Source organism: Girardinichthys multiradiatus, chromosome 15 (genome assembly GCF_021462225.1).
Source record: "Girardinichthys multiradiatus isolate DD_20200921_A chromosome 15, DD_fGirMul_XY1, whole genome shotgun sequence".
Classification (NCBI taxonomy): Eukaryota; Metazoa; Chordata; class Actinopteri; order Cyprinodontiformes; family Goodeidae; genus Girardinichthys; species Girardinichthys multiradiatus.
In genome coordinates this window covers 34,381,795-34,432,637 of record NC_061808.1, presented here as the reverse complement: position 1 = coordinate 34,432,637, position 50,843 = coordinate 34,381,795, and the positions used below count along the sequence as shown (strand labels likewise).

At 41.2% G+C, this 50,843-nt stretch overlaps 1 pseudogene; it reads right to left on the bottom strand.

Annotated features, from left to right (window-relative positions):
* Nucleotides 1–5,004: 5,004 nt before the first annotated feature.
* LOC124881852 lies at nt 5,005–45,330 on the bottom strand (annotated as a pseudogene).
* Between the last annotated feature and the right edge of the window lie 5,513 nt (nt 45,331–50,843).

Sequence of the window (50,843 nt, the reverse complement as noted above, 5' to 3'; positions counted from 1 at the left end):
AAAATGTGCAATTTGAGTTAACTTGGAAAGAGAAGCCCTCCTGGTGTGCTGATGTCTCGATTTTCGGCGATCAGCTGGTAAAACGGTGGGCTGCGCCCTTAGCCACTAGCAGCTGATTGCCCCAAATCTTGAACAAAAGGGTCATAAAACTCTGAGGCGGGAACTCAGTGGAAAAACTCCAGCATAAAACTGGGACAAAGGAATGGTCAGGCCAGGAGGCCCAGACTGCAGTTGCTTTGCATGGAAAAACTTTAAAAGTCCAACTTCTAACTCCTGGCTGATTTGGGATCAGCCGGACAAAAACATGAACACACACCTTGCTGATCGCATCCGCGCTGCGTGATTCAGCACACTTGCACTGCAAATCAAAACAGCTCAGCTTCTTATTTTTCACATCCATAGTCTATTCCATTTAGTAAACTCACAAGATTTGTGATTTGTGACTAGAGCCCACTGGTGGCCATTGTTATACTAAGAACCACAAGGATTGGGGGTACTTCTCTCTGCCAGACTGATTATAACCATTGGAAAAGAGAACGGGTCGCACAGGTAGCAGAAATGGAGGGTGTGTTTGCACCTCAACCATAACTGCGCCGGTTTAGGCTAAACCTGACTCTCCCTCACTCCATCCAACATGGAGGGAGGAAGGCAGAGGTAAAAAAACTGGGGAGTGTTGTTTCTTGTTGTATTGTGTGAAAGGTGGGTAACTTTAAAATGGGCTAAGTCAATTCAATCGAGTCATACAGATTTCAAGTCAGGTACATGCTTTCCAATTAATCCTAACCATCAAACCTTGGCTATTTTTTAGACTTCTAAGAAATAATGGGACCAGTCTCAGACTAAAACAGTAACCAATTACATTTGTCTGTCATTCTGGGCACGTATTTATCAAACTTCCGAAAGTGAAAGTTTTGTTTTAAGTTTTGAGAATTTCAGTATTTCAGTGGCTTTTAAGATATTAAAAGCTATTGGATTTTAAGGTGTTTGGAAGGGTTACCTTTCAGCTTAGAGGGGCATTATTATTGTGTGACTTTTAGCAACTAATTCACCTATTGCACATAACTTTAACATAGTCAGAGATAAATAGCTTATTTATTTATATTTGCTGACTAGGTGACATTGAGTAAAATCAAAAGGTTCAAGTGAGCGCAAATAGCCCAATGTGAAGGCCCATCAGCTTCATCGCCGGTTATTTCCAGCCATTGGAAGGCTTCTTTCCATGCTGGATGGATGCCAGACCTCCGATTCTTCTGCTTGTTAAGCCCTCCAACAGCAGAAATGACATCCTTATCTTGGACTGACACAGTGCTAGTACTGGCTGCAGGTCGGTCATTTTGCTCCTCGCCATTAGTGGAATGAAAGTCACCTGATTTGTGCTTAGCAGCTACCGTGGAGAACGCCTTGATATGATGCCGTTTATACCCACCCTTTGAAGCTGACATGATTTTAGACCGTTAGCGGTCACACAGGGTCATATGGTGAAAGGAAGCAGGAACAGGCTCAGCGCATGCGCAATAGCCGACATAAAAAACACACGAAGGGATCCCAGATGTCAGTCAAAGGGCCGATATGCTCATAAAACATTTGCGCATTTTTTCAGTTTAATGGTGACAACTTTTGCTGGTGAGAACCCTGATGCAGTACAAAAGAAATAAGGGTAAAATGAGTATGAATACCAGTGCCCGTAATGTTAAACTTAAAGGCAATATTTCTGTGCGGTTTTTGGAGAGAATATTATATTTTTCTCAGAGTCAGATGGTGAGCGAATGCAGGCTACATGAGATGCTTGTGACGCCCTCCCATACTTTTTACTTCTCCGCACTAGTTAAGGTGGGACTGAACTTTCCTTTTATAATAGGTTTTCTTTGTTCTACTTAAGTCCATTCTTAACAGTAATCTTACGAATTATTCTGGTACATTTGAGAAATACGGGACCTGGTCCCCTGCCCTGTCAATGTCCCCAGGTTTAAGATTTATGTCATTTTTCTTGTAGCACAATTCCTTTTGATACCTCATGCCATGCTTTGCTGCTACCAAATGTTGTGACAACTTGTTGATCATAAAGCTCAAGTCTGGTCTATAATGTCATTATATAGATTATGCTGCCAACTACTTCACAATAACTTTTAGGATCAGCAGACTGACCTTCATTTTCAAATTTCATTTTGTTTTCATATTATCTTGGTTTTCAGTTAGTCATGTCATCTCTCCAAGGTTGTAGTTATGCATCTTTTCTGGGTAATGTTTATGCAATCCTTGGACTTTGTGAAATCAATGCCCAAGAAAAGTTTGAATCTAACAGCCAACATTTCCATCACACTTTTGAGTATTTGGCTATCACTCACTGCAATAATAAGGTCATCAACCCAAATAATCAATCAATCAATCAACATTTATTTATATAGCAAAAGTCCATTACATGTCAGTATATAAAAACAAGAAGATAATGAGACAACAAGTAAAAGCGAAGAAGGAAAATATAAATAAATACAGTGGAGAGAACAAGTATTTGATACACTGCCGATTTTGCAGATTTTCCCACTTGCAAAGCATGTAGAAGTCTTTTAATTTTTATCATAGGTAATCTACATACACATAATGCTATTTAGGATATAGTTTCAATCTCAAGTAAATACAGCCAACCTATATTATGGGTCTAACATTGTTTATGAAATAATATCCAATACTGACATCATCATTTGAAAGTAATTACTGAATAACAGTCAATAGCTAATAGCTATAATGACAACCCATTTGCCGATAATCAGCATTGGCTTCAACAAAAACAGTGGCAGCCAGCAAGGCAGCATCTTAGAGACCATTACTGCTGGTCTGGCACCCTGTTGGACCCTTCGGTGACGGAACTACCATTTCTAGTTGCTACTGCCACAAATTGAGCTTGCTGCCTCTTCGATTCTAAGGACCGACCACACGAAAAACAAAACTAAGTTAATCTACTCATATGTGTGCCGCAAAACGCCACATTTCTGTCCATCTTGGGTCACCATAAGCACTTCCGTTATCACTTCCATGTCAGCCTTGGAGTTGGTACAATCCCTTTCCGTTACATTTTGTCATTTGTAAATATGTTTCTGAACTTGTAAAAGTGTTTTCTGAAATGTAAATTTGTTTTCTCAAATATAAATTTGTTTTCTCAAATGTAAATTTGTTTCGTGTCTTGTCAAATTGGTTTCTGAAATGTAAATTTGTTTTGTCAAATGTAAATTTGTTTCGGTACTTGTAAAAGTGTTTCACTTCTTGTTAAATTGTTTTCTGAAATGTAAATTTGTCTCATACCTTTTCTCCCATTTCAAACAGTTCTCCGGGTTCTTTTAGCTTTCCCGTTCTGATGGGCTAAATAAGGGGCTGATGTTTTGTCTAATGACGTTTTTTTACTGAGCAGTGACTGAAACTCAGATAAGACTCAGTTTCATTATCTGATCTGATACATTTGATTTTCCCATAAGGTGAAACATCAGCAATTAACTTCTCTGTACCTTTAACAGTGTTACTTTTAGCTTTCATAAAAAAAGTAAATCAGAAGCACAATCATCTGTGGAAGCTAAGATTTATCTGAAAGCATCTTTAGCGGCTGATTCTTCAGGTCGAGACAGATCTACATGTACAAGTTCAAGTACACCTTTAGCCTTTTCATAGGGTCTCTACGCCTGTTTATGACACTGCATATTTCAGATGTGACTTCTCATTTTTACATTATCATTACATCTATAACACGTTGTTATGGTTACAGTGGCCTAAACCAGGCATTAAAATTAATCAATCTCATCTCCATAGAGTCGCAAATCATTACAGTTTGCCCACAGCCTTGTCAAAGTTTTACACCAAATGCCCTTCTGGCCGCGGGAATCGAACCCGAGTCCTTAGCGTCAAAGACGCGGGATTAACCAGCTGCACTCATAAATATCGAAAGTCTTACCATTTTGTTGAGGAGCCGCTTCTGTCTTTGCAGTTGTCGCTCCTTGGCCAGTAGCAGCTTTGACTGAAAAGATGTCCAGTGAAAATGATGGCACTTCAGAAACATCTCCGTGAAAGGTTTAAACTCACCAGGAAGACAGTTTAAAATCGTTGCGGTCAGCAGGCGTTAATCAAAGTTTCTCACGCAATATGTAGCACTGACAGCAGTGTCTGCGCTGATAATATAGCCCGTGACGCTGTCATTTCTACATTGTTTGAAGAGATGTCAACTTCGTATACAGAGCTGTAACCAGTGGCTTCCCCGAACCAGTGTAGTTGTCTCTGGGGATCTGCAGCGCCTGTCTGTCGTCATCCGCGGCGTCTCTCATAACCAGGGAAAGGCTCTCCTTATCCAGAATTGAATTTGTTCCGCACACACATCTTCATTTTTGATGGCCTCTTCTTCTGCGCCCACAGCGAGTTGTTTCTGCTATTATATAGTTCTTTTCAAATCGAGCAAAAAGTGGGACAGATACCTGCTTTCCCACAAGTCATTCAGTAGTTCTATTAATCTCCGTCAAAACATAAGCGGTTTCATCAGCTTCCAAAGTTTATAACCTGTTAAAGCTGCCATGTCTAAAGGGCTGCAAATGCCGGGTAACAAACGGAGGAAATACACACAGCCTGAATTAGCTGCACCCCAGAGCGACCTATGGCAATTTATTGAAAATGTATTGAAAATTGCTCGCCTGTGTTTAACTCCACCCACAACAGGAAGTTAACAAGAAAATGATTCAACAATATGTTTCCTGCTAAAGTGCCAGGATCTAGCACCTCTTGATATTTGTAGAGCACTATTAACATACTCTTAAATCATAACATTAAAATCACCTATCTAACGGTCCAAATACGGAATTGGTACTATTGTGCTTTAAAGAACCTCTCAGCTGATATTTAGATTTTCCCTGAAATTAAAGAAAATGAAATCATCAGACTTCACACAGTTGTCAACTTAGGACTCTGTTTTATTGAAAACATGACAAGGAACAGAACAAACATGTCCAACAGGTTTAATAAATGTCCTTCCCTTTTATTACCCACTATTCCAATCTTTACAGGCAAGCTATTTAACCTGCTGGAATATCTTTACTAGATAAAACAAACAGCAGATAGCTTTCATCAAAACATATAGTATAAGTTTAAACAAGCTCTTTTGTCCCAAAACAGATTTACTTTCTAAACGTCCTCTTTGTCAGTGAAATAAACGTGTCACTGCAGATGTCCTGAGTGGTCCAAAGTACTTTGTAAAAGTTTTTACCCAAATAAATAAGTTTCACACAAAGGCCAGTAAAAAAAATTAGGTTGCTATAGCATGACCTGAAAACCCCAAACTATTACTATTAATACCATTCCAGCAAACTTGAAGTTATCTATAGTTCTTGCAGCATTTGAAGATCTCATTTTTACATAAAGATGCATTTAGGAAGAGACATGCAGGAATGATTTCCAAGCTCAGACCACACCAACATCTGCAGAAGCTACTAAGCTTAATTCCTTTAATACCTGCAAATTTCTATGAAAAACCTCATCATAATAAGGCTGCAGGAGAACTGGATTAAAGCGTTTGTCTCAATGACATTTGGGCATGATCTAACATAAAGACTGAACCACCACCATTTGGAGCACACCAAAATACCAGTGGAAAGATGCTTAACAATTTTTGTTAAGCATCTTTAATTCCAGAACAAATTGTTAAGTTGGTTTACTTTTATACTTTTTGAATAACCCCAGAGCCAATATGGGTTTCAAGAGAGCCAAGATTCTTTATTCTTTGCAACACTACCGGACAGGATTTAGCATGCAGTAGTTGTTCGATGGATAAATGTAGAAACCTGGATAAACATGGTCATTGAATTTAGTCTTAAAGGTGTAGAGGTGTTCTAATTTGTCACATGACACCTTGTAAAAAGATAGAGTGCCACCGTGCATATCCAGATAGACTCCAATTATTCTGCAACCACCAGGAGGAGTGGAGACTTTCCATGTGTTGCCCTTGTTCTTTGCCTCAAGCCCACCATATTGGCCAAAGTACCAAGACTTGTCATTATCCCCAAAGTATACACCTTGTCTTTCAATGGATTTGTATGCAACACCTACACCATAGAAGCCTCACTCCACTCCACCTCCCAGTAGCAGCACCCATGCAGCTCTTCGTTACACAGCACCTGGGGTTTATCAAACCTATCTGGGTGACTGGGATAATTCTGTCATGCAGTACATGTTGCCTTTTTGTTTTCCTCTGAAAGAATGAGATTAGAATTTGTTGTGTTCGGGTTCAGAGTCAAATCCCAGGCATCTGGTGGAAAGACGAAAAGACAATCTGTAAACAAACACTGAAAGGGAATTTATGTTACATCTTGTTGAATATCAATGTTAATTTATCTTAGACAAGATATGAAGAGAAGAATGACACTAAATAAAAGTTTTTTTCGACACAGGTACAGTTGAGTTTCCAAATCAGCTGACATTCTAGCAGAGAGTAATTCTTGTTTTTTGTGAAGCTAAAAGTATCATGAATCACTTAGGTAGTCAAAGTAGAACAAACCAGAGGATGAAAACAGACTCAACACACAGGATATAGACGGTAAGTGAGGTTTATTTCTAGGGTAGGCTTGCCTAGGAAACTAAGTTGGAGTAGTCCAGGAACCAGGGGAGGAGGCCGGAATCCAGGAATCCAAGGAGAGAGTGCTGATGGTGAGTATATTTACAGTGCAGTCCTTAGGAGGGAATATTACCAGGTGCAGGCAGGCAGGTAGGCAGATAGGCAGATAGGCAGGTCGACAGGTAGACAGGCAGGTAGCCGGGCAGGTAGGCAGACAGGCAGTCCACATAACAGAGGTTATGTTCCAGCAAAGGCCTGTACCAGCAGCTGCCTTAAGAAGCCCCGTGAGCTCATCAGGAGATGAGTTGCAGCTGCTGATAACGAGCTGCCAGAACCAACCAGGAGGAGAGGAGCTGAGATCCTACAAAAAGTAGGCCTACAACTTACACCAAATGAGATCTTCTTTGCTTCTTATTGTCTCCACTGCAGGGACATCTGGCTTTGAAAAATCCTCTGAGGCCAGAATGCCTTGCTTGTAATGGTAGATGCTTGCTCTTTGATATTTGGGGTTTTTTAAGGCTGCTATAAGGAAACGAAATTTGACACTGGCTTTCAATCCTTTGACCATGCTTTGCATATCTTGGGCTTTGTTCTTGAGTTTGAATTTCAGTGTGTCTGAATAGTACCACTGATCACATTTAGGTGCGGCAGAGGCATTCTTGGAGCTTTGCAGATCGTGCGAATGAAGGGAACTCTTCAGCTGGTTAAGGTATGGGTCACCATTCTCCAAAGAGGTGAACATAAAACACAGAGTATGCACCACACCTCGAGCAAAAGCTTCTTTTTTCAGCTGGGACTCACTGGAGATTTTAATGCCCTCCATTGCATCTAGACATCTTGAGTGCATCTGCTTCTGCCTCTTTGTCAGACATCCACCTGTCTAAATTGTCATGACTGAATGGTGACTTGTTTCGGTCATCAAGCAGTTTTTCAACTGAGCTATCGTCTTCTTTTCCTGCACGGATCAAAGGAAACTTTTTCTTCATAGTATCTCTGAAGTTGTTTTCATACTTCTTGCAAAGGTCCGAAAATTTCTGCAAACTGTTGTAAATTTGGGGAAAGTTCTTAAGTGCTGTAACTTCCAGAATGTCATTGCATCTCATTTCAAAGTGGCTCAGATCTTCAAATACATTTTGTGCTTTAGTGATTAGGCCTTTACAGATTTCCCCAGTCACTGCAGCAGCACTGGGATCGTATGTCTTCAGAGGCATCAGAGAAACCTTCACTGGCACAGAATTATTTGTATCTTCTCGGAGCATCTTCGAAAGACTGATAGACTTTAAGTGCATCTTCAAAACTGGTAGGATTATTTTCAAGAAGGAAGTCTCCATAGAATTTGCAAGAGATTCTGTTAAGAAGGGAGTTTTCTTTTTCACTCAGCTTCGTTGAGATTTTGCCCTCAACACTTAATTTAGGAATTTTACTTATTGCACCCTCCAAGGTGCCCTGGAAATCCTGAACTTGAGTAGACTGTAACTTCTCAATGTCAAAGACAAAAAAAGCATTTGCGCTTGTCACTATATGTGTTGCCATGCTCTTCACTTCTTTGCTGAGTTTTCCTGCGCTAAAGGCTTTACTTGATGTCATGGACAATTTAGAGACGTAAGGTGTGGCCTTGTACTGAAGGATCACTCTGCTCTGATTTTTAAACTTTTTGTCGTTCAGATACTTGGCGGAGCCACTGACGTCAATTAGACCACTAAAGAAACTTGCTTTAAGAGAAGCTTCAAGAGAGAGGACTTTTCTTCAAGAGAATCAGAGGAAATAACTTGAAAAGAACTGCTGCGCTGCTCGTCTCGCCTCTTGTTATCCTCCAGAAACTTATTATCCCACAGTGACAATCCTGGGGCAAATGGAAAGCACCATGAGTATGTTAGATTAATGACAGCATTTTTTTCAATCAGGCAGGTCTATTCAAGCACAAAGAATCCTCAACCTCCTGTAAATTTCTGTGGTTAGGTGTACCTGGCTGTGTTGTCCCTCATCTTTTGTCCCTAAAACTGACATAATGTCCAACAGCTTGAAAGGCTCCATTTTTTTAAAAGTAATTTTTGAACCATCTTTTTCCAAAGATTGTGAAACAGTGCAGGAACGTTTATTGTAGTGGCTGTGTTTAAATCAGTTTATAGAAACCATAAATTCACAGTTTACACATTGCAGATTTAAGCAGAACTGGGTGAAAAGCACAATGAAAAGTGCAGTACTGAAACTACAAACAGAGCCGGAGTCATGAGGCTGCTTAAACTGAAATGATACCTTTGCACCATGATCAAACATACCAACATTGTGGACCAACTTTCAGTATTAGCATGTCTCACACTACCCCACATAAACAAATGTTTTGTTCTGCAATAGTTTGATCAGGATCCGGCCAACCATACATGCTCTTCATACTGTCTCAAGCATATTTGTGTTTGTGCGTTCAAATGTAATTGTGATCAAACTACTAAGAAATTATAGATATTCATATTTTTTGTGGATGGATCCTAACCAGGTTGTAGGTAGAGCTTCAAAATGCAAAAAAAGAAAAGCAAGAAAGGGATAAAACAAACAGAGAAGGTAACTTATTAAAATCTTAAAAAGATCCTGAGGATGATAGTGACAAAAATGCAAAGAGGTGGACCCAGGAAAACTGCACCAGCACTGAGCATGAACATAAAAAAGAAAGGGTCTCTGACCATAATGAAGGCCCTAACTGATGCTGACCGCAAGACGACAACTGCAAGAGGATGACCAAAGTGATCACAAATTAATTCTAAAGGTAGATCTTCTACCATAACTAAAAACTTGCTCTTTTGAACATTGGATGGAAACCATAACAATGGGACATCAGTGGATATGTAATCTACATGCAACAATGAAGAAGGATGGATCATTAACATTTTCCTCTTATAAAATAATGGAGTCTCTGGTGGTGCACGGGTGTCAAACTGCACTGGGCTGTTGGGAGACATTGCATGTGGTATCCCTTCTTCCGTTGTCTGTCCAGTTATTACTGGATCTTTCAACAGGACAAGTGCAGTTCACAACATCATTCAAAAACAGATGTCAGAAAAGGCATCTTCATCATATGAGGCTGTGTTCTCACCAGCCTACAGGTAGCACTCATATCAAGCATGCCTACCATGCTTGATATGAGTGCATCAAGTGATGAACAGCTTGTTTGAGTTATAGACTGGTTTAAATCATTTTGCTACTCTATATTTTTGTATATTCATTATGTTCCTTCTTTTTTACTTTTAAAGCTTTACTTACAACCTGGTTATGATCCAGCAATGTGACTAACAAATATTTATTATTTCTTGCTTTATGATTGTACATACACATTTATGCACCCAGGAAACTATTATTCTTTGAGCATCTTACATATTTATTACATCAATAAAGCTCAAATGCAGGAACATAGTTTCTTATGATCTGTATATCTGTATAATGGTGAAATTTCATAGACAACTTTCCACAGAGATGTTGAGGAACAAACCGCAATTTGAAATAAAAATCATTGTTACATTCTGAGTGATTTCTACTATTCTTTTACTTAAAAATGCCCATGGTACATGGACCAAGCTCTTTGTCTCAAGTGCCTTATGTCTAACAGTTGATTTACATCAGAGAATTTAAGTACACCCTTTCATCAAACATTTTGACAGGTGGGCAGGACTTCCGGTGAGGGCGGGACTTCCGGTGGGGGCCATGTGGGCGCCATGTGGTTGCCATGTGGGCAGGAGGTCACGTGGTCAAGCAGGTGGTGTGTCCAAGGGGGGCGTAACAGTGGATGCTGATTGGTTGTCGTCATTAGGGGCAATACCTTAAATGAGTCAATTAAAACACAGGGGTGTGTTTGTTATAAATAGAACAAGACAAATATGGTATTATCGGAAACTGTTTGGCATCAGCACCAATTAAAAATAGAGGGGGTGTGTTTGTAAGCATCGTTAAACCTTGAATAACCCAATGAAAACAATAGGGCGTGCCTTAGTGTTTACTTTAAATACAGAGATAAAACTCTGCACTTTACATGCAGCATTCGTTGGAAAAAAAAGAACACCCGTTCAACAATGGCTAGAGTTAAGAGAGTTTATCGTCAAGCGGAGGAGAAACGCAACGCATGCCAAGATGATGATGATGAACAAGCAACTGCATCATATACTTCCTCAACGGAGATACCTATCGGAATTCCCGTCGTGACATACTATACCGATGATGAGGATCCAACATCAACTTCAACAACCATGGTTGAAAATCAGACCTCGGTTCGGCCAAGAGGTATGTCAGTTCTGTGCGAAACCCCAGTGACCGTCTACCAGTATTCATCCCGTGAATTGAATGCTCCTAAGAAATCAACATACTACATCTGCAGGGTACAAAGACCCCCGTTCAAGACTCTGCAGGAAGAATGGTCTTTGGAGCCATATGGCCTGGTTGGCAGCTGGGGTTATATTTTCATGTATGAAATAGGAGAGCTTTGCCTGTATCAATTGGATCAAGATGAGGTATTTAATGGATCATTGGCTCTGTGTACACTCACCCACAGCGACTGGGCTGTGTTAAAGCTTGCAATCCCGCACCTTAATGATAGCCCTGAAACAGTCTCAAGGCAGGAGAGGGAGGAAGAAGAAGAAGAAAATGAACTGTCTCCTCGACCTGTAAAACGGGCGAGAATGTTTCATATACCATCCGATGTTGAAATAGCTGAGAGAGAACCTCTCTTTAGCGCAGTGTGGGGGTCAAAAACCACAGCAAATGGCCGCTGGTCTTTTCGGGCAAGCAGACGCAGGAACAACCGGACGAGTCCCTCAGATCTGTTTGTGTTGGAGGCTTTCAATCAAGACTGCGGCGTATTCAAGACAATGTTGGCTCTGCCGTTTGAAGCTTGGGCAGAGAAGATGAGTGAAATTGGACATCGTCTTTTCGACCTTTTCCAAAAGTCACGAAGTTGGATCGATGTCATGTCAGTGAAAAAAACGCTGACGTTTCCTGTTTTACGTTTAGAACGAACCCTCTTCTGAGGACACGCCCCTTCCTATGATATATATACGGGGGGATAACTGCAAGCTCACAGACACTGAGAATCGTATCATGAGAATGAGTGGACCGACACCATACAGGGATCTCTACAACCACCGAGCAGAGATCCACTTCTCTCCTGAGCACGATGAAAGCTTCAACATTGGACCATATCATCCGCCTTCCCCTGACCTCTTCTCACCATCCACCTCAACATCCTCATTCTCAGAGAACCACTACAGTCCTGCATCACCTACAGGATACAACATGAAATATCTACCGCTTTCTCCAGACCTCTGCTCACCATCACCGCTATTCATGGCTGAGTCTGTAGACGCGAATGTCCTGCCTGAAGACATGAAGGTGGTCGTGGAGGAGGAGGTAGCCACCGGCTACTCACCCTCTACCGAAGCCCCTACACAAACCCTGGAACCGATGGAGGACCCTCAGCCTTCAGCAGAGGATGAGAGTAACCAGGAGGACGAAATTGACGGTTGGTTCTCAACCACCCTCATCAATACGGTGAAAACAGCGATACTTCATTTATTCAACATAACCTCTTTGAACTATCTCAGAGAAACCTGCTATGGATGTATAACGAACCACCCAAGCCAGCGTCAACACCATTGCCTGGAGGTACTGGGGGAGGATTATTACCAAGTCAACTTTCAACGCATCGTACGACGACTCATAACCCCCAAACTCATTCCTGCTATTCAGAATCTTCTGGTACTTCGAAGCATACAAGCGGATGACTTCAGAGTGAAGACGATTGCCAAGACGGTTTTATATGAACTGAAATCGGTACAAGGCATCCACAGTGCAATAGCGCACGTTTATGATCGCATGGTCGATGAGAAACATCTCAAACAACTTAACTCTGTTTCAGAGTGCTATGGACTGACAAACTGATCTCACATGTTTGATGACTTGTTGTATCTTTTTTTTTTTTTAGTATTCCAGTACTTTAGTTAATCTGCATTATATGATTTTTCTTCTTTTTTCTTTTTACTATTAAATACAATTAAAGTAGGAACATAGTAACCTTTTCCCAAAAGTGTTGTTTAAAAAGCTAGTAGTGTTTGAATTCATCTGCATTTAATCTGATTTTGTTTTCTGGTTGTTTTTTGTTTATATTAAATACAAAAATAAAATAAAAAAAATAAGGATAAATCTACCCTCCTGTGTGTTTTTTCTCATTATTTAACAAGTAATCGGCAGAGTGAGCATAAGGCAGAGATGGCAGGAAGACGGCTGATGAAGAAAGTATATTATAGCCCTTCAAATCCGGGAAGTTTTGGGGGTGTAGATAGGCTGAGGAGGGTTATGCAAGATGAAACGGGAAAGAAGGTTGCGGTTGAAAAAGTTAAAGATTTTTTATCAGGAGAAGATACCTATACTCTACATAAACCTGCAAGAATAAAGTTCCCGAGAAACAGAGTTTTTGTCACCAGACCATTGAGGCAGTTCCAGGCTGATCTCTGTGACATGCAAGCTCTGGCCATGGAAAATGATGGTTATAATTATTTATTAACAGTCATTGACATCTTTTCAAAAAGGGCGTATGTACGAGTTTTGAAGAGGAAAACAGCCGTTGAGGTGGTAAAGGCATTTGAATCAGTTTTTACAGAAAGTCAGATCCCCAAAAAACTTCAGACTGATGCCGGTAAAGAATTTTTTAACAAGAAATTTAAAGTTTTAATGGAGAAACACGGTATTGAACATTTTGCCACAGCGAGTGAAGCAAAAGCTTCAGTGGTCGAGAGATTTAACCGCACATTAAAAACAAGGATGTGGAGATATTTTACAGCTAACAATACCCGGCGGTACGTCGATGTACTGCAAAACCTAGCTAGAAGCTACAACCATTCCTACCACTCCAGCATTAAAATGAGCCCTATGGAAGTGACCCCAGAAAATGCCTTTCAAGTGTTTCAGAATCTGTATGATGTCAAGTCCAACAGATATTGCAAGGACTCAGTGACAACGTTTAAACAAGGGGATCTTGTCAGAATATCCAAGGTCCGTGGAGTGTTTGACAAAAAATACGAACAGAGTTTTACGGATGAAGTGTTTACAGTGTATGACCGGATACCCCGATCTCCTCCTGTATACAAACTCAAAGATTTGGATGGAGAACCTATCGAGGGTTCCTTTTACGCTGAGGAACTTCAAAAAGTAAAAATATTTAACGACAAGATGTATCAAGTGGAAAAAATATTACGCACGGTGGTGCAGTTGGTAGCACTGTTGCCTTGCAGCAAGAAGGTCCTGGGTTCAATTCCCGACCTGGGGTCTTTCTGCATGGAGTTTGCATGTTCTCCCTGTGCATGCGTGGGTTCTCACCGGGTACTCCGGCTTCCTCCCACAGTCCAAAGACATGCCTGTTAGGTTAATTGGTCACTCTAAATTGACCTTAGGTGTATGAATGAGTGTGTGCATGGTTGTTTGTGTGTTGCCCTGCGATGGACTGGCAATCTGTCCAGGGTGTACCCCGCCTCTCGCCCGTAGACTGCTGGAGATAGGCACCAGCTCCCCCGTGACCCACTATGGAATAAGCGGTAGAAAATGACTGACTGACTGACCTATCGAGGGTTCCTTTTACGCTGAGGAACTTCAAAAAGTAAAAATATTTAACGACAAGATGTATCAAGTGGAAAAAATATTAAAACGACGTACGGTCAAGGGAGTCAAACAGGTTTTTGTAAGCTGGAAAAACTGGCCTGAGAAATTCAACAGTTGGATCAAGTTTGATGAACTTCGAAACGTATAAAAAAGGTTTGCACTAAACCTCACAGTTGACACAGCATCATGAACCGTCAGGTAGAGGATGATGGCTTTTACGTTACTCTTCCATCTAATGCTAGCATGGAAGTGTTTAAAAATAATACCAGTTCAAGTTTCCGTGTAAATTTAGCTCAACATATTGATTTAGAAGGCCAATGGATGGTTGCATTAGCCGAGATTTCATACCCTCATACATGGCATAATTTACCGGATTATGATGCCTACTTTGAATGGAGGAAGGTTGGTGATGTGGAGATCAATACGCAAAGGATCAGAAGTGGCTACTATAACAGCGTTATTCAACTCGAGACAGAGATGGAAATGTTTTTCAAAAAATTGAAATCGGGTTTACGCATTAAATTCAGCAAAGTTCAAAAGAGATTTGCATTTCAAGCAAATAGTCCGTATGAAATACGCTTCTTCAGCACTCGTGGTTGAACGTGAACATTTTAATAACCATGAAATAAGGAGACCTTTTACCATACCGCCGCTCTGTCCAAGTAACGTTCCAGATTTAGCAGCATTCTATACAGACATCATGCGTATTATAATTGAATTAGCCGACGCTGCGAGATCGTTAACCAGACGTAACGACGTTGTGCAGCTGGAATTAGTGGGTGAAAATCTCAATCGTCACATCACATTTACTGTTACAGATGATGGAAATATGATCCTGCCTGCTTTCGAAAACTTCCTCAACGATTTAGTACAATCGAATGCAAATATACCTGTAGATAATAACATGGAATTTGTTCTTCAGGTTGTTAATGACCCAGCAGGAGGTTCTAAGCGTAAAGCTGCAGGAACGTTAGACTGTGAACTGTTTAATAAGAAAATGCGTCATTTGTATATTATAAACAATACCGGTAATCAGTTATGTTTTGCAATCAGCCTCGCACACGTCTCTGATCCTGAGCTCACGGATCACCGTGCTGTAGAACTAGGGAGGAGATGGCAGCATCAGGCAGGCCTCGATGAGCAAACAGCAGTTACTTTTAGTGATATTGGTAAATTTGAAACCATTCTGAAGAGAAAAATTGTAGTGTTTCACAGAACCACGGGCTCTACTGCTCTGTGTAAATTTGAGACCAGTTTCCCTGATCGTTCAAACCCTCTGTTTTTGCTGTTATTTCAAGGTCATTACTATGGGATAAAAAATCTCAAAGGTTTTATGGGGTGCAGATATATCTGTAATTACTGTTACGCCAGCTATCAGAATGCCAATACACACCATTGTGAAGGTTATTGTCCAGTGTGTCGAACATATACATGTATGCAAGAGATTAGCAATCCTGTAAGCTGTGCAGGCTGTCAAAGAATCTGTCGTAATTCTTCATGTTTCAGCAGACACAGGGAACCGCGCATCAGAAATAGTGCTGAAAGGCCTATGAGTGACTGTGAGTTGGTAAAACTGTGTAAAGTATGCAAACGGATATACGTTATTCCAATCAGTAAACCGAATAAACCACACGTGTGTAACGTAAAATGCAGTATTTGCGGTGAAAATGTACCCCCCAGCCTAGACATTACATGCGATGATCATAAGTGTTACATTCTGCCTTGCAGTGCAATTAATCAGCTTGATGATAAACTGATTTTTTATGATTTCGAATGCCTCGTCAATGAGAGCGGCATGCATACCCCCTTTCTGGTCTGTGCTAAAACGTTGAAAGGTGATGAATGGTACGCTTATGGACTGAATTGCACCCAAAAATTTCTCCTGCATTTCAGGAGGCCAATGTACAAAGGTTACACCTTAATAGCGCACAATGCGCGGGGGTACGATGGTTACCTGATTCTCACAGCAATGCTGCAGTTAGGCATTAAACCTCATATCGTCATGGTAGGGAGTAAACTTCTCTGTTTAACCGACCCTGATTACAGGTTAAAATACATTGATAGCCTGTCCTTCATGTGCATGAAGCTTAGTGCCATGCCGAAAGCGTTAGGCTTTACCGATCAAAGCAAGGGTTTTTTTCCCCACCTATTTTCCTCTGAACAACATCTCCAGTATGTGGGGCCTTTTCCTCCTCCATCCTGCTACGCTGTAGAACGCATGAGTCTTCAAGAACAACAGGTGTTTAGCAGCTGGTACAGAGAAGCGAGCAAAGAGGTCTTTGACTTTAAGAAAGAAGCTATTCGTTATTGTAAAAATGACGTTGAAATTCTTTTTCAAGGATGCTTAAAATTCAGAGACGAGTTCTTTAAGGAGACAAGTGTGGATCCGTTTAAAAGTATCACAATAGCATCAGCCTGCATGAAGGTTTTTGTAACCAATTTCCTTCCTCCTCAAACCTTAGCCATTCCATCACCTCTGGACTACAGACGTAGCAGTAAAACGTTCTCTAGCGCGTCCATTCAATGGCTCGGCTGGATTGCAGACAGCAGAGCCATATTTATCGAGCATGCATTAAATAGGGGTGAAAAGAAAATCGGGCCATATTCAGTGGATGGGTATGCAGAGATTAACGGTGTCAAAGTTGCGTTTGAATTTTACGGCTGTTTTTTCCACGGCTGTAAAAAGTGTTACATGCCTCATGACAAGTGTCCGTTGAGAGGGGTCGCATTTGAACAGTTTTACGCAGCCACTGTTGAGAGAAGCAAGGTGTTACAAACTGTGTATGGCCTTCGTCTCGAAGTCATATGGGAGCATGAGTGGATTGAAATGAAAAAATCAGACCCAGGGGTGATCAGCTTTCTTGAGAACGTTAATGCACCCGAACCGCTATCCCCCCGGGATGCGCTGTATGGTGGACGCACCTGTCCTATGAAGTTGAGGTACACAGCGGAACCGGATGAAACTGTACACTATGTGGATTACACATCTCTGTACCCTTATGTAAACGCCAACTGCGTTTTTCCCCTCGGACACCCCACCATCATTTACAAAGATTTTGATGACCCCAGCAGCTACTTCGGTATAATCAAAGCTGTGGTCTACCCACCACGTAACCTGTTGTTCCCTGTTTTACCTTACAGAACATCCCAAGGTAAACTTGTGTTCACTCTCTGCCGCTCATGCGCTGAATTAAATAACCAGTCAGGTCCCTGCATGCATAATGATCAAGAAAGAGCTTTGATGGGAGTGTGGGCGAGTGTAGAACTCTGTAAAGCGTTGGAGTGTAGTTATCGTCTTGCTAAAATCACAGAGGTGTGGCATTTTGAAAAGAGAAGTGATACAATCTTTAAAGGTTACATTCATTGCTTTTTAAAGGGTAAGCAGGAGGCTTCAGGCTATCCGTCTGAAGCAGTGGATCAGGAGAATAAGTCAAAGTATATAAGCGACTACAAACTACATCAGGGCATCCAATTAGACCCTGAGAAAATCGAGATGAATCCTGCCAAAAGGCAGGTTGCAAAATTGTGTTTAAACAGTTTTTGGGGGAAATTAGCGCAAAGAAGTGATCTGTCTCAGACCACAGTCATCACTAACCCTGAAGACTTTTTCAGCTTCATGTTCTCGAGTAAATACAGGGTTAACTATTTTCATTTTTTCAACCCTGAAATGTGTGTAGTGCAGTGGAACTACAGCAAACGTGTCATATATCCACCAAGTAAGACAAATAATGTGTTTATAGCAGCATTCACCACCGCTTATGCACGTTTAAAACTTCTCAGCAGCATGGAGAAGTTACAGGACAGATTGATTTATATTGACACGGACAGTTTGATTTATGTGACAAAAAGTGGTGAAACTCCTCTGGAATTGGGGAATTATCTGGGTGATCTTACTGACGAGTTAGATGGTGACAGCATTTCGGAGTTTGCATCGACAGGACCCAAGAGTTATGCATACCAAACTAAAAACCGTAAAAAAGTAGTGATACGTGCTAAAGGCATCACTCAGACGCATGAATGCAGCGAGAGGGTCAATTTTGACAGCATCAAAGGGCTGGTCGAGGGCTACTTACAGGGGTCAAGTGAGGGTGTCATTGAAATCCCTCAGCACACGATCAGGAGGGATAAAAAGAGATTCCATTTGACAAACGCGACATTTCTTAAAAAGTTTCGACTGGTGTATGATAAGAGACGTCTTTTTTCTGACGGGACAACTCTGCCTTTCGGTTATTAGAGTTGAAGAAGAAATTAAATAAAAAGTCACATGGATTTACAGGAGATTGATTTTGATCCTAGATTTAGAGCCCCTTTCTCATGTATGATAGTTGGACCCAGCGGCTGCGGGAAAACTTTCTTTGTAAAAAGTATTTTACAAAACTGTAATCATGTCATGGATATTGTTCCAGAAAATATTGTATGGATTTACACATCTTTTCAACCGATGTATGCTGAATTGCAGAAGATGAATAAAAATATTACCTTTGTGGAAGGATTGCCTCATTCTTTTGAAGATGAAAACCTGTTTCCTCCTGATCAGAATCATCTGATTATTCTAGACGATGTTATCGCTCAAGCCTCAGATGATGAAAACGTGATGAAGGTCTTTACCCAGTTTCGTCACCATCGTAATATGAGTGTTATGATGTTGACTCAGAATGTTTTTCATCAGGGAAAGTTCAGTCGCACTATTAGTTTGAACTGTAATTATATGGTGTTGTTTAAGAACCCGAGAGATAAGCTGCAGCTGAATATACTGGCCCGCCAAATGTTTCCATCTCAAAAGGGTCTCTTCTTGGAGAGTTTTGAAGACGCAACGAGAGAAGCTCATGGATATTTAATCATCGATTTTACGCCTACCTGCCCAGAACATTTCAGACTGAGAACGGGGATACTTCCTCAGCAGTGGCCTGCTGTGTACGTACCCAGAACAAAGTAAGTCATCATGTCTGCGCGTATAAAAAGGAATTTACCATTATTCAGAGCTTTGTACCAGGCCTGTCCACAGAAACGTAAAGATATTCTCGCACACTGCTCTCCCAACTTTATTCAGGCTCTGTGCGAGATTGCACTGAATATCCTAAAAGGTAACATTAAACTATCACCCTCTCAACACCGACAATTGAAGAAACAAAGAAATATCATCAGATTGTTGGGTGATAAAAGAACCGGGATAAAAACTAAACAGTTGGCTCTCAAAAAGCAACGAGGTGGTTTTATTCTCCCCATCTTAACGGCTCTTGCACCCTTGATCGGTGATCTAGTGGGTGGAATCATCAGGAGATAATGTCTCTCAGAACATCGCAGAAGATGTTTCTCATTTCACCTCATCAATTCAAGCGTCTGACCCAGTCAGACACGTCCATCAGACAGACGGCGGAGGAGAATTTGGATGCTGAAATGAGAGCGATATTAAACGAGCCGGGTTTGACTTCTTATGAAAAAATCAAGAGATACGATGCTCTTCTCCAGAGGTATCTGACTTTACTTAAGCAAGGTGTCAAAGAAGAAAAACAGCGGGTCAGTTTAACGCTGCAGCGTGACACAGAGGTTCCTGAACATGAGCGGTCCCAAGAAAAACAAGGCCCAGGGCAGGACGAGGCCCCTAAGGATCAGGTTCTTACGGAAGTACTGAAAAGCCTTCCTAAACACAATCGTAAAAATGCCGAGTACATTTTGAAGAAATTATCCGAAAGAAGTGAGAGTTGGACTTCGCGAGGTGAATTTGTATTTAAAGGAAATGTTATAAAAGGGTCCCACATGATTGATTTGTTGAAAAATCTCATGCTTCCGTTTAAAAAATCTGGAGCATCACAAACCCGAGGATGGTCTGATTTTCTACACTCCATGTCAGAAGTAAACATACCTATATCTTCAGTCATTAACCCTTATGCTCGTGAAGAATATAGACGTTTCAAAACAGAGGGTACATCGATTGAAAATGGGGGTACACCCCCCAGCGTTAAGCAGAGAAGAAAAAGAAGAAGAAGGCAGATAACTCATTCTCCCTACTGGTCGAGATCTGAGCTGGAAGATCCAAAAAATGCTGATGGGAGATCAAAAAGGTCTCTTCGTAAGACGACAGTACCACCCCGATGGATTACATTTTCATCATAAACCGTTATAAGAAAAATGAAACATGTAGTCTATTTCTTTTATTCAATAAAATATTTATTGATTATATTTTTCAAGTCTAACTTCGTTCTCTACTTCACACACTAACATATGATATCATTACACAAATATTAAATCATAAGAAGAAAAAAAAAAAAAACAATGAAAAAAAAAAATAAGACATTTTAAATTCCATAACAATCCAGAAACATCTCCAAAGAGCATGTTCCGTGAGTATAAAATGTACAACTTTGATTAATGACACATTTCTGATATTTTTTCACAAAGTTAGATACCATTAAATCATTCTTAATCACATCTCCGTTGTATTTCGACAACACTTGCTGCATTGATAATCCGCACGCTCTATGACATAGATAAAAAATGCAATGGTCACCGCACACAGTGGACAGAGTGTTTTGAAGCTGATTATTATGATACAATATTTTTGAGGATCTGTCTTCTAAAAATGTTACGATGCTTGACGGGTAGAACTCGAAATCCGGAGAGAATCCATAAGAGTCAAAAAAAGCTGGATTGACCATTCTCATCCAATGTCAGAGCTAGCCAGTGTTCCCCCGGCATGTGTGAAGGATGTGTATTCACGATAAAGTAGGCCGGCCCTGGGAATTTGTCAGCTAGCAGCGGCAGCTGGTCGCACGGCCACACACCGCAAAACAAATCTCCCAGCAGATGACGCATCAGGCTCTCAATTTCATGATTATTCATGCCTGATTAGATTAATAATAATCCACCAGCTCACGCCTCTTTGAATCAATCTCTAAAATAGAATCATAACAAGCGTAGATGATCAGCGTGGTGGTATGAGGCAACGGGTTTCTGAAGCGCATTTCCAATCTTAAATTCCCACTGGAAACTGGAGATAGAGCATCTGTGTCCTCACCCGGGTTAAGATTAAATGTGAATAGAGAGTATCCTTGATTAAATTCCTGACGTGTTATACTCAGTGGAAGATCTTTTAGATGTCGTCCTGTAGCCGTAAACAAGTTGTAATACTCTCTCACTGAAAGACCTTGGTTAAAATTTGGCTGGAAGGCTTTAGCAGGAATTTGTCTGCCATCCTTACACAAAGCTAAATATTCCATATCAAAATGATTAAAGTCAAACGGATTGAGATTGTGTGTTCCTGTAAAAGCGTCATGATCCAGTAACGCAATCACCACATACTTGGGAAAGATGCCTAAGAAAAGATTCTCTTGGTTGCATACCCTTGAATTTTCAGGGATGGAATATGTTTTTACATTCACACGTGAAAGTGGATACAGAGCATTTGCTTTCATTAAAGCTGAAGCGTGCCCCAGTCGTACAGCTGGAGAGACAGTAACTTTTTTGATAAAAAGAGATGCTCCTAATATCCTGAGTTTGTAAGTGGAGTCTCTTGCGGCCATGAGACAAAAGGCATCTTTGGCTCTTGTAAGTTTAATTTTAAGGTCAACAGAGTTTAAAGGAAGTCTCTCGCAGAAAAATATGTCTGCATGCAGGGGGCCTAGGAGATGTACCTCCCTGGAATTTGCCGTAAAGCCTGCTCTGCTGTTAAGACCTTGGTTAGGGCCGTTAGTTGTAACAATAGAGTTCAGAGCACCTGCAGTGTCTTTATAAAAAAGACCAGAGCTAAACTGGGTTTTTAAAGAATCCTCAGAAAAGTTTAACAATGTCTCAATCATGGCTCTATATGGATGTGTAGCGCTGGATTGTGAAATCATTCGATCTCCGAGAGTGACGTCACACTGACTGAAGATGGTGTTTAACGGGTAGTTGATGAGCCCTACAGGTGCATCATCTGGCAGGTTTGTTCCATTCTCGTTAGTAATTTTCACTCTGAGATGCAACAGCGTATCGTTGAGATCCAGATACTTTTCTCCGTCTCCCGGAATGAAAAACTCGATCGGCCCTCCATCAGTGATTGCTGATAAAGGCTGGATCTCAGTGTAAATTTTATCTTCGATCGATAGCTGCGTCATCGGGGCAGAAAATAAGTCCAACTCTGCCAGCGTGCACTCTGATGATTTGTTATGTAAAAGAGCCATTATTTAAATATATCAAAACTTGCGGATGACTTCCTTCCTCTTCGTTTGTCAGCTGCGACTGATCTCCTTTTTCGCGTTTGTCGTTGTTTTTTAACCGTCCTTAAACGATCACCAGGGGGTCTTGTTCTGGGTCTTTTGGATAAAACCATAATTCCTGAACCTTCTTGACCGTCGATGTGTGTAGAACCACTCATTTTACTCACGGCTCTACCGATGACATCCGAAGCGATATTTGATGCAGCCGTTTTAAGATGGGGTTTTGCAATTGCAAATCCTTTTTTAACCAGAGGGGATACGAAGCGGAATAATTTTGAAAATAATGATCCAATTCCGCGTCCGTACATGACCGGGGCCCCATAAAACCCTGGCAGATTACCGCCTGATTGACTTACATAGTAATTTACAAAGCGATTTGGATCACGTCTCAGACTTAGCTGTGCCATGTTCTCTCTTGCCTGCTTGATGCAGTGTTGAATGACCAGCGTAATATGAATGATAACCAATCAATCTTAGAGGTTATATACATATCTCTGGAATAGTTTATACAAATAAAATTTATCTCAGGCTACGTTGTGATATCACCGGTCTGAAGTGTAGTCTTATGACGGTCTTTCCATAGATGAAATTTACAGGAACGTTTTGGTCCGATTTAATTTCTATATTGATATTTTCAATATGTCTTCTGGAGACTGGAAGGTAGTGGGCGGGGTTAAACGTCTGAGTAATCATATCACTGAATGTGCCTTGTACTTTGACGGTCCGCAGTAAAGGTGCAAAAGTGTCGCCTACTATTTGAGGGCTGACCACGTCGCTGTAACAGTATAGGTGATAGAAACCAGCCTTTATATCCGCCGGAAAAGGAGCCAGTTTTGGTTCAGAAACATGAATCCATTCCCCTGGTTTCACGCCCATCATATAAGCTAGAGTGCTGAAGAAGCGTATTTCATACGGACTATTTGCTTGAAATGCAAATCTCTTTTGAACTTTGCTGAATTTAATGCGTAAACCCGATTTCAATTTTTTGAAAAACATTTCCATCTCTGTCTCAAGTTGAATAACGCTGTTATAGTAGCCACTTCTGATCCTTTGCGTATTGATCTCCACATCACCAACCTTCCTCCATTCAAAGTAGGCATCATAATCCGGTAAATTATGCCATGTATGAGGGTATGAAATCTCGGCTAATGCAACCATCCATTGGCCTTCTAAATCAATATGTTGAGCTAAATTTACACGGAAACTTGAACTGGTATTATTTTTAAACACTTCCATGCTAGCATTAGATGGAAGAGTAACGTAAAAGCCATCATCCTCTACCTGACGGTTCATGATGCTGTGTCAACTGTGAGGTTTAGTGCAAACCTTTTTATACGTTTCGAAGTTCATCAAACTTGATCCAACTGTTGAATTTCTCAGGCCAGTTTTTCCAGCTTACAAAAACCTGTTTGACTCCCTTGACCGTACGTCGTTTTAATATTTTTTCCACTTGATACATCTTGTCGTTAAATATTTTTACTTTTTGAAGTTCCTCAGCGTAAAAGGAACCCTCGATAGGTTCTCCATCCAAATCTTTGAGTTTGTATACAGGAGGAGATCGGGGTATCCGGTCATACACTGTAAACACTTCATCCGTAAAACTCTGTTCGTATTTTTTGTCAAACACTCCACGGACCTTGGATATTCTGACAAGATCCCCTTGTTTAAACGTTGTCACTGAGTCCTTGCAATATCTGTTGGACTTGACATCATACAGATTCTGAAACACTTGAAAGGCATTTTCTGGGGTCACTTCCATAGGGCTCATTATAATGCTGGAGTGGTAGGAATGGTTGTAGCTTCTAGCTAGGTTTTGCAGTACATCGACGTACCGCCGGGTATTGTTAGCTGTAAAATATCTCCACATCCTTGTTTTTAATGTGCGGTTAAATCTCTCGACCACTGAAGCTTTTGCTTCACTCGCTGTGGCAAAATGTTCAATACCGTGTTTCTCCATTAAAGCTTTAAATTTCTTGTTAAAAAATTCTTTACCGGCATCAGTCTGAAGTTTTTTGGGGATCTGACTTTCTGTAAAAACTGATTCAAATGCCTTTACCACCTCAACGGCTGTTTTCCTCTTCAAAACTCGTACATACGCCCTTTTTGAAAAGATGTCAATGACTGTTAATAAATAATTATAACCATCATTTTCCATGGCCAGAGCTTGCATGTCACAGAGATCAGCCTGGAACTGCCTCAATGGTCTGGTGACAAAAACTCTGTTGATTTCTTAGGAGCATTCAATTCACGGGATGAATACTGGTAGACGGTCACTGGGGTTTCGCACAGAACTGACATACCTCTTGGCCGAACCGAGGTCTGATTTTCAACCATGGTTGTTGAAGTTGATGTTGGATCCTCATCATCGGTATAGTATGTCACGACGGGAATTCCGATAGGTATCTCCGTTGAGGAAGTATATGATGCAGTTGCTTGTTCATCATCATCATCTTGGCACGCGTTGCGTTTCTCCTCCGCTTGACGATAAACTCTCTTAACTCTAGCCATTGTTGAACGGGTGTTCTTTTTTTTCCAACGAATGCTGCATGTAAGGTGCAGAGTTTTATCTCTGTATTTAAAGTAAACACTAAGGCACGCCCTATTGTTTTCATTGGGTTATTCAAGGTTTAACGATGCTTACAAACACACCCCCTCTATTTTTAATTGGTGCTGATGCCAAACAGTTTCCGATAATACCATATTTGTCTTGTTCTATTTATAACAAACACACCCCTGTGTTTTAATTGACTCATTTAAGGTATTGCCCCTAATGACGACAACCAATCAGCATCCACTGTTACGCCCCCCTTGGACACACCACCTGCTTGACCACGTGACCTCCTGCCCACATGGCAACCACATGGCGCCCATATGGCCCCCGCCGGAAATCCCACCCTCACCGGAAGTCCCACCCACCTGTCAAAAAGTTTGATGAAAGGGTGTACTTAAATTCTCTTACATCTATAGTTATTATAAATGTAGCAGCTAAACAGAAGGTGACCTATTTGCAATTAGACTGCTTGTCAGAGTTCTGTTCAACTCTATAGTCTATATTCCAAAGTCATCTCCCTGTCTTCTGCTTACTCAAGTAAAAGGAAATGTATTGCAGTGATATGGACATTTTTTTCAGGAAACTAGTCAGTGAACAATCAGACAAGTCTTAGTTCAGCACACAGTAATTGTACCTGTCATCAGTTCATCATTTCGAGCGTCGTACAGCATCCCTCAGGAAAAAGGTCTGCCCAGCGCGGGGATATTCAGATGACTGGAGTCCATGTCTTCTAACTGAATGAAAACACAAAACTATGTCAACCACAGTGCTTGAAGTAGATTTAGTCACACACAACACCCCCCTCCCCCCAACACACATACACACAAAGACAGAGAGATTAAGGGAGGGATGGTGAGAGAGGAATATAGCATAAAGGAACATAGTTTAAGTCAAAAGGTAAATAAAAGTTTTTTTCAGTTAGTAATTATTGAAAATGGGACTACAACTCAAGGCGAGTAAAGTCAAACGGATTGAGATTGTGTGTTCCTGTAAAAGCGTCATGATCCAGTAACGCAATCACCACATACTTGGGAAAGATGCCTAAGAAAAGATTCTCTTGGTTGCATACCCTTGAATTTTCAGGGATGGAATATGTTTTTACATTCACACGTGAAAGTGGATACAGAGCATTTGCTTTCATTAAAGCTGAAGCGTGCCCCAGTCGTACAGCTGGAGAGACAGTAACTTTTTTGATAAAAAGAGATGCTCCTAATATCCTGAGTTTGTAAGTGGAGTCTCTTGCGGCCATGAGACAAAAGGCATCTTTGGCTCTTGTAAGTTTAATTTTAAGGTCAACAGAGTTTAAAGGAAGTCTCTCGCAGAAAAATATGTCTGCATGCAGGGGGCCTAGGAGATGTACCTCCCTGGAATTTGCCGTAAAGCCTGCTCTGCTGTTAAGACCTTGGTTAGGGCCGTTAGTTGTAACAATAGAGTTCAGAGCACCTGCAGTGTCTTTATAAAAAAGACCAGAGCTAAACTGGGTTTTTAAAGAATCCTCAGAAAAGTTTAACAATGTCTCAATCATGGCTCTATATGGATGTGTAGCGCTGGATTGTGAAATCATTCGATCTCCGAGAGTGACGTCACACTGACTGAAGATGGTGTTTAACGGGTAGTTGATGAGCCCTACAGGTGCATCATCTGGCAGGTTTGTTCCATTCTCGTTAGTAATTTTCACTCTGAGATGCAACAGCGTATCGTTGAGATCCAGATACTTTTCTCCGTCTCCCGGAATGAAAAACTCGATCGGCCCTCCATCAGTGATTGCTGATAAAGGCTGGATCTCAGTGTAAATTTTATCTTCGATCGATAGCTGCGTCATCGGGGCAGAAAATAAGTCCAACTCTGCCAGCGTGCACTCTGATGATTTGTTATGTAAAAGAGCCATTATTTAAATATATCAAAACTTGCGGATGACTTCCTTCCTCTTCGTTTGTCAGCTGCGACTGATCTCCTTTTTCGCGTTTGTCGTTGTTTTTTAACCGTCCTTAAACGATCACCAGGGGGTCTTGTTCTGGGTCTTTTGGATAAAACCATAATTCCTGAACCTTCTTGACCGTCGATGTGTGTAGAACCACTCATTTTACTCACGGCTCTACCGATGACATCCGAAGCGATATTTGATGCAGCCGTTTTAAGATGGGGTTTTGCAATTGCAAATCCTTTTTTAACCAGAGGGGATACGAAGCGGAATAATTTTGAAAATAATGATCCAATTCCGCGTCCGTACATGACCGGGGCCCCATAAAACCCTGGCAGATTACCGCCTGATTGACTTACATAGTAATTTACAAAGCGATTTGGATCACGTCTCAGACTTAGCTGTGCCATGTTCTCTCTTGCCTGCTTGATGCAGTGTTGAATGACCAGCGTAATATGAATGATAACCAATCAATCTTAGAGGTTATATACATATCTCTGGAATAGTTTATACAAATAAAATTTATCTCAGGCTACGTTGTGATATCACCGGTCTGAAGTGTAGTCTTATGACGGTCTTTCCATAGATGAAATTTACAGGAACGTTTTGGTCCGATTTAATTTCTATATTGATATTTTCAATATGTCTTCTGGAGACTGGAAGGTAGTGGGCGGGGTTAAACGTCTGAGTAATCATATCACTGAATGTGCCTTGTACTTTGACGGTCCGCAGTAAAGGTGCAAAAGTGTCGCCTACTATTTGAGGGCTGACCACGTCGCTGTAACAGTATAGGTGATAGAAACCAGCCTTTATATCCGCCGGAAAAGGAGCCAGTTTTGGTTCAGAAACATGAATCCATTCCCCTGGTTTCACGCCCATCATATAAGCTAGAGTGCTGAAGAAGCGTATTTCATACGGACTATTTGCTTGAAATGCAAATCTCTTTTGAACTTTGCTGAATTTAATGCGTAAACCCGATTTCAATTTTTTGAAAAACATTTCCATCTCTGTCTCAAGTTGAATAACGCTGTTATAGTAGCCACTTCTGATCCTTTGCGTATTGATCTCCACATCACCAACCTTCCTCCATTCAAAGTAGGCATCATAATCCGGTAAATTATGCCATGTATGAGGGTATGAAATCTCGGCTAATGCAACCATCCATTGGCCTTCTAAATCAATATGTTGAGCTAAATTTACACGGAAACTTGAACTGGTATTATTTTTAAACACTTCCATGCTAGCATTAGATGGAAGAGTAACGTAAAAGCCATCATCCTCTACCTGACGGTTCATGATGCTGTGTCAACTGTGAGGTTTAGTGCAAACCTTTTTTATACGTTTCGAAGTTCATCAAACTTGATCCAACTGTTGAATTTCTCAGGCCAGTTTTTCCAGCTTACAAAAACCTGTTTGACTCCCTTGACCGTACGTCGTTTTAATATTTTTTCCACTTGATACATCTTGTCGTTAAATATTTTTACTTTTTGAAGTTCCTCAGCGTAAAAGGAACCCTCGATAGGTTCTCCATCCAAATCTTTGAGTTTGTATACAGGAGGAGATCGGGGTATCCGGTCATACACTGTAAACACTTCATCCGTAAAACTCTGTTCGTATTTTTTGTCAAACACTCCACGGACCTTGGATATTCTGACAAGATCCCCTTGTTTAAACGTTGTCACTGAGTCCTTGCAATATCTGTTGGACTTGACATCATACAGATTCTGAAACACTTGAAAGGCATTTTCTGGGGTCACTTCCATAGGGCTCATTATAATGCTGGAGTGGTAGGAATGGTTGTAGCTTCTAGCTAGGTTTTGCAGTACATCGACGTACCGCCGGGTATTGTTAGCTGTAAAATATCTCCACATCCTTGTTTTTAATGTGCGGTTAAATCTCTCGACCACTGAAGCTTTTGCTTCACTCGCTGTGGCAAAATGTTCAATACCGTGTTTCTCCATTAAAGCTTTAAATTTCTTGTTAAAAAATTCTTTACCGGCATCAGTCTGAAGTTTTTTGGGGATCTGACTTTCTGTAAAAACTGATTCAAATGCCTTTACCACCTCAACGGCTGTTTTCCTCTTCAAAACTCGTACATACGCCCTTTTTGAAAAGATGTCAATGACTGTTAATAAATAATTATAACCATCATTTTCCATGGCCAGAGCTTGCATGTCACAGAGATCAGCCTGGAACTGCCTCAATGGTCTGGTGACAAAAACTCTGTTGATTTCTTAGGAGCATTCAATTCACGGGATGAATACTGGTAGACGGTCACTGGGGTTTCGCACAGAACTGACATACCTCTTGGCCGAACCGAGGTCTGATTTTCAACCATGGTTGTTGAAGTTGATGTTGGATCCTCATCATCGGTATAGTATGTCACGACGGGAATTCCGATAGGTATCTCCGTTGAGGAAGTATATGATGCAGTTGCTTGTTCATCATCATCATCTTGGCACGCGTTGCGTTTCTCCTCCGCTTGACGATAAACTCTCTTAACTCTAGCCATTGTTGAACGGGTGTTCTTTTTTTTCCAACGAATGCTGCATGTAAGGTGCAGAGTTTTATCTCTGTATTTAAAGTAAACACTAAGGCACGCCCTATTGTTTTCATTGGGTTATTCAAGGTTTAACGATGCTTACAAACACACCCCCTCTATTTTTAATTGGTGCTGATGCCAAACAGTTTCCGATAATACCATATTTGTCTTGTTCTATTTATAACAAACACACCCCTGTGTTTTAATTGACTCATTTAAGGTATTGCCCCTAATGACGACAACCAATCAGCATCCACTGTTACGCCCCCCTTGGACACACCACCTGCTTGACCACGTGACCTCCTGCCCACATGGCAACCACATGGCGCCCATATGGCCCCCGCCGGAAATCCCACCCTCACCGGAAGTCCCACCCACCTGTCAAAAAGTTTGATGAAAGGGTGTACTTAAATTCTCTTACATCTATAGTTATTATAAATGTAGCAGCTAAACAGAAGGTGACCTATTTGCAATTAGACTGCTTGTCAGAGTTCTGTTCAACTCTATAGTCTATATTCCAAAGTCATCTCCCTGTCTTCTGCTTACTCAAGTAAAAGGAAATGTATTGCAGTGATATGGACATTTTTTTCAGGAAACTAGTCAGTGAACAATCAGACAAGTCTTAGTTCAGCACACAGTAATTGTACCTGTCATCAGTTCATCATTTCGAGCGTCGTACAGCATCCCTCAGGAAAAAGGTCTGCCCAGCGCGGGGATATTCAGATGACTGGAGTCCATGTCTTCTAACTGAATGAAAACACAAAACTATGTCAACCACAGTGCTTGAAGTAGATTTAGTCACACACAACACCCCCCTCCCCCCAACACACATACACACAAAGACAGAGAGATTAAGGGAGGGATGGTGAGAGAGGAATATAGCATAAAGGAACATAGTTTAAGTCAAAAGGTAAATAAAAGTTTTTTTCAGTTAGTAATTATTGAAAATGGGACTACAACTCAAGGCGAGTAATCTACGCAAATTACAGTAGAAGTTCTGTAAAAACATAAAATATCCATCTTACTTTCTCAGTCTGTCCTCACAAAGAGAAGATGTTCAGATCTGCTGAGTCAGCTGGGAGTCTTCGGAATCTCGTACTGGATTTTCCAGTGTGATGTTCTGTCAGTTTCCATGGGTAATTATCCTGTTGAATGACTTTTCACTCTCCTCCTCTTCACTAGCATCCATACCAAATATGGCGTTGTAACACATGTAATTCTGTTGACGTGGGTTTAATAATCTGCTCATTAGTTGGAATTCTTATCACACAGCACAAATAGCAAATTATAATACTGTGGACTGCCATATTGAGTAAAGACTGGAGTGTACAACCTTGTAATAAACTGATGACTAAAATAGTAAGGACATAATAAATAGAGTTGTGTCTAAAAACTATGTATCAAATTCAGATCAGAAAGAAATGCAGAGCAGACATTTGCAACATATAAAGTAAAAATAACAATTATTCATAAGCTCAAAAATCCCAAAATTATTATAAAACAGGACAACCTCAAAAAACAGGACAACATTTTGATCTGAGTGTCTAAGTTTGGTAACAATAAATTATTAACATCACATTATTTTAGTATCGCCGGAGATAAATCGGCTTGACTTCTGCTTTCTGTCTCTATTGAAAGACATGATGCTTTTTACTTACAACAGATTGACTTTTCAGTTGATCCTTTTAATGTGCCTTTCCTGGGTTGAATTACAACCAAAGCTCGTATAAACTGTAAAAAGTGACAGTTGTTTTAAGATCAAGTCCAGTTTGAGAAATAATGAACCAATCCAAATTACAGGAGCAGCAATGATGAAAAGAGATATTGTTGGTACATAAATTAGTTCTGCACAGACTTAACTCTGCCAAGTTGGTTTTTGCAGAAACAAATTAACGCCACCTATATTTTGTTTTTACTATAAGAAAAAAAGCTTGTTATCATGTCAAAATACTAAGATAATTTTACAGCTTTGCAAATGCTTCAAACACCCTGCTAAAAGCATAATATACCTTTAACTTTCTCTGGCATTCAACCATACAGGCATCATTACTGGCAATGATCCTGTGAACTTTGCAGAAACGAAACCATAAAGCTGTCAGTGACACCATACTTTGTGACAGTTTGCTCACACCCAGCCTTCACTCCATATATGGATTTAAATTAGTATAACAGATAAGGTAGCAATGAACTCTGGAACAACACTACCTCCTTTTTCCTCAGAACACATTAGGGAACCTGTTCTAAAGACCATATAAATCCATCGAGCCTTCAAATTCTTTAAGATTATTTTATTAATCTACAAGCCTGTAGATTAATAAATTGCTGTACAACTGCTGTAGATTCTCATTCATCTAAGAAAACCCCAAGTATGTAGGACTCCTAAGACAATATAGAGTTTAGCTGCATCCCAGATTCTGTTGAACTGGACATACAGTACAGACCAAAAGTTTGGGCACACCTTCTCATTCAAAGAGATTTTTTTATTTTCATGACTATGAATATTGTAGTTTCACACTGAAGGCATGAAAACTATGAATTAACACACGTGGAATTATATACTGAACAAAAAAGTGTGAAACAACTGAGAATATGTCTTATATTCTAGGTTCTTCAAAGTAGCCACCTTTTGCTTTGATTACTGCTCCGCACACTCTTGGCATTCTGTTGATGAGCTTCAAGAGGTAGTCACATGAAATGGTTTTCACTTCACAGGTGTGCCCTGTCAGGTTTAATAAGTGGAATTTCAAGCCTTATAAATGGGGTTGGGACCATCAGTTGTGTTGTGCAGGAGGTGGATACAGTACACAGCTGATAGTCCTACTGAATAGACTGTTAGAATTTGTATTACGGCAAGAAAAAAGCAGCTAAGTAAAGAAAAACGAGGGGCCATCATTACTTTAAGAAATGAAGGTCAGTCAGTCTGAACAATTGGGAAAACTTTGAAAGTGTCCCCAAGTGCAGTTGCAAAAACCATCAAGTGCTACAAAGAAACCGGCTCACATGAGGACCGTCCCAGGAAAGGAATACCAAGAGTCACCTCTGCTGCGGACGATGAGTTCATCCAAGTCACCAACCTCAGAAATCGCAGGTTAACAGCAGCTCAGATTAGAGAACAGGTCAATGCCACACAGAGTTCTAGCAGCAGACACATCTCTAGAACAACAGCTAAGAGGAGACAGTGTGAATCAGGCCTTCATGGTAAAATAGCTGCTAGGAAACCACTGCTGAGGACAGGCAACAAGCAGAAGAGACTTGTTTGGGCTAAAGAACACAAGGAATGGACATTAGACCAGTGAAAATCTGTGCTATAGTCTGATGAGTCCAAGGTTGAGATCTTTGGTTCCAACCACCGTGTCTTTGTGCGGCGCAGAAGAGGTGAACGGATGGACTCTACATTCCTGGTTCCCACAGTGAAGCATGGAAGAGGAGGTGTGATGGTGTGGGGGTGCTTTGCTGGTGACACTGTTGGGGATTTATTCAAAATTGAAGGCATACTGAACCAGCATGGCTACCATAGCATCTTGCAGCGGCATGTTATTCCATCCGGTTTGTGTTTAATTGGACCATCATTTATTTTTCAACAGGACAATGACCCCAAACACACCTCCAGGCTGTGTAAGGGCTATTTGACCAAGGAAAGTGATGGGATGCTGCACCAGATGACCTGGCCTCCACAGTCACTGGACCTGAACCCAATCGAGATGGTTTGGGGTGAGCTGGACCGCAGAGTGAAGGCAAAAGGGCCAACAAGTGCTAAGCATCTCTGGGAACTCCTTCAAGACTGTTGGAAAACCATTTCAGATGACTACCTCTTGAAGCTTATCAACAGAATGAAAAGAGTGTGCGGAGCAGTAATCAAAGCAAAAGGTGGCTACTTTGAAGAACCTAGAATATGAGAAATGTTTTCAGTTGTTTCACACGTTTTGGTTCAGTATATAATTCCACATGTGTTAATTCATAGTTTTGATGCCTTCAGTGTGAAGCTACAATATTCATAGTCATGAAAATAAAAAAATCTCTTTGAATGAGGTGTGTCCAAACCTTTGGTCTGTACTGTAGATATCATTGATGGATAGGCATGACCAGGAAAATAATAAACAGAAACATGATTCAAAACTTCAACTGTGAAAAACATGGGGAAAAACCCACAACCAAAAAACAAACAACCCCAAATCATAACAGAAACTAGTTGAGCACCTGCTTTGACAATCAAATGTCTGAGTTTTCTATGGCGTATACTAGTTTGTGTCTGCACAAGCTTCACTTTCGATTTGCATTGGTTCGCTCCTCTTAAAACAATCGATCGAGCACACACATCTATACATAAAGCTGTCAGCGGGCCTGGAAGAGTATTTCAGCATGATGAAAGTTAAAGACCATAATAAAGGCACTGCCATTGATATCATTTGTGAGCCAGATCTTCCACAGGTGCTGCTGGTCATCTTCTACACTGCCATCATTCAGTCTGTCCTGTCTTCATCCATCTCAGTGTGGTTTGGATCATCCACAAAACAGGACAGGTCCAGACTGCAACGAATAATCAGGACTGCAGAGAGAATAATCAGAGCTGACCTTCCCTCCATCCAGGACTTATACAGGTCTAGGTTCAAGAAAAGAGCTGCCAAAATCTCTGCAGACCCCACACACCCTGCACATAAACTGTTCAGAGTTTTACCTTCAGGCCGCCCCTACAGAGCACTGTTCACTAAAACCATCCGCCACAAAGACAGTTTCTTCCCCCAGGCTGTTTCTCTGATGAACATTCAATAGAGTACAGAACAACAGCATACAGATGTTGCAAATGCACCTTTTCTATTCGATATGTGTATATTGTACATTGTAAATTGTAAATTTGTATATTCTGTAATGCAAAAACAGAACAAAAGAGCAAAGTGTACCGGAGTCAAATTCCTTGTTTGTATGCACGAACTTGGCAATAAAGCTGATTCTGATTCTCATTCTGATCTGGCTGTCTGGGTACAGGGTCCTGCTCGAGCCATGTTTTTGAATATGTACAGGCCTCCGAAACCCAAAACAAACTTTTTCAGTGATTTCAGTGACCTATCTGTGATATGTGTTTCTTATGACTGCTTAACCATTGTGGAAGACTTTAACATCCAGCAATCAACACATAAATGAGGACATATTTTGGACTTGATCATCAGTAAAGGTCTAAACATTTCCAAGGTCTCTGTAAGTGATGTTGCCATATCTGACCACTTTTCTGTTATTTTTGAAAACATCATTCCCAAAAACTCAATTAGCCAAAGAGATATTATACGAAAACACATTTTAAGGACAGTGCAACTGAAAGCTTTAACAATGTTTACTCTTCCACGTCATCTCTCTGATGGCAAGAGAGGAAGATAGCACACAGGAACATCGCTTAAGACAAGAAACAGATTTTTTTCAGTTAGGAATATTTGAATAAAATCCAAGGTGGTAATCTAAGAATCTTAGAGCACAAGTTCTATAAAAATATTAAAATATGCATCTTACTCTTTCAGTCTGTCCTCATGTGGGAAGATGTCCACGGCCCATATTCACAAAGAATCCTAAGACTATTAGTAGCTCCTAGTGATGTCATTTTAAGAAAAATCTTAAAATTTCTCAAATGCTAATAGTTTTCTTAGAATTCTTAGAATTTTACCACCTTTTAAATCAATGTTAAAAACCCATTTGTTTAAAGTTGCCTCTAACTGTTCTTTTTAAACTATTAACTGAAAGATCATTAATTTCAGTTCAACTTTTCTTTACTTTCCTTTATTATGCCACTGCAATGTGTTTTATTTTTATTTTCTTATGCTTCATCATGTTAAGTACTTTAAATTGTCTTGTTGCTGAAATTTGCTATACAAATAAACTTGACTTGCCTATCCATCCATCAATGATATTTCTATCCAATTCACAGAATCTGGGATGCAGCAATTGTCTTAACAGTCCTAAGTGTTTAAGTTGAAGGCAATTGGACTTCTCCTGTTTCTACTTAAGCACTTAGGGTTGTTCTGGATGATTAAGAATTTACAGCAAATGCAGGAAGGTTCTAGATTAATAAAATAATCTCAAAGAATTTGAGTGCTCAATGGATTCTAAACAATCTTTATCACAGCTTTATGGGGGAAATTACATGCAAGAAATCAAGAAAGGGTTTCCATTTTAAATTTAAAAGCATTTCTTACTTCTGCCTTCAAAACTTGTTATGCTCACCTTCAAAAGGCCGTCACAGCCTTCTTGGGGTGCACTTGTTTCCTTACAATGGGTGCACTTGTGTGTCTGCAGTTGTTTGCTACAGCTCTTCACCGCCACCCACTGGACGTATGGAACAACAACTTTCAGTTTTTGCTCAGCATGTTACTATTGTCAGGGAGTCAGCCTGTATTATGCATTTTTCACATTGTTATAAAGAACTGTTTGTTTTTGTCATTCTACTGTTTTCTAGCTGGTAAAAACTTTCAAAACATGGATTTTGGCCTTATGACTTGCGATCACTTGATTTAAATGACAGGCGGCTAATCTCTTTTGTTTGTCATTAAATATGTTCCAAACCCATCTTAAATGCTGTTCCTCATTTTAATCACACTTTCTAATGCCACATTTTATTACTAGAAATATATACTACCGGTCATAAGGTTTAGACAGACTTTCTCATTTAATGGTTTTCTTTATGTTTATGACTATTTACATTGTATATAGATTCTCACTGAAGGCATCGAAACTGTGAATGAACACATTTGCAATTATGTAGCAAACAAAAAACTGCAAAATAACTTTAAATATGTTTTATATCTTAGATTCCCTAAAGTAGCGGCCCTTTGCTGTGATGACCGAAATATTAACCTTTGGCCGTATCTCAATGAACGTCTGAGAAGTTCTTTCCAGACTCTTTGGAAAACCATTTCAGGTGAACACCTTATGAAGCTCATGGAGAGAATGCTAAGAGAGCAAAGCAGTAATCAAAGCAAGGGGGGCTGCTCTAAAGAATCTAAAATAGAAAAATGTTTAGAGTTATTTCACATTTTTGGTTTGTTTACTACATAACTCCATGTGTTTAATAATTCATAGTTTTGTTGCCTTTGGTGAGAATCTACAATATAAATAGTCATGAAAATAAAGAGACCCATTAGGTGACAAAGTATCTAAAACTTTTTACCGGTAGTGTACTTTTGATCACAAAAGTGTGAAAGAAGAAGCAAATATTGTTTGCTAACTTTTCGCACTGAACCTATTAGTTGATGAGGTAAACCGTTAAAATAGGTTTAATTTGTTTTTATTGGGTTGATGTTTTTTCTGTAAAGCAGAAAGCAGAAGGCACCAGTTTAGATAAATACATGTACTGCTTAAGTTGGGATTGCCAGGATGAACAGAATTAGATAATCTGGGCTTTTAAGGAAATAAATTAGCCCGGGTTTTATTATTTTCAGCAATGTTAAATCAGCTCCCAAACTATATAATAGAATAAACACAACATACTACCTAAAGTAAACTAAAAGTATTTTTTTACTGATGTAGTTTGCAGGATAAACAATTGGAAAACTGTAAATGATTAAAGCTTTTTTAGTCCAGCCATCCCACGTTCTATACTTTGGGTGCACTGTGAGCAAGCAGTCTGTTTCGACAGCAGCTTCAACTCTTTTCTTTTCTTCAGAAGTGTTGTGTGTTCCTGCTTTTTCCACTTTGTTGTGCACATTATGGAGCCTACTGTTTTGTGAACAACTTTGTTTTTATGTTGGGAGACAGCATGAGTGGCAAATGCTCCCATTGTTTACATCAGGAAGCGGTTAGCTCTTTGTAGGTCTATTTTGCTGGCTCCCTCGGAGTGACCTGATATTCACTGCAAACTGAGGAGAAGGAGACATGGGACTCATGCCGGTGTTATGTGGGCACTGGGCGTCACAACTGGAGGACAAGGTACAGACCAGTCATCCTGTCCATCGTCAGGGGAAATATGAGCTCACTTCCCAACAAAGTGGATAAATTGCCAGTGCTAACCCGGTTTCAGAGAGTCAATAGAGGGAGCAGCTTAATTATACTGACTGAGACGTGGTTAACCGTGCCAACTCCAGACACACACATAAACATGAATACTTTTTCATTTTGTCTGGGTTGACAGAGCCAACAAGAGCACTAAGAAGAGAAGAGGAGGTCTAGATGTTTCTGTGAATGGTTGATAGTTAAATGCTCAGAGTTCCACAATCAAAGAGCCTCGCTACCGTAAGGGCATTGAGCTGCTAGTTCTTAGCATGAGGCCATAGTTTTTGCTGCGGGAGTTTACACGTTATTGCATTAAAGGTGTTGGGACTCCAGCCATAAAGTGAAACGTGGATGAACATGGACTCTGAACTGTACACAAAGACCTGTATGAACCTCTGCACCGTTCAACATCACACTAACCTATTCCTAACACAACCCAGGAAGAGAAGGGAGTCAGACCTGGAATCTCTTACCCATGGGCACGTTGGCCTCTCCACTCAGTCTCATTCCAGCTGCAGGCAGTGGCTAATGGAGGGACCAAACCATGTGTCAGCTAAAAGCCTTGAAACTTGCGAATGAGTAAGGCTTCTACTTTTGAAGAATCCTTGGATCCAAAAGAGACTACGATCACGTCGATTGTATGCAACAAAGTTAAGTAATGAATTGCTGTTTGAGTACCAAGCATTCATTCATAAAAAGGGAGTAATAAGACAAGCGTGGGTTGACTTTTCTTCTGAGGCCTCCAGAACCAGCCATCGTTGAAGTGGTTTTCCGTTGCGGCCTGGAGAAAAAGGCATTGGGACACCAGTATCGCACTACTTTCTGCGTGCCATGGCCAGGAAGCGAGAGCTACCCCGCCGAACCGCGGCCAATGAAGTTGCAGCAACATGCCTTTGTTGTATAGATCAATCCACACGTGAAATGACTGGGATGAACAAGTTCGCTTCCCAAAACCAGCGCCCTTTGGAACCCCTTCTTCAGCATGGTTCATGCAAGAGGTGGTGTTTGGGCAGAGAAGATTAGTTTAGAATGAAATAATCTAAATAACGTTCGTTTCATGACGTTTGGTTTTTGTTTGTGTTGAGGAAAATTAGCTAGGTGCTAGCAGACTATCTGCTTAGCTAATGATATGTTCTGTGCTGTGTTTTCAAAGTTAAGACAATTTGTCCACTGGTCCCAAACCAGACCCCCTCTGGCCCTCGGCTGCGCCTAGCAATCTTGTCCATAAAAGTTATGAACAGGACCGGTGACAAAGCCTCTCTCAGTCCCTCTCTTCAGCTGCATGTCCAAAACATGCAGCTGAAGGTCTGAATACACGACAACAAAGTCGATCATCGATCTCCTTCCCAGGGTGGCCTGGTGCCAAGTGCACTGATGAACACCCTTCTGCTTGAACATGCGGTTCATTATAAACATTCTGTGACTAGCACATAAGTCCAATAATGAAACAACACTCAGATCGGGGAGGCCATTCTTCCTAATCACGCCTCTCCAGGTATTACTGTCGTTTATCACGTGGGCATTGAAGTCCCCCAGCAGAATAACGGAGTCCCCGGGAGGGGTACTATGCAGCACCCCTGACAGGGACGCCAAGAAGGCTGGGTACTCCGCACTGCTGCTCGGCCCATAGGCCGAAAGACAGTCAGAGACCTTTCCCCGACCCGAAGGCCCAGAGATTCGACCATCTCATCCACTGGGGTAAACCCCAACACGAGACGGCTGAGCTGGGGAGCAACAAGCAAACCCACCCCAGCTCGCTGCCTCTCCCCACACGCCACTCCAGAGTAGAAGAGAGTCCAGCCTCTCTTGAGGAGGTGGGTTCCAGAGCCCACACTGTACGTGGAGGTGGGCCCGACTATTTCTAGTCAATATCTCTCGACCTCCCGCACAAGCTCAGGCTCCTTCCCCCCCAGTGAGGTGACATTCCACGTCCCTAGAACCAGCCTAAGCATCCGGAGATCGGGCTGCCGAGGTCTCAACCTTCGTCCACTGGCCGATCCTCTTTGCACTGGTCCCTCATTGTTCCCCCTGCAGGTGGTGGGCCCACTAGGGACGGCCTCGAGTCTCTCGTTTGGGCTTGGCCTCCAGGCACTCTCCGACGAGTCCCGATCCCAGGCCTGGCCCCAGGGTGGGACGCAAGCTCTGCCGTACCAGGCGACATCACATGCATCTTGAACCGCTCTTTGTCTGACCCGTCACCCAAAGCCTGTTTGCCATGGGAGACCCTACCAGGGGCATTTAAGCCTCAGACAACATTGCCTTATCATATCATTCGAGCACTCAAATCCCTCCACCACGTTAAGGTGGCGGTTCACGGAGGGGTAATATTAAATATTAAATAATATATTCCTAATAATAATTACAACAAAAGGTATGTGTGAGTGTGTGTGTGGTTGGGGGGGTATATATACCTTCTGCTGCAACATACTGCGATGTCATACACAATGTTACCAGCAGACTACAAACACAGCATTCCAGGCCCTTTTTTTGATATCCGGGGACTTTTATCCCCCATCCATCCATCCATCCATCCATCCATCCATCCATCCATCCATCAGTTTCACTACTAGTAGTTAAAAATGGATTTAAAAATTCAATAACACTTGATTGTTTTGGGGTTTTTACTGTTGCAAACTATGTGTGAGATGTGTGTGCAGGGTGTCAGATCAGCAGGTGAAACTTCTCCACTGCTGAGAAACTGCTTAGACAAGATGCAAAAACACCTTCAAAGGTTTCAGTCTCACACAAAAGTACAGCACACAGAGCAAATATGCACACTAACCAGCTTACAAGCAGGCTCACTCTCACCATATCCAAATTCATGCATACACAGCTGATGACACAACAAGCCTGCTTATGAATGTGAGGTATCAGCACAGTGAATTTTACAGAACAGCTTCTGAGGGAAGATTTGTGCAGTAATGGGAAGTTTGAAGGACATGTTTGATTGATGAGGTTTATCCTAATCAAGTTTTTTTCATGAAGTAATCCAAGTGAATCATAAAATGAGTAAGGCACAACCATTTGAAAAAAGCCCAAAACTTTATCCAACAGTGTTTTGTCTTAATGCATTACTAAGGTCAAAGAGCAGCTGGTATATTTAAAAGACTGAGTTGAACTGGAATCCATTTTAAATTTTTATACTCAACTACAAAACAGATTTGTCTTGGTGAAATTTGCTTTTGCTGCTCCACTTCCCTCTGTGTGGAGTAAATCATAACGCTAGTGTGATGGGTAGTTCTCAGCCAAATCTGTGTGGAATGCAGCATCTTACATATTGTATTTAGGATGCTCTAAGAACCACATCACTGACCCTTTAAGACAATTCTTGGTTAGCTGTAATATTGAACATTGTCCAGTGGGTGATGCTATTGAGCCATGTCTGATAGAAATCTTTCCTTGCTTCTGATTGCTATGGTGATGATGAGTGTTCATTATGGTCCCCTGCAGACTTGGTGTTCCCACAGTTAACCTGAGAGGAAACACAGCACAAGGGTCTGCCTTGGGATGAGCCGTTTAGTCTCCAGGGAACAATCAAAAGCCTCCTTTAAATAGACTGTAGTTGATGTGACTTGGAGAGTCGGAGCTTAGGCAAGCCATGCTTGTCTGAGCATCATTACAGTAAACATCTGTCTGATAGAACCAAGCCCAGAAGCATCTCATTACAGAAGCTCTTCAGCAGAAATCTGAGCAGCAGATGGATGGATACACCATGCTGTTTAAGCTGTGGGAAAGGAATGTTCACAACCGTATACTCAAAAAACATCAGATTTAAATTATTTCATATCAAAATAACCCCCAGTCATAACCCCCTCTCAAAAAGTTTACAAAAACCCTAACTTCGATTTATATGTAACAAAGCTACATAGAAATAGAATACACTCTTGAATTACTCTCTATGCAGTTAGAACAAACTGTATGGTTTAGGTAATGCAGTCTCAGAAAACTTCGAGACATGAACTCAAATGAGAAATACGTGAACATTTTGAACACAGAAAGTAACAGAAAAAGTCTTCCCTGTGCCCTTTAACTTTGTTGCACATACAATGCTGTGATAAAATTTTTTCCCTTTACATTTTATCTTGTTTTGCGTTTTTATACGTGTTTCAGTTTTTTTTAACACATTGTAAAATAGCTAGAAAAAATACAAAAAAGCACTTATCAGCTTGGCCTTATGTGAAAAGCTATTGCTAGTTTCTATTCTGCCTCTTATGATTCTAGGCAAAGGGGAGTAGCAATTTTAATTTACGGAAATACACTGCTCAAAAAAATAAAGGGAACACTTAAACAACACAATATAACTCCAAGTAAATCAAACTTCTGTGAAATCAAACTGTCCACTTAGGAAGCAACACTGATTGACAATCAATTTCACATGTTGTTGTGCAAATGGAAAAGACAACAGGGGGAAATCTTTGGCGATTAGCAAGACACACTCAATAAAGGAGTGGTTCTGCAGGTGGGGACCACAGACCACTTCTCAGTACCTATGCTTTCCGGCTGATGTTTTGGTCACTTTTGAATGTTGGTGGTGCTTTCACACTCGTGGTAGCATGAGACGGACTCGTCAACCCACACAAGTGGCTCAGGTAGTGCAGCTCATCCAGGATGGCACATCAATGCGAGCTGTGGCAAGAAGGTTTGCTGTGTTTGTCAGCGTAGTGTCCAGAGCCAGGAGGCGCTACCAGGAGACAGGCCAGTACTTCAAAAGAGGTTGAGGAGGTCATAGGAGGGCAACAACCCAGCAGCAGGACCGCTACCTCCGCCTTTGTGCAAGGAGGAACAGGAGGACCACTGCCAGAGCCCTGCAAAAAGACCTTCAGCAGGCCACAAATGTGCATGTGTCTGCACAAACGGTTAGAAACCGACTCCATGAGGATGGTATGAGGGCCATGAGACATATTTTCAGTTGTTTCACACTTTTTTGTTCAGTATATAATTCCACGTGTTAATTCATAGTTTTGATGCCTTCAGTGTGAAGCTACAATATTCATAGTCATGAAAATAAAGACAACTCTTTGGATGAGAAGGTACTATATATATTAAGCAGAGTATGGGGTAAGAACATTGTCAAAAACAATGTGTACGTAAAGACCTAAATGTGTGCATATTAGTCAATAGTTGTGCATAAGTAAAATCCAAAAGAGGTATTGTATATTTTCTCTATAAGAATACAAAATAAAATGTTACAGATTCAAGAAATTACAAACACAATGTTCAAGTTTACAGTTGTGGTTTATTCTTTATGAATACAATATGCTATAACAGTTTGTGAATACGATTTCTTTTCTATGAGAATACAAATTTACATCAGCAACTTGGCATCACGTGATCTCAGGCTGGTTAGTGGAGCACAGAGTTAGCCGATTCGCGTTGCCCATGCGCTATCACACTCCTCACCGCCAGTAAACGTCACCAGCCTCAGAAATCGCAGGTTAACAGCAGCTCAGATTAGAGAACAGGTCAATGCCACACAGAGTTCTAGCAGCAGACACATCTCTAGAACAACTGTTAAGAGGAGACTGTGTGAATCAGGCCTTCATGGTAAAATAGCTGCTAGGAAACCACTGCTGAGGATAGGCAACAAGCAGAAGAGACTTGTTTGGGCTAAAGAACACAAGAAATGGACATTAGACCAGTGGAAATCTGTGCTATAGTCTGATGAGTCCAAGTTTGAGATCTTTGGTTCCAAAAACAATATATAAAAACATAACATACCCTAAATTTAAAAAACAAAAATCTAATTACAGTTGTAATCACAAATGTGTCTTTGTGCGGCGCAGAAGAGGTGAACGGATGGACTCTACATGCCTGGTTCCCACCGTGAAGCATGGGGGGAGAGGTGTGATGGTGTGGGGGTGCTTTGCTGGTGACACTGTTGGAGATTTATTCAAAATTGAAGGCATACTGAACCAGCATGGCTACCACAGCATCTTGCAGCGGCATGCTATTCCATCCGATTTGCATTTAGTTGGACCATCATTTATTTTTCAACAGGACAATGACCCCAAACACACCTCCAGTCTGTGTAAGGGCTATTTGACCAAGAAGGAGAGTGATGGGGCGCTGCACCAGATGACCTGGCCTCCACGGTCACCGGACCTGAACCCAATCGAGATGGTTTGGGGTGAGCTGGACCGCATAGTGAAAGCAAAAGGGCCAACGAGTGCTAAGCATCTCTGGGAACTCCTTCAAGACGGTTGGAAAACCATTTCAGGTGACTACCTCTTGAAGCTCATCAACAGAATGCCAAGAGTGTGCAGTAATCAAAGCAAAAGGTGGCTACTTTGAAGAACCTAGAATATAAGACATATTTTCAGTTGTTTCAAATTTTTTGTTCAGTATATAATTCCACATGTGTTAATTCATAGTTATGATGCCTTCAGTGTGAAACTGCAATATTTATAGTCATGAAAATAAAGAAAACTCTTTGAATGAGAAGGTGTGTCCAAACTTTTGCTCTGTACTGTATGACTAACCATGTGCCATGCAGTAGACGTTTTATGTACACGCTCAGGACTGCCCTCTCATGCCAGTAATGTTTAACTGGTCCTTGTACCTGGTTCCGTTCTGGCCAGCCTCTGGTGCAGTATTCCATGACCTGAGAACAAACACTGTCCTCGAGCCGCTGTGTCTGGAGCTCAGCCAGGTATCTATCACTCATTGGAAGATTGTTCAGCAGTGAGAAAGTCAAGCAAAGCTTGTACCTTAATTAACCCTGTTCATGAATGAATACCGGACACACAAACAGCAATTCATTCCTACTTAACTTAATGCATATGATCGCGTGATCGTATGACACTCTTGGATCCAGTTTGCGGAGTTATGTCTGTTTGCCATCAAAGAGACATTAGTGCGCTGTGTCCCTCCGTCCAGTTCCTCTGGGGACCTGCGTGAAGAGGTCAGCTTGTTGCAAAAGCGGTGTTTTTATTCGGACACTGACATCACAGGAAGTCTGCTGTTACCCCTTTTCCTGGCTGTGCTGGAAGTAGGTTAATGCGATTTATTTTGAAAGTTCCAGAAAGGTTTGTACTGGCCTTTAATTTTGTAACCTATAGCTGTGGTTCCAACATGTCCTTCATCAGGCCACTGTCTGCTCGCTTAACAACCCTTTTTAGAGGAGATCTTGAGAGTGTCAGCTGTTGTGAGGTTTTTCTCTGGTGTTTGTGTGTGATAGAGTAGGAGTACCTCATTAAACGCATCCTGAATCTCTGGATACAGGGTGAGCCTGATCACCAAGTAGACTCACAAAAGGTTTGTGGTTTGTTTCCAGTTCAAAGTGTAGCCCGAGGGTGAAATCACTAAATCTCTCACAGACCCACGTCAGTGCAACTGCCTCTTTTTCCAGTTGTGCATATTGCCGGTCTGTGTCTGTTAGTGATCTGGAGGCATAAGCGACTGGTGACCAAACCTCTCCATTCTTTTGCAGCATCACTACTCCTAACCCATAGGAAGAAGCATCAGCTGATATTTCAGCTTATTCTTAGGGTCATACAGCTGGAGCACAGGAGTGGAAGAAAGTTCCTGTTTGAGGCTGCAAAATGCCCTCTGTTGCTCGTGCCCCCAACACCACTGGTTTCTTTTGGACAGCAAATCCCTTAGTGGTTTGTCCTTTTCAGCCAGGTTAGGAATGAACTTCCCCAGCTGGTTCACCATGCCTAGGAAGCTCCTCAGATGTTTGTTGGCTCTTTCATATCCTGCACAGCTCTTGTTTTGTCCGGATTTGGCCTCATCAAGTCAGCTGAGATGATATGGCCAAGGAACTTCATTTCTCTTTTGCTGAATTCACACTTTGACATGTTGAGTGACGCCTACTTTTTCAGCCTGCTCTAGGACAGCGTGCACTCTCACTCTGTGCTGCTCCTCTGAAGTTCCCCAGATGAGGATATTGTCCATGTGACAGACAACACCTTCCAGGCCTGCAGTGACCCCTGTCACCATCCTATTCTGAAAATGTCCTGGAGCAGAGCTGATTCAGAGGCGGTTAAAGTGGTAATGTCTAAATGGGGTATTGAAACTGGTATAGAAAGAGGACTCTTTAGATAAAGGAATTTGCCAAAAGCCCATGTTTTCGTCAAGCTTTGTGAAATATTGTGCACCAGTGAGCATGCCTAAGGTTTGGTCTACAGAAGGGAGGATGAACCTTTCCTGGCACACCGACTCATTTAGGTCTTCCTCGCAGTCTCTTGATCTAAGCTATCAACTCTAGCCACTAGATTAATTTTACTGAAGCTGGTCTGCTCAACAGTGCCACCTGTAGACCTCTCACTATATAGTCTTTCTCTGTGGTGCTTTTCTCTCTTTATGAGAGTGTCTCTGTAGCAGACCCTAGGACAGATAGTTTACTATTTATGTGGTTCCAGACGAGTCAACCCATGCTGAATACGCGATGTCAGAATATTGCATGTCACTGATTGGGTTGGGGGCAGCGTCACTAGTCACAACATACATTGTATAATAACTAACTAATATCTTCAACTGTAAAATCCTTGTACGCTGGGTTTACTGTTCATATGACCACCATAGCAAACTAACATTATGTTTCAGACCTAGCCTTTGGACTTTCAGAGCATGGGGGCAGTAGAGAGTAATGTTAGGGATAACCTTATTTCTTATCACACACACCATTATGATAAAGGATAAATGCTAATTTTTTCACGTTTGTTAGGATGTGGATAAGACTCATCACTGACGCACATTATAAGGCCAAATGACCTACAGTTTGGCATAAAGTTTAGTACACTGGGTTAAAATAGTGCAGCAACACTTAGATTAAGGATTGAATAGCTGCTATTACACACTCTATCAGATAGACACCACAATGGTGACACATACAGGGGTTGGACAATGAAACTGAAACACCTGGTTTTAGACCACAATAATTTATTAGTATGGTGTACGGCCTCCTTTTCCGGCCAATACAGCGTCAATTCGTCTTGGGAATGACATATACAAGTCCTGCACAGTGCTCAGAGGGATTTTAAGCCATTCTTCTTGCAGGATAGTGGCCAGGTCACTACGTGATACTGGTGGAGGAAAACGTTTCCTGACTCGCTCCTCCAAAACACCCCAAAGTGGCTCAATAATATTTAGATCTGGTGACTGTGCAGGCCATGGGAGATGTTCAACTTCACTTTCATGTTCATCAGACCAATCTTTCACCAGTCTTGCTGTGTGTATTGGTGCATTGTCATCCTGATACACGGCACCGCGTTCAGGATACAATGTTTGAACCATTGGATGCACATGGTCCTCAAGAATGGTTCGGTAGTCCTTGGCAGTGACACGCCCATCTAGCACAAGTATTGGGCCAAGGGAATGCCATGATATGGCAGCCCAAACCATCACTGATCCACCCCCATGCTTCACTCTGGGCATGCAACAGTCTGGGTGGTACGCTTCTTTGGGGCTTCTCCACACCGTAACTCTCCCGGATATGGGAAAACAGTAAAGGTGGACTCATCAGAGAACAATACATGTTTCACATTGTCCACACCCCAAGATTTGTGCTCCTTACACCATTGAAACCAACGTTTGGCATTGGCATGAGTGACTAAAGGTTTGGCTATAGCAGCCCGGCAGTGTATATTGACCCTGTGGAGCTCCCAACGGACAGTTCTGGTGGAAACAGGAGAGTTGAGGTGCACATTTAATTCTGCCGTGATTTAGGTAGCCGTGGGTTTATGTTTTTTGGATACAATTTGGGTTAGCACCCGAACGTCCCTTTCAGACAGCTTCCTCTTGCGTCCACAGTTAATCCTGTTGAATGTGGTTCGTCCTTCTTGGTGATATGCTGACATTACCCTGGATACCGTGGCTCTTGATACATCACAAAGACTTGCTGTCTTGGTCACAGATGTGCCAGCAAGATGTGCAACAACAATTTGTCCTCTTTTGAACTCTGGTATGTCACCCATAATGTTGTGTGCATTTCAATATTTTGAGCAAAACTCTGCTGTTACCCTGCTAATTGGACCTTCACACTCTGCTCTTACTGGTGCAATGTGCAATCAATGAAGACTGGCTACCAGGCTGTTCCAATTTAGCCATGAAACCTCCCACACTAAAATGACAGGTATTTCAGTTTCATTGTCCAACCCCTGTAGTTTACTGATAAACACTGAGGGAGTGTACATACCTTGCACGGGAGTGCCAGATATAAAACTACATGTGACCTTCTTTCGATGCTGCTTCGTCACTTTGAACACTGAGCATATCCAGGACGGGAGCCTCATCGCTGATCTCTGTAACCATTCCTCTGCCTTATTTAGATTAAAAGTGTTAAAAGTATAGTACAGTTTGAGAGTCATTCCTTTAAGAGAAAGTGATTGTAAACAGTGGTGTTGCTTCTGGGGAAAATGTTTCGGAGGAGCTTCTAATCGCATCTAACCGCCAACAGGGTGCGGTAGTTCGGACAATAATGTTGTTATGTTGGGGGTTCAAGAAGAACAGAAGATCCTGAAAAATAGCTTTAGGTTAGTACAGGGGTTCACCTGTTGCTAGGCAAGCTGTATCTGTTTTTCTCCCTGCTAAAGAAAAATAAATGTTCTAAACCGTTCATCTGCCTACTCTACGCTTATTAACGGAGCGGGCCAGTCACGATCTTGTTACCAACGAATGAGAAAAGACAACAATACTAGCCAGAAGTGTTCTTAAGTAGAGTTAAGGGACACTGCTCTGGATGAAGGAAGTTTAACAATTAGGTAGCGCTAGCTTACCCTCACATGTCCTTTAGCTTGTATTGCTCTGTGGCTTCCCTCTCTCTACTATACTTATTCAGAGTGCTTAATCTTGCCGCCAGCAGCCCTTTCTGTCTCTTCTTCCTCCATTGTTGTTGTGTTTGTGTCAAATCACATCATGTTACTTTTTTGGACTGTGGGGCCACCTTGCTATTGACAATCCTGTGGTAGTACTTAATTGTGATGGAAAACAAAAAAAACCATTCAGAGTAGAACTGACCCGAGATGAACCGCACTGAGTAGATACTAAGGGAAAAGGGGACTTACTTAATGTGGAAATTCTCAGAGCTCCTTTGTGCTGCTTTGGTCAATTTATATGGCAGTTTTCCTTTGAAGCATGTTTGAAGTTTGAGATTTCATGTTTGGGAGAAATCTGTTCTGGACAGAGGAAAGCTGCTACAACAATAACGACGAACGGTTCACAACATGAACATTGTAATGTCCAATAAATAGCATAATTAGCATAGAAGAAAAAACACAAACATTCATTACAACGTCAGCATCCAATCATCTTTACACACATTCTACTGAGCCACAACCATTCTTGCTCAAAGCTATCCATGAACAGGACAACAGAAGCTTCCTATGTTCCAGCTTATCTCTCTTTCTAAAATCATTAATAAGGTTGATAGACTGAGGGATGAATGAACTTTTATATCGGTTGTGTTTCCAGTATAAAATGGTTACTGCTGGTATTATTCTTATTTGTCTTTATTGTTAAAAGGCAAGATGTTAACAAATTAATCTACCTATTACTGATTGAATGATGATTCAGCACATTATAGACGCATTTTTGATGTTGCAGTTTCCTAAAGAGCTAATTGTTGACACAAAAATAAATAAGATGCCTCCCCAGTCATGCTTACTGCACATGAGAAATGGGAATGATTGCTTCTGAATTTTTTTAGGAACGATGGTGCTGTACTGGCTGAGGTTGCTCCAGTGCTCCTATATAGACGATTATTTTCTGTAAGCATTTGGGGCGTATCGACTCCCACAAAAGTCAGGTCTTTTCCTCAATAAGCACTCCGTGCATCTCTCCATCTTTAGCAGCCGTTTGACAGAGGAGTTTTTGGGAGACACCACCAATGACGTGCCCCTGAATAAAGAAGCCATCTGATCATGATCAGCACCAGGCCTGTGTTAACAAATGCTTGCATTGGAAGCTCGCCATACAAAATGAATAGCCATCTGCTGTGGGTTGAGTGGCTGTAAACAGCATCAGATAGTTGTGTGCAGAAAGAGAAGCATTTATCTGCCAGCCATCGTCGGCTCTGTTTATTGGCTTTTCTCTGAAACTGTCTTGCTCTTTTTTCTGTCACCTCCTCTAGCATTGTTAAGACCCACAACATAAAAAAAATCAACAGCTCGTATTTCTTGCATGTTTCTAATCTGAACAGGCTACCCAAAGCTGTTTATGTTTTATGTATTATTAAAGTACACAGCTTTTTATTAAACTGGTTTATAATTACACTAATTGACATGAGGTTTCTCATTTGGATGTCATTTGGTCCACATCAACACCAGTGATGACTCTCTATGTGTCACTTTGCAAGGAGCTGGAATGTGTACAGGAAGCAGAGACTCAATCACTCTGTTCTCATGCAGATGTCTGGCAGTCAGTCAAACCAGTAAGTGAAGATCAGCAGACACAGAAGTTTTCTCATAGACACATCTCAGCATTTTCACTACCTGAGGAGGTTTCTTTCATAGGGGTTGCACTATGGGTGTGTATTAGGCATTGCAGTTTTATGGATCCACAAGATCCAGCTCCCTTTAGAATGCCGCAAACCCTGTCTCTACTGTGAAGAGAACATGTGAAATGTTTCCAATCAGTACTAGCCTTTCGGACCTAACGGCTAGCTTCAGCCTCTGGAACAGAATAATCTGAATTTATATTAAATGGAAACACTAGGAGGGTCCTCTACAGGAGGGTAATCTGCAGGTTCGATAATAAGTCCTTATAAGCTTTTTAACAGAACCTCAATTCAAAAATTCTGAACTATCTCTTTATTCCTACATCAACAAGTCTTTAATGTGATCTAATTTCCAGGTACAAAAAAGAGAACATTTTAGGAACACTTTTGTGTCCTATTTCTATTTAAAATTTTTAAAATACCTTTTTACATTTAGATGACTCTCCCAGTGCTTGGGAAAGTGAATTACTGTCCGGTGTGAAATGACAGAAATTGTAAGAAAGTCCTGTTGCGATAGCAACAGGAGGTGGGACTGCAGTATATGTGTGTTACTCAACCACTATTTAATGAGTGGCCATGTGATAAATACAAAATACTGCAGTGCTGTGGAACTAGGCCTCATGTGTCATTACCAGCAGTTGTAATTGTTAGCCACCTTTATTAGCAACTGTGGACAATTTTATAACAGACATCTGCTGTGGCTAATCCATTGATGCTCTGTATCACATAACAATTCTTTTAATTCAGATTTTATTATAATTACTCATTAAATATGTCCTGTAGAGTCCATCTGTGAATAATGTTAGCTAGTATTAGCTGCTAAGCCCCATTTTTCTTTATTGTTCTTGTCTCTAATTTATTGCCCCTTCATCCTGTTGTTCCTTGCTGAAACGAGGACTCACACACAGCACCGCTCCATCCCTTCCTGCCTCTGCTCCTATCTGTTCTGTCTGCCTCCCTATCTCTGTGAAGGCTGGCTAATGACACTCTTCCAGATGGCTTGCCTACTCTGTGTGTG